At 36.1% G+C, this 58,564-nt stretch overlaps 5 protein-coding genes and 2 long non-coding RNA genes across 17 annotated transcripts; 2 read left to right on the top strand and 5 right to left on the bottom strand.

Annotated features, from left to right (window-relative positions):
- Nucleotides 1–2,209: 2,209 nt before the first annotated feature.
- Nucleotides 2,210–6,120, bottom strand: LOC140004040 (probable serine/threonine-protein kinase PIX13). Of its 2 annotated transcripts, XM_072065144.1 has the most exons (7): nt 5,836–6,120; nt 5,532–5,735; nt 4,650–4,984; nt 3,706–3,841; nt 3,469–3,611; nt 3,134–3,257; nt 2,210–2,975 (listed from the first exon to the last, which is right to left on the bottom strand). In XM_072065144.1, the coding sequence occupies exons 2-7, from the start codon at nt 5,602–5,604 to the stop codon at nt 2,530–2,532; spliced, it is 1,257 nt and encodes a 418-aa protein (XP_071921245.1). In that variant the 5' UTR covers nt 5,605–5,735; nt 5,836–6,120; the 3' UTR covers nt 2,210–2,529. The 2 variants fall into 2 exon arrangements, with proteins under 2 accessions (XP_071921245.1, XP_071921244.1); XM_072065143.1 differs by having other exon boundaries at nt 5,532–6,120.
- A 5,152-nt stretch (nt 6,121–11,272) lies between these two features.
- LOC140014377 (uncharacterized) lies at nt 11,273–13,731 on the bottom strand. Its single transcript, XR_011821151.1, has 3 exons — nt 13,272–13,731; nt 11,958–12,014; nt 11,273–11,555 (listed from the first exon to the last, which is right to left on the bottom strand). It is a non-coding gene; the product is annotated as an uncharacterized lncRNA (long non-coding RNA).
- Nucleotides 13,732–17,220: 3,489 nt separating this feature from the next.
- LOC113708012 (uncharacterized) lies at nt 17,221–20,679 on the top strand. Of its 4 annotated transcripts, none has more exons than XR_011820843.1 (5): nt 17,221–17,628; nt 18,049–18,259; nt 18,947–19,155; nt 19,267–19,456; nt 20,035–20,679. It is a non-coding gene; the product is annotated as an uncharacterized lncRNA (long non-coding RNA). The 4 variants fall into 4 exon arrangements; XR_011820844.1 differs by adding an exon at nt 18,727–18,811 and having other exon boundaries at nt 19,267–20,583; XR_003452394.2 differs by having other exon boundaries at nt 19,267–20,583.
- Nucleotides 20,680–22,901: 2,222 nt separating this feature from the next.
- Nucleotides 22,902–24,632, bottom strand: LOC113708636 (protein EXORDIUM-like 5). Its single transcript, XM_027231171.2, has one exon. It carries the CDS (start codon nt 24,408–24,410, stop codon nt 23,322–23,324), a length of 1,089 nt encoding a protein of 362 aa, XP_027086972.2. The 5' UTR covers nt 24,411–24,632; the 3' UTR covers nt 22,902–23,321.
- A 2,832-nt stretch (nt 24,633–27,464) lies between these two features.
- LOC113708696 (alpha-1,3-mannosyl-glycoprotein 2-beta-N-acetylglucosaminyltransferase) lies at nt 27,465–34,774 on the top strand. Of its 2 annotated transcripts, XM_072064435.1 has the most exons (19): nt 27,474–28,022; nt 28,194–28,244; nt 28,879–28,966; nt 29,428–29,490; nt 30,123–30,157; nt 30,252–30,328; nt 30,800–30,845; nt 30,953–31,015; nt 31,326–31,392; nt 31,462–31,530; nt 31,606–31,675; nt 31,757–31,818; nt 32,080–32,169; nt 32,317–32,411; nt 32,866–32,928; nt 33,037–33,075; nt 33,194–33,364; nt 33,875–33,993; nt 34,338–34,774. In XM_072064435.1, exons 1-18 carry the CDS (start codon nt 27,951–27,953, stop codon nt 33,989–33,991), a joined length of 1,338 nt encoding a protein of 445 aa, XP_071920536.1. In that variant the 5' UTR covers nt 27,474–27,950; the 3' UTR covers nt 33,992–33,993; nt 34,338–34,774. The 2 variants fall into 2 exon arrangements, 1 of the variants encoding a protein (XP_071920536.1); XR_011820960.1 differs by lacking the exons at nt 33,875–33,993; nt 34,338–34,774 and having other exon boundaries at nt 27,465–28,022; nt 32,317–32,711; nt 33,194–33,314.
- A 214-nt stretch (nt 34,775–34,988) lies between these two features.
- LOC140004041 (tetraketide alpha-pyrone reductase 1-like) lies at nt 34,989–37,410 on the bottom strand. 2 transcript variants are annotated; one of them, XM_072064437.1, is made up of 6 exons: nt 37,062–37,410; nt 36,717–36,889; nt 36,150–36,338; nt 35,847–36,009; nt 35,554–35,746; nt 34,989–35,465 (listed from the first exon to the last, which is right to left on the bottom strand). In XM_072064437.1, the coding sequence occupies exons 1-6, from the start codon at nt 37,222–37,224 to the stop codon at nt 35,318–35,320; spliced, it is 1,029 nt and encodes a 342-aa protein (XP_071920538.1). In that variant the 5' UTR covers nt 37,225–37,410; the 3' UTR covers nt 34,989–35,317. The 2 variants fall into 2 exon arrangements, with proteins under 2 accessions (XP_071920538.1, XP_071920537.1); XM_072064436.1 differs by having other exon boundaries at nt 35,847–36,012.
- Nucleotides 37,411–37,521: 111 nt separating this feature from the next.
- Nucleotides 37,522–45,568, bottom strand: LOC113708694 (protein NUCLEOLAR COMPLEX ASSOCIATED 4). 5 transcript variants are annotated; one of them, XM_027231266.2, is made up of 16 exons: nt 44,948–45,567; nt 44,724–44,816; nt 44,401–44,477; nt 44,021–44,082; nt 43,808–43,859; nt 42,989–43,089; nt 42,313–42,404; nt 42,070–42,171; nt 41,566–41,624; nt 41,300–41,474; nt 39,757–39,930; nt 39,443–39,587; nt 39,097–39,154; nt 38,506–38,611; nt 38,043–38,223; nt 37,522–37,937 (listed from the first exon to the last, which is right to left on the bottom strand). In XM_027231266.2, the coding sequence occupies exons 1-16, from the start codon at nt 45,374–45,376 to the stop codon at nt 37,915–37,917; spliced, it is 1,929 nt and encodes a 642-aa protein (XP_027087067.1). In that variant the 5' UTR covers nt 45,377–45,567; the 3' UTR covers nt 37,522–37,914. The 5 variants fall into 5 exon arrangements, 4 of the variants coding, with proteins under 4 accessions (XP_027087067.1, XP_027087068.1, XP_027087070.1 ...); XM_027231267.2 differs by having other exon boundaries at nt 37,522–38,223; nt 42,313–42,356; XR_011820959.1 differs by lacking the exon at nt 37,522–37,937 and having other exon boundaries at nt 37,983–38,223; nt 39,097–39,150; nt 44,948–45,568.
- Between the last annotated feature and the right edge of the window lie 12,996 nt (nt 45,569–58,564).

Raw genomic sequence — 58,564 nt, forward strand, 5'->3', positions numbered from 1 at the left:
ACCTGGAATAGCTTCGTCTCGGATGACAATCATCCAATTCCTCCTCAGAGAGGATCTCAGGAGAAATGACGGGCTGTTGCTTCAATGACTCGGTTTTCTCCTTCCCCTTCCTCTTGAAGAATCTTTCTAACTCTTCAAGTCAAGATTTTCAGCCACGAATTCGGCCATTTTAGTGAGGGCCTCTTCGTTCGTGGGCTGAGGACCTTGTTTAGGTTCCTCTATATCCTGAGTGGCCTTGTGTGGGTTACCAATGTCAACCTCAAGTTCAACGCGAGGAGCTCTCCGACTTCTTGATCATGTATGTATCATGGTAAAGGAATTGTCGTTCCTACAGACAACGCCAATTAAAGAAGTGAATTCTTGGTGAATGAGTCGAGGTCACCAAAAGATGAGCTCACCTGCAAAATTTCAAGTGGTCGAAATTTTGTCCCTCGATCTTACTACGATGTTGAAGTCTAAGGATGGCAATGGGGACGGGTGCCTATGGGGATAGAAATGGGATGGGGGGATGAGGCGGGGGTCGGGGCAAAATATTTCCCCCCCCCGCCTTAAAACGGGGCAGGGAGTGGGGAATCATACACCCGCCTCGTCCCCCGCATACAATAAAATATATATATATATATATATATATATATATATATATATATATATAATACAATCCTAAATTTTCTAAAGTTGCACCCTTACTTACAAATACAATGCTAGTCAGTGTCAACGACCGCCGCAACAACTGAAGAAATTTTTTAGACTATTGTAGATTTGTTTCTAATGCCCCCCAAAGACTAAGTTATCCAATTTCAACCTGTTTTGCTCCTAACCCTTTTTTATTTCGATCGATTCCCTTCCTCTACACTGAATGTAACTTGACTTGTTATACTTTATTTCCATTTTGACAGTTTTTTAATCTTATTTAACATTGTTTATAATTGTATTATTATAAATAAATATTTATGATAAGTTAATTTCTCGGGGGTGGGACGGGGGGTGGGGGGCAAGTGGCGGGGGATGGGGGGAGTTATTTGACAACGGGGCGAGTGGTGGGGAAAGGATCCCCCGCCCCACTGCCACCCCTATTGAAGTCAGAGATAGTTTGAAAGTTGAATGTACATGTTAGATTGCATACCTTATTTGGTAGTGGTAGATAGACATTTATAGTAGATGAGTCTATGGATGAAATAATGAGACCTACCCATTATCAACCATCATGAGGCGGCCTAGGGTAGTGGTATTAGGTGTAGATTTGAACAGTATAGTGGCTAACGGTCACATCACTCCATCAATCACAAGTCACCCAAACAATCGAGATGTCAGTTATCTTGGGCAGAAGAGTTGATGAGGTGAAACTTTTCTTCAAGGTGATTTCGCTAATCACCTCGTCGAGGGATGCCCATCCCTCGATGAGATGTCTCTTGTAGAAAGAGACTCATGACCAAACTTGGGCAGGCTGAGGTGTCAACACTCAACCAGTTACCATTCTACATATCTATCTACTACATCCACCACGCACTACTCATCACTGTTTTTGTTATGTTACATTTCATATTTCATGCTCGAGTTACGGACTCTGCAAACGATCGAATTAGCTCTGTTTCAAGGAGGCTAACATATGCATACACATTTTTCATTCATTGCTATCCACTACTCTTAATATCCTCCCTCCCCAACATTTTTCATTCATGCTCTTGATTCTTTCTCTTTCAAGAATCAAAGAAACAATGTGAGCTGCAATGCCTGGGAAATGATGTCATTAAATTATCAAATTAATTCATAGATAATCTATTCCCCCTTTTGTGGCAGAGGTCCAACCATGAACAAGCATGAACGGGTGCCTTTCAAGATACGTTACAACAAAGAGATCCCTACAGAGTCGATCAAATTTGGCACAGAAGTCTGTTGAAGTCACTTCACAAATCTTTTGGATGAATGGGTTGTCTTCTCATGCTATTGCTTATGCACCAAGTGTTGAAGAGCTATTTGCAGTTTGCACCAAGCCACTTAATTGCCTAGTAATTGGCTAATACTCTAGCCCATATTCTTTGAGACACAAGTTTGCCAACAAAAGCTTTCACACGCACTTTCTATACCAAGCAATACCTTGGTTATTTCCTCTCTTTGATTCTCATAAGCTAAATACCGATGGGCCAGGAAGCACTACAGGTAGCAGTAAATCAGCAACAGGGTAGCACCAATGGATTACACACAACAGAACTGCAGCAGCAAATGATCAAGCTAAGATAAATGTGCTCGTTTTTTAATTTTTCCAACCCAAATATTGGAAAGCCTTGGCTCATTATATTATTGTTAACCATACATATGAAATCTTCTCAATGTACAAAAGTATATTGCCTAACTAATATAGTTGAGCTCAATTCACTACTTTAGCAACAAACTGATAAGAGATCAGCCCAAAATTTCTCATCTCTTTTGTGATTTACTGTGCTACATTAACAACAAACTCCTTAAAATTTCGAAGGGTGTGGACACCTAAGAGATTAAGACACACTTGTATTAGGGAAGAAATTACACCAATTATGCACGTTGTGGGAGTGGATAGGATGGATGTCCTCCATTCCTCGGATGAAGTGCAGAACGATGGTGCAAATGTTGCTGACTATGTCGATGAGCTGTTTGGCGTGTGGGATTCACCCTACGCTCTTTTGGTTTCTCATCTGCAGATTCAATGCGTTCTAGTGTTTCCAGAACTTCTTTCATTGATGGTCTAGTTTTAGGTTCAGGCCCAAGACATGTTAGAGCAAGTTGAGCTATTTGTACAGCTGCTTTTGAAGGATATTTGCCCTCTAACCTCACATCCATCATGATCTTTAACTTCCTTCTGTCTGACAAATGAGGCTTGATCCAATCAGTCAAATTATGTTGCCCATTTGGACGATTGGTGTCTAGTGCCCGTAAACCTGTCAACATTTCGACCAATACAACACCAAAACCATACACATCGCTCTTCACGTACAAATGCCCTGTCAAACATGAATCAAAAAACATACTATGAACTTGTATATCTGTTGGCATCTTCCTTAAAGTTTCTTTAAGCAATCTACTCAAAAGTTTTGAGTTTGTTTGGTCAGTAGCACTGAACCTTTGCACATTGAGAGCTCTAGAGATCTACTAATATTACCTGTTGCAACGTACTCAGGAGCAGCATAGCCATATGTACCCATAACACGAGTCGTCACATGTGATTGACTTGCTGTAGGACCCATCTTTGCCAAGCCAAAATCTGATATTTTGGCATTGTATGACTGAAAAGAGCAGAAAAAAGATGTTAGAGAATGATGCTTCCTGTAGTGACATCTTCACATCAGTCAATTTGATAGTAAACTAACTAGTTATAGTCTATCGGTTCCATGAAATCGACAAGTGATGATTAAAACTTTAAGCATTCCACGCAAATAAACTTGTTTGGTAAGAATTGTCAGTTAGTATTGACTGGTTAGATGTAATCTAACTTACACCATCAAGCAATATATTGGAGGCCTTGAAATCTCGGTAGATAACTTGTCTGTCTGATGCATGCAAGAATGCCAGACCACGAGCCGCTCCGATTGAGATCTTAAGTCTTATGTCCCACGGAAGTGACTGAACAGCAGAGCCCCCTGAAGACATTAAATTCATAAAGAAGTAGTAAATTATTTGGAACTGATTTAAGGGCTAGACCACTTAAAATTGTATTCACCAGCAGTTGCTTACTTCCAAAGAGGTGGTTTTCCAAGCTGCCCTTCTGCATAAATTCATACACAAGGAGTAGCTCTTTCTCCTCCCAACAATATCCAAGGAGTTTAACAAGGTTTGGATGAGAAAGCCTTCCGAGGAAGTTTACCTCAGACTGCATAGATTAAGATGAAACGATCATTTTAGACAACTCAGAAAATTTTCAGCACAAAGCAAGTCTTTTTGCACATGGATCTTAGCTGAGCAGTAGATGCAATTACAAAACCTAGAAAACCAACCATAGCCCATTCATTCTCAATTCATAAGTAACAAGCATTGGACAAGCAGAAGCTTGGAAACTTTAGCTATTCTTCAGCTGAAACTCCATACAGAATTTATATGTCATTCACATCCAGGGTAGTTAATTTAGAATTGAAGAAAGAAAAATGTACTCATTTCAATTTAGAAACTTCATCTGGTAAAAACTAGGCCTATCTGGTTGAAAAAAAATCATTATTCAGTTACAGGGTGGTACATGCTTTTGACAAAATTTACAGAACAGGAAGGCAAAGTAAGCAGCGGATTCAATTTTTGACACACTTAACCGAAGTGAAAGTGGCCACATTAACAGAAAATAAGAACGTGAAGCATAACATACCAGGAGGAAAGGACCAAAGTGAAAGTGGCCACATTAACAGAAAATAAGAACGTGAAGCATAACATGCCAGGAGGAAAGGTTACTTGAAAATAAGACACGACAAGTTTTTCTTTTGGGAGATGAGAAATAAATTGGTTCGGGAGACAGAGAAAAATACACTAACGCAGAGTACAACAATATTCGAGACCTCTATGAGCCAGCAATAATCAAAATTCAAAGCACATGGAGCCACACACGGACGTGAGTTAAAGAGAGAGAGTTAGAAGCTGATGAATTTGGAAAAGACTTGTCCCAGATAAAAGTGTTGGGATTTTTTTGAATTTACCTGCCACTCTTCAAATCCTTGCATACTTTCAGAGTTCAACTTCTTAACAGCAATTACTGTACTACTACTATTCTTGGACGTGGATTTCTCGTCAAGCCAACCTTTGTAAACTTTCCCAAATCCACCCTCTCCCAGCACCGTGTCACCTCTGAAATTCCTGGTTGCGGCCTTGAGCTCCGAAAAAGAGAAAATCCTTAGATTGGGATGAGGCAAGATTTGGCCATTTGGATAAGCCTCCTCAGACCCAGTAGCAACCGAGAATCTGCTGTTCCCCGAGACGTTGCTGCTGTTGCCTGAAGATGACGTGTTGGTTGTGGTTAACTGTGATAGCCCCGCTGCAAGATAAAAGAAAATATCAGCATTTATCGATCCGAATAAACTAATTTCCCAGGAATTGATCACATGATTCCAGCAGATTTCTACCTAAGAAAGATGAAAGACTCAGGGCAAAAAGAAATCATGTTCATCTTCTTATGTCATATTCTCCAATACTAATACTGCAAATTTCAGTTAACCTCTCCCCTTCTCGCCCGGGTTTGTGGGATGGGTAGCTTCTAGGACTAGTATATAAGAGGAAAAAAAAATTCGAAAGCAGGAAATTATCAGCAGTCTAGAAATATTAAAAAAAAAAAAAAAGTACTTTGATGAACATATTAGAATATGCAAGAAAAGGGCTGGGCTAAAAAGGTATTTGAGATCGATCAAAGGGCTGCAGAATATTCAGCTAGAAATGGACGACAGCTTTGGACTTATTAAAAGGTGAGAAAGAAAAGGAACCAGGCACGAGGTAATTGAACATCCACTGAACTGAGAATAGGAGAGTATCGTGTATGCTATGACTTAAAAAGAAGAATGGGAAAAAGAAGGAGGCGGGGGCTGTACCGGAACTCATATTGGCGGAAGTGGTCAAGCTGTGGTTATCTGTAGGGGAAGAAGAACTCCAGCAAATCCCCATAATACCAAATTAACTTGTGCTGTTACCAAAAGTAATCCAAAATCTCAAGTCCTCCAGCTCCACCAGTCCTCGGCTACCTACTGGTACACTTCCCCTCCTGTTCGGTCGTCTTTGTGCAGAGAAGAAACTTTCTGTTGAGATGAGGATAAGTGATCAAAACTTGTTCACATGCATGCTGCCCTGATCAATCATCAAACCAAATGAATAATGCTTCTTCTCAGTTCTTCTTACTAGTTTGGAACGCAATCAAGATTAGTGTTGTCGGGCGCTGTTCGTGTGGTGGTGGTTCTTCTGGCTGTTGAACTTTTACTAGTAATTTTTCCCCCTGAATCTGATCCCTTCCACCTAAACTAAAGTCTCCTTTGAAGTTTGAAACAAACAAACAAAGCCCATAACATTTGCATCGTTGTTAAAGAACTTTGCAATGCAACGGACCCCACTGCTCATCTCTCTCTCTCTCTCTTTCTTTTGTCTCCCTGCCTCCCTAATTTTTGTTTTATTTGTTTGTGTTGACAAAACTAATAGTAAGTTGGACTATTTTAAATCAGTACCAGTATAATTTCTGCGACTCTTCTGAATAAGGTTTATATATAATACTCCCTCCGTCCCACTTTGTTCCCACTTTGATAGTCCTGTCTTCCTTTACGATTCAGAGGCATTTGATTGGCGTTTCCCATTAAGGGAGACTATGATATGATGCTAGTAGTAGTATTTACCAGCGGCCATTGCGGGGGATAACTGCAGTCAAAAAGTCCAAAATGAGAAGAGAAGAGATGAAACAAATGGAAAGAAGGATATGAGAATTGGCCGCATGAATTTTAAGGCCATGCATGGATTGCTCGTTTCCGTAGGAAAATATTGTCATTTTTCGTAATCATATTTTCCTATCATTTTTTTTTCTTCACATATATCAAATCGTTACAGTAATTTTTTCATGAAAAATGACGGAAAATATAATTCAAACGCAATCTTATTTTATTTTAAAAAAAAAAAAAGGGCAAAAGCATCATCGGATCATCCATCCTCACTTCTTCACCATTTTAATCTCTCTTTCTATGTGTGTCGGGGTAAATAAATGAATGAATGACCAAGTCATCTCCCTTTGGGTTTGGCTGTCATGGAAAAGGAGAGCAGAAGTCAGTCACGGCAGGGGGCGAAGGAGTCAAAGTCAAACCACCATGCATCAGTCGTTAACCAGCACTAATTCAGAAGAAGCGCCCAGGCCCAGGCCACAGGCAGCGGCAGCAGCCCAGTCAAATGCATGTTTTCTTTCCACTTTGCCAGTTGTCCACTCTTTCCTTCCTGTCACACTTTCTTGGGTCCTTCCTCGTATTCAACATATCAATCTTCAACTACAAAAGGCTTTGGGGGCCCCCATTCATTTCATTTCAACCCCGGCCCCAATCCCCAGTGTCGTCGTTGTTTTGTTAGCTCTCTCTCCTCCGCTTCATTTGTTTTCGTCCCTCTCCCTTCAATCGGAGCCTTTTGATTTTCCATCTCACCGGTCACCAGCGGCGAGTAATTCATTTCCGCAAAGTTTCCCGCAGGGAACACGACTTATCAACCTACGTTTACATATGGGGATGATTTCAAAAACCTCCCCTGAGGTTTCTAATAATTTCACTTGGCTCTCTTAAAGTTTCAAAGATTACACCGAACACCCTTACCTATTTAAATTGACAATTAATTAATGAATTTTAATAATACTAACCTTAATATTTTAATAAATCTCCCTTGCTGCCATGTTTAGATAAAAGATGGATTTTATAATTTTTTCCCTTTTTTTCTTCTTATTCATTTCTCTAATATTTTATTAGAATTATAGAAGAACTATCAACATAATCCCTAATATATATTTAGATCAAGCGTTAAACAAGTAAATTTTTTTTGATAACTTTTAATATCATCTAATTTCTAGTAGCTCTTTTTTTGTATCAAAATGAAGAATAATTAAAAATAAATGGCCCAAAATCACTACGAAACTATGGTAGTTCCATTACTAAACTAGTCCATAAACTTTTATTAAAAAAAATAGTCCATAAACTTAAAAAAAAAAAAACAAAAATAGCGCTTTTTCCTCTAGCTTAAAAAGAATCTATATCGCTAATAGAGCACTACATCTAATAACCTCAAAAGATTTATTGTTATAGTTGATCATCAATTAACAAATATTCGCATGAAAAACTTGACACTTTTTTTTTATATAATTGTACCAAATTGCTTTACAATTGTTTAGAAACTTTATAAGATAAGGGTATTTTTAAGGCATTCATCAAATGTTTTGACCCTATTTTAAGAGGTTTGATTACCAAAGTGTCAAATCAAGAAAGGCAAATATAATTTTTAAAACTTCAAGATAACTAAATGAAGTAGTCAAAAATTTCAAGGAAGGTTTCTAAAATTATCCCTCACATATATGCACAACACACATCCCCAAGATTAATTAATAATAATATATGCTTACACCCACGACGGCCGGCACGGAATATGAGGGTGGGAAAGTGATCGAGACCAAGTTTCTGACTCAATGGTCAGAATTAGTAATTAATTAAAGGTCCGGTCACAATTCTAATTCCCCCCAGCTGCCGGCAGTCATTAGGGTCATGCATACTTTTTTTTTTTTTTTTTTTTCTAATTCCAGAAGAAAAAAAAATTTGTTCAGTTTATCGTACACGCTAGAATTCGGTAGAACGGCGCACGATGGCTGTTTGCCGATTGACTACCGTTCCAAATTCCCCATTTCTTGTCTCCTTTTTCACATCTATAGACCGTCATCAATTACTAATAATAAACTAGTGCCAACATGCACTAGTTTTACAAAGTCGTCTTCGCTGCAATTGGCATTCGTGCGGGAACATGCTCTTCTTTTTTTCTTTAAACTCTGGAATCGTCAAGAAGAAGAAGAGCTGAAAAACTCAACCTCACATCCCTAAATAATTTATGGGATAATTTCAGAAACATCCCATGAAGTTTTTGATAATTTCACTGAACTCTCCGAAGGTTTAAAAAATTACACTTACCTCCTTTAATTTGATAATTTCGGTAACAACACCTTAAAATAATAATATTGTCTTGGTCAATTTTTTTAAATGAATATCTAAAAATGTTCTTATGTATTGAGTTTTAATTTATTTTCTATAAAATTATCTACTATAATTGTAAGGAAAATGTGCCAAATTTTTCCTGTTCATACCTACTATTTGATAAACAACTATAATAATAATTTTATTACTATGATAGAATACTTTTGATGGTACTTTATTATGGATTTAGATTTATAAGATAGAAAAGAAAATATTGAAATAATTCATTTAGAGTTTATGAATTTTTCGAGCAATGGAATTATCATAATTTAGTAGTGCCTTTGGGCCATTTTTTTTATTTTTTGTTAATTTTAGTACCAAAAAATAGAAAATAAAGATTAGAAAGAAATATTAGATTACATATAAAATTAACTTGTCAACAAAATTATTAGTTCAACATTTGGCTACAATAGAAACTAGAAACAATAGTGATAGTTTTACAATTTTATTAGAGAAAATTAGAAAAAAAAAAAAGGAATAAGAAGCAAAAATAATGAAAGAATAATTTGAAACTCATTCTAATTAAAAGCATGCCAAATAAGGGAATTTCATTAAAATATTTAAGGATAAAATTGTCATTTTAAATGATAAGGGAGTTATGTGTAATTTTTTAAATCTCAAAGTTCAGTGAAATTGTCAGAAACCTCCTTGAGATTTCTGAAATTATCCCATAATTTATTTCATGTCCTCACCGCTCAAACATTCATCCACTTACGCATCCATCCCATAATTTATTTCATTTGGTAGAAATCAACTTCCACCCGCTTGTCTCCATTGACTTTTCAGCAATCCTCCTCCTGTCTAAATCGTTTTTTATTATTAGGCATAAAGTGTTTTTTTTTTTCTAGGAGTGCTGATATATCATTTTGTAAAATGAAATAAAGAAAGAAAACCGTACTTGATACTTTTGACTGGGATGACGTACGGTTCCAGTTTTTGCAAGCAATTCTGCGTGCTTTTTCTTTATAAATTTTATCCGTCAAACACCTTACTTGGTTGAAATTGAATTGGCTTCTTTATTATTATTAATGTAGACGTTGAAGGTGAAATGAGTTATATCCATATACACTTGCGTACACAGAGAGAGAGAGAGAGAGTCAAATTGACCTGGCCTGGAAATTGTTTGGATACTTTCCCCAAACTTCAAACACAATTGTATTATTATTGTTAACTTGTTTGGATTGTAATTGTTTGGTTATATATATATTTTTTTTTGAGTATTAGTCTTATATAATTTGGATAAATATTTTATACACTGACAATATATATACTAGCAGGTTTAATTACACGTCACACATATAAAATTTGATGTTTAAATTCAAATTCAGATGATGTAACATTCATCCAACCCCATCATTGTATACGGTGATAGTGTACGAAACATTAATCCATATAATTTTCCAATCAACTTATTACTTTACATGCATTACACCCTAACAAAGTTTTACATTAATTTTTCTCAAAAATTCCCCCCCCCCCCCCCCCCCCCCAAAAAAAAAGGATCCAAACGGAAAGATAGCTGTAGTAGCACTGCCACCACCGTGTAGTGATCTTAAAAAAAAAGGTGGAATATGTCTATTCTGCAGAAGGAAAGACTTGTTCACTGGCTGCTCACAATGTACAATAGTGACAGTTCGTGCTGGGTATATGCATAAAACTATAAAGCTTCACTTTCTAATAAAAACATAATGGCGCCATTTGCACCAAACTAGTAAGTTATATGATACGTCCATTCATTCAAAGGTCGAATTTTAGAAGTTTCTTATTTGACAAGTAAAAAAAAAAAGCATTAAGGATCATATCAAAAAATGATTTTAACTTTCAATGACTAGTGACTACTCTCTTTTTTTTTTTTTTTTTTTTTTCCTCCCTTAAAATTCTGGTTGCCGGCATGCACCAAATATGTTCTTCAAATTGACAGTTATTGAAGATAAGACGATTAATAACAGAAAAACCCCCTTAAGGTTTAATCAATTTCGCACTTTACCCCTTAGCATGATTTTTTCTCACTTTATCCCCTAAATCATTAGTCAACTTTAACTTTGTATAACGAAAATGTCAAAAAGGCATTTATACCCCTAGGGGTTAATTCCAATAAATTCCCTTAAGGTACTGGACATTTTGCACTTTTCCTTCTAATGTCACTTTTCTCTTAATTTGTCTATTTTTTCCAAAAAAAAAAAAAAAACTTAAGGCAGATGATATTTAAAAATATCAATATCTCTAACATAATAATGAAAACTGTTGTATATTTATGGATATAGGTGTGTTAAATTATATCTCTATAATTACAAGTCCTGAGATAAAGGAAAATATTCCGCTCATTTTACATGATAAACAGAAGAAATAAAAATTATTAGTGAAATAATAAAGTATAAAAATATTATTAAATGTCTATAGATTGTGTTTGTTTGGATTTAAGATTATTTCAAAAAAATTTAAAAATAATATTGTAATACTTTTAATGTGACGACCCCATTTTCCCCTAAGGCGAACCAGAGGGGTCAACGGGCCGCCTACCCAACTCTCGCCATGACTCAGTCGTTCACTACAGTCATCGATTAAATTACAAGATAAAACTCAACTTTTACATCACATTCTCCAAAAATTACATATCATAAGCGAAGCGGAAACTAGTTAACTTACACATACATCCATTCAAGTCCGAACGTTCATACAAACCCTAAGTACAGCTATTACACAAGAGGCAATCCAAAATTCAAACTGTACAAGAGAAATCTATCCATTCCAATTCAAACAGTCACCCTAGCCCAACTAAACAAAATGAATCCAAATCTAAACTATACAAGATACATGCCATCCAGTCACACAAATAACATAATACAAGCTCTTCGTTTGCCTCGTTCCCTATGGAGGGGAAAATAAAACATTTGGAGTGAGCTAGAAGCTCAGCGAGTGAACAGTGAAATCAATAATCAAATAAGCTTTACAATAGTGCATTTAAATGATATCAGGAATTAGTGATCAAATGTGCGTATATTGCTCTTTGGAGCCAGTGAAATTCTTGTACTTAAATATCCAACGTTCCCTTAGATCAAGTAACAGATAAACAGAAATAAGGAGCCATCGTGCTCCAAAGAATGTGTAATCAGTAGTGGAGATGTTGGTTCTAAGCACAAGATTTTCCCAAGAACTCATCGGAGCCAAAATATCATGGCACACACACATACACAATGATATGCAATCGTGTAATCAATGCAAGAATTATTTCAAAAGTATCTTTTGGAAAGTAGTGGAGGGATCACTCACCCAAACACAGCTCAGGAACCATCCATCGTACCTCATTGCCTTGCACAAGTCGAAGTCCTAAATTACAAATATCAAGTCAAGCGGAGGAATTCTAACATTATCAAGCTTCTATTACCTTAGCATTTTAATCACAATTGAAGCTACACTTATCCGATTGAAACAAATCTTATGGCGTTACGAAGCTAAGACATATACCAACATTCCTTATGAAGACTTCCAAAGTCAAAACGTACAATTTTATGGTCAAATATCGAAATCTCGGAGAGGGCAGAAAACTGTCTGCAAAACAGAGTCTATGGCCAGTCAGGGGTAGTTCAGTCATTTCTCGGGCTACAGTGGTCCAAACGATCTGAAATTTTGCAGGTAGATAGCTAACTCATATATGCACAACTTTCATGTTTTGAGCAAAAGCTGGTTCGGTCTAGAGCACAGAGAAAACGGCAGTCCAAATTCAGTCCAGAAACAGGGAAAAACTGAAATCACCCTTCTTGAACCAACCTTTGCATATAACCATCACTAATCACAATTAAGGCTAAAAATCCCCACTTAACATGAGACTAGCCTATACTAATCATGTACATGCCAAAACAAGGATGAATTAACTTAGACCAAGTTGAGAAATATCACTAATATGGAACCTTAGCAGCCCATCTTCCAATTCATAAGAATTTCCATAAAATTCATCAAGATCAACTCAAACTCATAACAATCAAAGTTTGGACAGCACTTCTCCCTTAATTTTCCTTATTCCATTGTATAATACATCACCCATGACATTTCAATCAATCACAATTATACATGTAACTCACAAGCCATTAACTACATCTAATTAGGGTCTCCATACCCTTCATATATAGTCACATAAAAGCTCAACAACCAACCATAATAAAAACCCCCAATTCAAAACCCTAAAATCGAAATTTATTCCCACAAGCGTAAATTTTCCGTAGACGATCGTAATTAACGCACAAAGGCTCCATTTCACAACATATTAAACTACCATTCCATGACTAACCAACAATAACCAAATAAAATCAGAAAATTCCCCAATAAATCAGAAATTGGTCCAATTCTACTTAAAATCAGGAAATCATCCACAAATAGCATATATAACATCCCTAATCCACCTTAACGCTAAGATAACTTCTACTAATCAGACACATACCAAATCAAGGATGAAATAACTTAAATAAAATCTAGAAATTAGCAAATGTCATCATCTCACTTCTAAATCACAAAAATAACAATAACTCATCAAGATCAATAGCTTAATCACAAGATTTATAGCAAAAAGAAGGCCTCTAAGGATGATACCTTTCAACACCTTGAACAAGCAAAAACAAACCCTTTTTCTTCCCAAAACTTTCCACCCTTAGCTTGCTATCACCTTGCATGTGAAGTTAATCGGAGTAGATTATCGAAATTAGAAGAAACCCCTCAAGATTGATGAAGGAAATCAAAGGAAGAGAAAAGGATTTTCTCTCTTGTTTTTGCTCCCCAAGAGGCTCGGTCAATTGGAAATGAAGAAAAATGGGTTTTGAACCCCTCAAATATAGCCAAAAGTGAAGACTTAATCGCTAAGAAAAGCTGACCACGACAGAATCTGGCCGGATTTCCGGCCGGATTCCTGGCAGGATTCAGGCCAGAGACGAAAGCCCCTTTTTTTTCAAAATGCACAACCAATCCAGCCGGCAATCCGGCCAAGAACTGGCCGGATTTGCGGCCGGATTTGGTCCTGCCAAGTTCCATCAAATTTTCCTCGTTTCATTTCCTTTCGGGCGTCACATTTAACAATTTGATATTTGTGAAATAAAAAGGTAGTTGGAAAAAAAAAAATAAAAGTTAGGAATTTCAAAAACCTCCCCTGAGGTTTTTGACTATTTCATTGACCTCCCTCCCGATTTTACACTAACTTTCATTGAGATTTATTATCTTGTAATATTTAGATCCAACTAATGATTAAAAAATGATATTAAGAGAGACCAGATAATATGATTCCACCATTACCCCTTATCTGCTAAATATTTAATTAATCTAATACCCATCCAAATATTAAAGCAAACACTGTAATTTGCTGTTTATCATCAGGGATTAAATTACATGTGACATCAAAAATGCTATATCATTCTTTATATTTTACTTAATGTAATATCTACCAATTCCGTTATTGAATTCTAAACTGGCTAGGGGAATTACTACATTTAATTATTAAGGGTATAAATATCTTTTTGATATTACCATTACACAACATGAGACTCAACTAACGATTTTGCACCAACCACAACAACAGCAACAAACATCTACCCCAGGCCCGAGTGAAAAGACTTGTCCATCAACTCGTAGCAGGAAAACTTCAACTTGGAAACCACTCACTGATGTAGAAAAAGGAGCCATAAATGCTAATCATGCATATTTGGGTAAGGAGCCACCGTACACAGTTGGTTCTTGGAGAGGAAAGTGGAGTGGAAGAGGTAGAGGGAGAGGAGGACAAACCACAAAAGATAAGGGACGGGGAAGAGCTAATTAAAGAGGAGCAACAGTCAAGAACTGATTGAAGAGGGACCTCTAATCACATTTTTTGCCAACTGTTTGAATGTAATTAACAAACAAGAATAGATTTAATAGATAAGATAAAGTAATTGAAGTAAATCTCTTGATTCTTATCAAATTAAGCATTCAGTTACGATTCTTGTGCTGAAAAAAATACATACAAATTTAGCACCACTTAATAAGTTCAGCAGAAAAATTTTTATTGATCAAACATCCAAAACATCTGAATGTCTGAATGAATTCAATTTCAACACTTTTTTATGTTATCAAACAGACACTAACTCTAACTTTGGAGAACAGGGTTCGATTGGCGGCAAATCTCATCAATCATCGCATTGAAACATGCCAGATTACCAATAATCCAGGTTAGCGTACGTGGTAAAAACAAAATCCGGAAGAGATAGGGCTGCAATTGAGGTAATGTATGTACGTACACGTGCGTGCGAGCAAGATCCGGACAGCCGACGTGCAAATTGGATCAAAGCCTGCAACATAACAGGGGACAAACCTATCACAGTGGGGATATTCCCCAAGTGTAACTTCGATGCTTTAAGTTAGAAAAGATAAAAAGGTGCCAAGGTGGACAAAAAGGACGGGAGTAGTATCAGTTACTACCTGGGCGGAACGGAACGAGGGATATTTAAATTAGTGATGGAGAGAGAGAGAGAGAGAGGAGTAAAGGGAACTAGATCTGTAGGCTATCCTGTCTGGAAACCGATTGTGTTGTAGAATGCAAGATGAGCCAAGCAGCCGATTAGGAGAGAGGATTGATTTTTTTTTTTTTGAAACCACAACTATTCTATAACCTATATATCCTAGATTAGGAGAGAGAAGGAGTCTAAAGATACTTGTGTTAAGGGCTAGCAGATACACATACATTATTAAACAAAGAAAGTGTTATGACACAACTCTTAGATTTTTTTTTTGCTGCAGGTGGGATTTGAACCCCTACCTATAGCTCAAACAGGGTCTTAAAACCCATTTTGGTGACCACTGAACTAAGTTGAGTGATTACATACCTATCTAGGGATGTGAAAAGGTGATTTTCGGATGACTGGACCGAGTCAAGGAATTCACCTGTCAAATCTACACAAATTGTACGGGGCTTTGTCCTCCGATTCCACTCCAACATCAAGTCAGTTCGAATACCCAATTGCAAACTAAAAGCAAGATATTAAGAATCTCTAGTATGTGTGTATATGGGTGCGTGTGTTTTTTCCTACGGATGAAAGGGTATTTATAGTAAACAATACGGTGGGGGGGCGATCTGATGAGTTCCAATTCTCGTGAACCTTACGCTGACAGTGTCAGATTTAGGCCTAATGGAGATGACATAGTGGTAATCATGTCATTCTGTCACGTCATTCAGTCATGTACTAGTCAGTTTTTCCAGTGGGATGTCAGATATCAAGGGCGAAAATAGAAGGCGGAGCCAAGGTGAAACCTCCTCGGGGAGACGGAGGCCAACCCTATGGGATGAGGCAATGACCCGAGGTGGTATGGGACTAGCGAATGTCACCTCGCCCAATCGCGAAATCGAGGATGGACGAGGTTAATGCCCTCAGGGTGCAATCCAACTAAGCTACTTGTCAGTTGCTTGCGAATATCTTGATCAACTGCTTAACTTGATTTAGCGTTAATCGAACTTGAGTTGAGGTCGAGCATGCTCGATTATTTAAACGAGCCGAGTTCATCTATTAGAATGTTATAATCAGCGAGCTTAATCAATTAGTATAATTATTTAATTATTTTATCGTTATTCAAATCACAAAGAAAAAAACTTGTTAGAAAATAACTACAATGCCATGCTTTAAAACAATTGTTCCTACGAGTATTCTTTTTCTCTGACAATTGTTGCTAGTTTTCTTTTTTTGGAATTTTCTTTGTTTCATTGTGTGATTTTATGATTAAAAATCTGTATTTTTCATGTAATGTTTTCTTGTTTCATTTGATATTCTTAAGATTAGAAAGTTGTATATTGTTGATTTGTATTTAGTTGAATCTGGATTTTTGGACTGTGTTAAATTTTGTTGGAAAATCTAGAACTTAGTTTGGAATTGAGTATTTGGTCTTTCTGGAAAATATTTGAATACTAAGTTTTGAAAATCAAGTTCGATTAAACTTGAGATTTTACGAGCCCAAATGAGTTGAGCTTGAACTTTTATAAATCTAAGTGAGTTGAACTCAAGCTTGAAGAGACATGCTCATTCGAGTAATGTTGAATTACATCAAATTCGACCTCGAGTATAGTGCTATTTGTGCTCGACTAGATTCATATACACCCATTAAACAAGGTTATGCTAGTGAGAAGGCCTAAAATCTCTGTGTGCCACTTTTTGTTTCATTTTTTTATTATATTGCTATTTTTCCTTCATAAACATCATATTGCTATCACATTAGAATTGTAATTGTGGAATATCCAATTAATACTAAGTCCCTTTTTTTTTCTCCCATTGTAAATCGTAGAACCTAACTTTTACAATTAATCTATATTAATTTCCAGAATTAGGGAATTGAAGAAAAAGATAGGTAAGTGAGTTCTAATTTTCTAGCTTTGATTAGCGGATTTAGAATAAACACCCTGTCGTGCTGGCTCAGCTCAGCAAGAGGCAACTTTCTTTAAAAAAAAAAAAAAAAAAGCCCAGACCAACAATTGACCGATTTTCCTTTTTTTTTTTTTTTCCATCGATAATTTAAGGAATTAGCCTGGGCCTGTACCCGGCCGCAGCTGCGGTAGAGTGAGCGCAATGGAGAGAGATGCTAGACTAGAGAGTAGAGACCTCTCGCAACTTCCCTGGCAATGTGGTTTTCCAATCCAGTCTAGAGGCTCTCTCTCCCCATCATCCCAATCATAAGATGATTCGCCGGACTTCTTATCGGCATCAGTTCGTATACCAAAACCTTCTCCTGTCCTTCCCCACAAATACATTACTATTTCCTCCCCTCAGCTTTACTAGATTGGGATGCCCCAAGCATGCATTTGGACGTCTTTGTTTCCTCCCGGTGAAACAGGACTTTAATTGCTACAATCTCATGAGCCTGCATCTTCATCAATTCCAGGGCATATACAAATAAAAGTTTTCAAGTACTAGCTAGCGGTATGGTCACGCAGCTAATGAAAGTAAATACTTCACCCTTGCCTTTTTCACTTCCACCCGTTTGCTCTATTGCCTCAACTGGAATTTTTCCCTGTATTTCTTTGTATTATAATTTATTTACACAATGCACTTTGCTTTCTACGTTCTATAAAAGAAAAATAGATGAAACATTTTGGACTTCCGTTTGCCAGTAAACTAGCATTCATTCACTCTTAAGAATAATAACGGCGACACCATGGGCATGGTAAAGGTTGCTCATTTATTCCCTCCAATTTCGCCTGCTATTTATACGTGTGTGGTGGGCTGCCACTATTTTAAGAGGAAGTGAGGTAGAATTAAAGCCCTTCCGATGATTTTTTTTTTGGGTTGATTTAAGAAGAGTTTGGTGCTTTCCAGGCCAGAGCTGCTGCTTGCTTCACATTCTTTGTCTTTCTCCATTGTAGTGTAAGAAAAGTCCTGAAGAATTTGCTAATGAACCAGATGCAGAAGCGGCCCTCTATAATGGTTTTAACTTGATTGTTGATCATCTTTGATCAATGTCCATGCTCTACATCACCAACTGCCAAAAGACAGCGGCATTATTGCTACACAGTTTCTCCTGCTATTCATGTCTTGTCTAATGCAAAACTCTGACAGGCCAGCCCATGCCCTAAGGTTAGTTTGAATATTCTCTGATACTTGCTTGTTACTCGTATTTCATTTTCTCGTACCCAAAGTCGAGGGGATACATCTTCACCAAATTATTAACTTATCTGAAGCAGAATCTTCTCCCTCTCAAGCTAATAGTACAAGGCTATATATCTTTTCAGTTTGGATTATTCCCTGATTTCTTCAGCTGGTCTTTAAAAAAAAAAATTCACTGCTGAATTTTTACAGCAAAAGTTTGAAGTATAATATTTTCCTTGGGCAGTATCATGCCATGATTTTAAGTAGTGAAACAGAAGCAGCAATATGTTTAAGGGCATTATCTAATACTTAGAATAAGCTTGATGCTGGAACAAAGTATTGACATGTATTCCTGTCGAAGGAAAGTAGATAGTAACGCTTGTGAAATATCATGTGAACAGAATTTTTGCTATAACTATATATACATGTTATCTTGAAAGAGATTTGCAAAACAGTTTGATCAGGAACGGACGAAGCTTTGAACAGTTGTGGACATTTCAGGCAAAAAGGCAGTTGAATTAGGAGATTTCCTTGGGGCATGTTTGTGTTCTAAATTTTAGTCTCTTCGTTGAAGTTATTTTCAATTTTCACGCATATTGTCATTTTTATAGTCCCGCAATCAAAGCAACATTCTACTTTGCATGTTTATTAGACCATAAGTTTATATCACTGCAGGCTGAAAGATTGGAGCAAAGTTTCAAGGATCCAATGGATAATATGGCGAAGGAGAGGTTCCCTTAAAAGAGACGTCTAAAAAGTTAATGCATGGCACCACTAAATGTTTTCTGGACTGGGACTATCATTTGAGTTCCATATTTGTTGATGCTGATTTGCCTATGTTAATCTCGCTCTCTCTCTCTCATGCCCTCGGGCTCACAAGTTGTGTACGTGCATGCTAGTGTTCATGTGAATGACCATTGAAACATGTCTTTTTGCGTATGCTGAAGAATATCTCAATGCGCTCAAAGATTCTTTAATTTATGTTTAATGCACAGGGACGTTATGGTACTAGAAGTACGTCTGCATTGACTATGAATACAAGTGGGAACATGCCATTTTTTGAAAAGTATCTTGATGCAGACTTGTTGAAGACGCAGACCATCAGCTTCCAGATTAGGCAAGAAAAGATGACATTGTGTCCTCTATCAAGAATGTTAAAACTAAACAAACCTGTAACACATATAGGTAAATCTACTTTACAATACTTGTATCTACAGCAAAATAGTTGTGTTCATCCTGTTTTTTGTTGTTCCTTTTTCATTATTCCGTCCATATTCTGAACATGTGAATAAACCTCTCAGTTAATATGCCCTGTTTGAAGATTGTTTGGGGATGAACTAACTTGAAGCATATGAAGTCTCTCAGATTTCAGAACTTTGTCACCCTATGGCACCAACATGCTCTTTTTTCCTAGTTTAGCTAGTTGATTTTAAAGAGGCTTCTAGGCTGGCTTACATAATTCAAAAATGTTAAAACCAGTCAGTTGCGGCTCCAAGAGTTTCAGAAGAACTAGTAACATCCATAGCTGGTGCCCCACTGGCTGCAAATTTTCAAGAAGCAAGCTGGCTGAGATGCATAACTTAACTCTAGCGTAACTTGTGTTCTAATGCTCTATTTGCTGTATTTTCTTTTCTTGAGTGCCCATTCCATGAACAGAAGGACCTCTGTTCCTAAAAGAAAGAAGCATGTGAACAGAGAAAAACTTTCACTACTTCCTCTCAGTATAGCAAGTAAAAGATTAATTCAATTGCAATGGAAAACAGTACAGATGAACAAAACATGGAGGAGGAACTCCTGCTGCTATTGGTTGTTTTGATTCCTGAAAGTAGTTAATGGTTGGATGTTTCTCAAGGCTAGTATCCTGAAAAAGGAGGCACCTTTTTCAAAGGTAATTTGCACTTATTTTTTTTTTCTCTCTCTTGTGTTCCTTGACATTCAATTTAATATGGGTCTCAGTAGTAATATCTCACTTCAGCATATTAGTAATTAAATTCAATAATGTGTTCTTAATTTCTTATTTTGAGCTTTTGTTGCTGGAAATCTGGACCTTTGTCTTTCGTGTTTTGGTTTACTGGTCTTTTAGCTGATTTTGATTTTAGGGTTTGAACAAGTATCTGACTGCAGGGGACCAGCTATGACGTGGTAAATTAAAAATTGAAGGTTTATCACCATCTTTGTGCTCATAATTTCTAGCATTCCCTACCTTCTTTTCCTCTGCAAAACATCTGACAAAATGCTTCAATGTGCTCGCATTTGTCTCCCAATTTTATCGAACGGTCTCATATATTTTATTAGAGCAGTTCCTGTTTGGATCGGGAATGTTTTGACATTAAGTTCTGTCTGAGTTTGTCATAATATTTTGGGAAAAATGTTGTTGTTAATATGGAGTGTGTTTGGATTGTAAGTTATTTGAAATATTTTTACTGTAGCACTTTTTGTGATGTGATGTATGTGAGATAAAAAAGTAATTGGAAAGATAAAAAGGTGTATTGAAAATTGTAATGGTGATGTCAGCAAATATATTTGGCCAAATAATTGGCTGTCCAAACACACTCATGATTACTACCTGATAGATTAACAAGTACGGACACATATAACCCTGATCAAATCGCAGAGGAGAAGGCAAAAAAAAAAAAAAAGCTTAAGAGTTCGGATTTACCAAGATTTTAATTGTTTGCAGTTTCTAGGTACTGACGTAACAATAATATGCTTGGTGAATTCTAGACCGTTAAACCGATAGCTCTGGCCAGGTTGTTTTGCAGTTAAATAGGATGCAGGCTTCTTCACGTCAAAAGTTTAGATAGCCTATTTTACTCTGCTACCTATTTTATTCTGCAACGTTGACAAGTCACCTGGCTTGAAATGTCCAGAAGCTGCAATGCAATTATGTAACAATTTCGGGAACTATTAAACTTTTGAATTATGACCAAGATCTGTGGTGCTGAGACAGTAGTGTGTCAGAAACCCATTTCTTCTCATATAGTAATTCAGAAACTGGCGGACGACGTCATTGGTGGCGCTACATGACATGACTAAGAGACGTCGTTTCATATACATTTAACTGCTAAAGTCTTCTCTGTTGGACTAAGATGATGCTACTGTTGTTTGGAAAGGACATGATGGCCTTTCAATGGGCGGGGGGGGGGGGGGGGGGGGGGGGGCGTACGATGTTAGAACAGAACATATCGTAGGACATGGACTTGAAGAACTTCCCAATTGTTTGCAAAGTTAGTCTCGCTTGTTATCATCATCATACGCGTATGGGAGGATCAGTTTTGTCAAAATGTGTGTGTGTGTTTCGACTTTTAGTTTGTCAGGCCGTTCGATACGGATACCTACTCGAGAGAGCCTCGAATTTGTCCTTTCGAGCCATTTTCTGCCAAACACCTTTAGTTGCTTACTTTTGAGTAAACGCGTTCCTGTTTGAGAATAAACTAATAAGCAAAAAAATTCATATGAAGTAATTTCATATGATATTAACAGAAATGAATTGGATTTTCAAGCGTGTGAAATTTGTCATGCAGCGTCTCATCATCGAAGAAAAGAGTGAGAGGTGATATTTGACAGTAATATGCTATGCTAGACTGGTTTTGGTTGTCACGACACAGCAGTAGCTCTGCTGGACATGATGGCACTCGTCCGTCTCCATGTTTATTACTACACTAGATTGATTGGTGGGCCCTCTTATTAGCTGTTGCTCACCAAGGTTGGTTCAATAAAGTCCGGTGGCCCATGTTGAATCATCTGGTCTGAACGGTGGCGAGAAGCAGCTCGCTGCACAGAATTAACTCAACAAGTTCGACGGAGCACGCTCTTTGATATAATAATTAGATTATTCTTATTTCTACTAATTCCTCAGATATTATAAATTTTTTTTTAGTAGATTAGAATAGATTAAATTATAAAATTATTATTATTATTATTATTTATAAAAAAAAAAGAAAAAGTAGCAGCTTGGACACACACAACAAAGAGAGGTTAGACAAGCGTTGCAGTCGTTTGGCACTTGATGCAGTTCTCCTACTTATTAGTACTGATCTTCCATCACAGCTGCCGCTTGCCCCCCCCACACGCCGCGACCAGTCTGTAACATTTGTCTCCAAAGCGAGTTATCCCTCTCCTCCTTCCCCCCCCCCCCCCTTCTTTCCAGGAGGACCCATTGCCCTTCATTGCGCCATGCGTCGGCAACCAACCCAAAAAACCTTTGGTGACTCCATATTTATATATTTATAATACTAAGAAAACAAAAAAGACAATCACAATGTTGAAATAGTACCGGCGGATTTGTTTGGATAGGGTATTATTTGAAATATTATTTAAAATAATTACTGTAATACTTTTTGTGATGTGACGTATACGAAATAAAAAGGTGATTGAAAATATAAAAAGATGAATTGAAAAATGTATTTATGATGCAAGCGAAATATTATTTGAGATATTATTTGAATAAAGTAATTTAATTAAACTAGATCGACTTGAATCCTTAATCTGACCCACAGTTTCGGGTGGCGAGAAAGCCAATAAAATTCTCCGGCATGCCTTGCTACTCTCCTCACAGTTACTACTGCTACTGCTTGGTACGGCGGAGCATCACAGAAAACATCACGAAAGAAAATATCATGAAAGAAAATATCATGAAATCGCACTCTACTAGTACCATATATTTTGCCTCTTTATACATACATCTACCTGTGATTAATAACAGAAAAAGGATCCCCAGCAGCTAAACCACCAAAAAAAAAAAAAAAAAAATCAATAATCCCATCTTCATCTTTGTAACCCACCGTCATTTCGCAATTCATGATAGTCGCCAGTGTTGAATGATAATGGAACTCCCCGGCAGGCAGGAAGGCGGCGGGCAAATCAAGAAAGAATGAATGTAGACACTACCAGACTGACTTAAAAAGAATAGTACGCCAAAAAACTGTAGCAAAGTGCTACTGACTGCTACTGCAGTTGTAGTAGTAATGTCTACTACAACTCTACATAGGATAGGAGCGAGTACAATTGCAGAGGAGAGGAGAAGACGGGACTCGCCTCTCCGGGACTCCTAGTCCAACGCATTCGGACCGGCACAGGCCTTCAAAACAGGACTCCAGATCCACTGCACCAAAAACTTCCTACCCCTCCTCCCCTTCACGTTGTACGTCCTTCCCTCTCTGTCCCTCATCACCTGCCCGATGTACCCACCCCCGCCCCCCGTCCCGTACAGCCCCTCGCACAGGTCCCCGATCTCCGTCGGCGCCGTGGGGTCCTCCCCCGCGTACCACGCGTTCACCAGCGGGTTCGATGCCAGCTCCGCCAGCTCGTGCCCGATCACGCTTATCATCCCGTCCACCCCCACGTCCGCATTCGGAGGGGCCAGCGCTCCCGGCCCGCCTCCCCCCATGTACCCGGGCACGGCGAACGGGTACGCGCACACCTCCGGGCACTGCTTCCCGGAGTTGCCCACCCAGGCGTACGGCAGCGTGTAGCCCACCACGGACGGGAAGGTGAAGTAGTGGAAGCCGCAGACGGCCCGGCAGAAGTCCTGGACGGTGACGTCCCCGGAGGTGAGGATGAGGTAGATGCCGTTCTTGTGGTCGACGGGCAAGGGCTTGGATCGGACCGCTGCGGCGATGACCTGCTGCATGGAGAGGCGGGTGAGGTGGGTGCCTTGGGAGCAGCGGGGGTCGGAGTACTCGCCTGCGACGACGACGGAGCTGGAGATGTTGGCGCCGGTCTGGTCGCTGTAGAGGGAGACGGTGCGCCACCACTGGGAGACGGAGGGGGAGGGAGCGGCGCGGCGATCGGAGGTGGAGATGGAGAGGAGGAAGTCCTTGATGAGGAGCTGGTGGGAGGCGGCCCAGCGGCCGTACCAGATGAGGTAGATGTTGATCGGGGAGGAGAGGACGGGGCCCATGTGGTAGCGAAGGTCGACCAAGTCGGAGGAGCCCTCAAATTTCTTGGAGGCGGAGAGGGACTTGGGGGGAAGCTTTGGGTTGAAGTAGGAGTCCGATTGTGTTTGGAGAGTCTGCTGCTTTGCCGAGGAATTGGAGGCGGCAGCAGCATTGTTGAAGGGGACGATGAGGAGAAGAAGCAGCGGCAATAGTGTCTGTGCTCCTCCTCCTCCTCCTCTTACTGCTGTTTTAATCAACATTTTTGCGTATAATATTTTTTTTTTAAAGTCACTTTCCTCCTCCGGGAGGGGAATAAAAGTATAGCGCCAGAAATGGAAATGGTTGAGGCGGGGGAAGGGGACAGCCGTAGGGAAGGAAGGGGGGAGTTTGCGTTTGCCGCGAGTGAGGAGGGGGTTTCTCTGATCTGTGAATTTATAGGGAAGGGAGAAGGAAGTCCCTACTCCGATTTCTGAAACTCTCCAAGAAAGAAGTTCCTTTTTTTTTTTTTTTTGAAAAAAAAGTGTGTATTATTCAGGACAGTACAGTAGTGTCGCACACACAAAAGTGTGGGTGTGTGTGTGGGGATCTCTCTGCGCTGTGGTTTGGGAGGGAAATGGGCTGGTGACAGCTATTATCAGAGGGATTTCGATTTCAATTCATTTTATGTGGGCACGGGCACAGCAGTCGAGTACCGACCGGTGTCAATTGCGCTTTTTGGGTCAGATTTTAATAAATTTAAACTCGGCTCACAAATTATATGAATTGTCCGATATTGAGCTTTTGGACTTTAAGCTCACCTTAAATTGAGATTGATCCAAAGTCATAATTAAATGCATAATTATATATAGAATTAAATGCAAAAAAGCCTCACGAATTTATTGCACTAGTTGCATTTTGCATCCTAAATTATTTAATAGGCACTTTACACCCCCTTAGTCAATTAGAAAACAGTAAGAAAATTAACTCCATCCAAATAATTGATGCAATGGCCCATTTATCATCCACTAAAAGCTTGTGTAAAGTGACAAAAATGATTTTTTGGCAAGGAAAATTGTCACCTTAAATGGATTAATTTTCACTTCATAATAAAATTCTGACTGAAAACATATAACAATAAAATATACGATCACTTTGAATTACAACTCAAACAAAAGAAGCAGGAAAAAAAAAAAGAAGAAACGGAATAAATTCAATTCAAGAATCTTAGTAACCTTTTTTTTTTTTTTTTTTTTTTACATATTTGAAGTTTGCCTAGGGAAAAAAAATTGCTATCGAGCAAATTTAAATAATTTAGGAATTTTATTGAAATTTCGGAGTCCAATACTAATATGCGATTTTTAATTTTGGTTCGGTATTGCAACTTTATTGTAGTTATTGTGCTAAATTCATATGAAAAATTTTGGATGCTACTCTAATTTTATTCTTGTAAAGATTTCAAGTGAAAATTTGCTGATTATATGGCATTATGATGCACTAAAGAAATTTATGAGATTCTAAAATTGCAACAATAGTCGTTTAATATTTCCATGCCTTGCCCTCACATATAGTGTTTTTTTACGTGTTAATAAATAGACTTTTTGATATAAAGTGAAAATTAATCTATTTAAAGTAGTAATCTTTCCCACCAAAATAACAAACATTTTTGTTACTTCAGTTTTTAATGGAGAATAAATTGGCCATTTCATCCATTCCTTTGATGAAATTAATTTTTGAATTATTTTTTAGTTGACCAAATGTGTAAAGTGCCTATTAGTATGCTATAGGGTGTCAAGTGTAACTAGTATAATAGTTCGTTAGAGTTTTATACATTTAAACCTTATATATATATAAGATATATTTTATAACTATGAATTAATACAAATTTATATAAATTATCAATATTTTATATCGTAATACGTATAATTATAAATTATAGATATTATTTTATATTTTTTGCCTATATAATTATACTCATATATGGGTTAGAGTTTAATTGTGCTCGAGTCTAGAATAACCCAAACCCAACTTACATTTAATTTAAAAGCATAGGTTTGGTGAGCTTTTTTCAGGCTGGACCGACAGAACTCGGACTGGCTCGGCGTCCTTGACAGTCCCATTAGGAACGCAACAGCACTGGTATACCACATGTATCAAAAATGTGTCCCTTCGTTTCCTTTTCCTGCCTCTCTGTCTGTCTCCTTACTTTTAATTGGACCGCAATACACATGTAGCATTAGCTCGCAGGACCGGACGGGAATGACCATGGACACGGACATGGTGGCAAAATGAGCGGAATTTTAATTGGACAGCAATGTATCAGATATATATGTATATTTTTTTTTTGTCCAATGTAAAATTATGTAATTTCACGTATTAATACTGTTAATGTGACACGTAATATTAAATGCGTATTTAGGAGGTGTTTGATAAATAGGTTTCAAGTTCAATAACATCCGTAAATAATGATTGTTTATGCTTAATTGTACCCATAGTCTTCTACCTTGGAATTTCACGCTGCATGATTCATATGAGATTAGGCAAGTATTTAAAAATGAGATTCTTGAGTTTGTCAGAGTTACAATTACGTGCAATCATGTGAATTTGAAATCCATTTACCAAATACCCCCTAAATATGCATTCAATGATATGTGTCACGTAAGCAATATTAATAAGTGGAACTACGTAGTTTTACATTGAATAGGAAAAAAGGACAGAGAATCCTATCCTCTGATGTACTGTATGGGTTTAAACTTTAAACCCGACCAATCCTAAACATTTGTCGTGGGATTATTAGGGACGGGATTAATTTGAGCTATGCCCGACTTAGGCTAGCACCTTTTTTTTTTTTTGCTTTTAGTGTTTTGTTCGTACAAGCAGTAATGTATTTCCAAATAACGACTTATGTTAAACCAAGTTAATCTCTTGTTATTGAGGTAGTAATTATATTGCCAAAGAAAAGTACTATAGTAATTATGTCAATTTTTTTTAATGGGTGCTATGTGATTCCTAGATAAATCCTAGCTATTCCAAATTTTTTTTATCTAATTTTTTTGTACATAGAAAAATAGCTGCACGTAGATGCATTCACAACGTTAAATTTTTTCTCATTTATTTTTAAAATATTAATTGTCCGTTCCTTATAAAATTAAAATTAAATTAGTGGTCTTGACCTAAATTTTTGATAATTTTTTCATTCTATTTACACGTAGTAATTTACCTGTATTATTAACGCATTTTTCAGCCATCTTTTTATATTACATATGTTAATAAAAAAAATTTACAGTATTCTTTTATAAAAATTATTTCAAAGAATCTCCAGTCCAAACGCGCTTGTCTTGCGACTTGTGAGTTATGACTCCATTAAGGAAAACGCCATCAGATACGTTGCTGTAAAAGTGGAGTGGGGATAAATAAAGTGCTGATCAGTCTCTTGTTGACTCGCCGCAGCCACAGAACACGCTAGCTAGCAGTAGGCCGGAGAGTTGCCTAGGACGGGGCAGCGGTGGCGACCAGAAACGCAGAATAGGAGGAGGACGTCCCCAAAAAAGATCAAAAGTCAAGCCGAGAAGCCACCGGAAAACCCACTAAGAGTAAATTACAAAAAGAAATAAAAAAAAAAAACAGATTATCCATATATAGTTTTTTTGTCAGTCATGTAATGGTAGTATCATTAAGTAAGTGGGGTGGTTTATTAAGAAGGTCAGGTGGCAAAAGCCGCAAAGACTTGGCTGCTTTTGCTTCCAGCTGCTGCCGCCTTGCTCGGTAGACCCGGCGCCCCAAACCTAACCTAATCGGGGCTTCTTTCGATTTTAGGTGTAGAAATGGGGAAGTGGTGGCGGTGCGATATCCGCTATCTTCTCCTGCTTGCTGTGATCCCTTTCATCTACGTCCAGGTCCCTCTCTCTATCTCTCTCTGCCCACATTGCTTCCATTTCTGTTATCGATAAACCCTAATTTTTCTCCTTTCATTACTCCTCCTATTTCCTTAATGACGATTTCAGCTTTTTATTGAACATGCTCACCGTGTTTATGTGATTGGAATCTATCCCTTTTTTGGGTCTCAGATGCGGCTCTTTGGCACCCAGACTGACTATGCTGATCGTCTTGCTGCTGCTGTATGTATGCCCTGTCTCTTAATTCACCTCCATATTCTTCCATACCTTAAACATATCGTGTTTCTTTAGGGATTTTCCATTTCATTTTAACTATTTGGCTATTAAATCATGCCCGTACGTGTAAGCGCATGCATCCCATATTTCCGTATTTACTATGGCAAATGGGGTCTATACTACTTTTTACTTGGAGGTGAACTCATGGATGCTTCTAGGTATTAAAACTCTGCTAATTTCATGTGGATACAGCGTAATGCTGTCAATAAAGGCTTCAAGGTCTAAAGGATTGAAACTTGAATCTCCTTCAGGGAAGAAGAAACTAACTGAAATGTGTAGAGAAGAATCCTTTAGGAAGGGAGTGCCAAATTGCAAAATTCCACCTTATTCACATGGTGTCTTTTGCTGATTTTATCACTAAGTTTAAGGTTGGAAACTAATTACTTTGGGGTCTTCTGTTTGACTTCGACAATATTTCAATGACTCAAATTGCTAAACCTCTAATTTTGCACGTGGACTGTTTGTTGAGTAAATTCGCATTTTTCCCACATTACTGTCAGTTAATGCGTAATAGTTACCCTTGCTTAAAACTGGGGAGAACATATGTACCTGAGACATGGTAGCTTGTTGATTACATTAGGTAGAAGCAGAAAACCATTGCACTAGCCAGACACGATTACTGATTGATCAGATTAGCATGCAACAAGGAAGGATTGTGGCCCTTGAAGGTATGCTATATAGACACATTCACACACACTGACATACAGGTATACATGTTCTTCTATCCTCATATTTTGTTATTTTGTTTCTAACCATTCTATGTTGTTGGAAGTTGTATGCTCCTATCGACCAACATTTGCAAAAGGAACACTATTGTAGTATGAGCAGCACTGGGAATTAGACAAATAAATATTCTGCATCATGCATGGAAAGTTCAATTTTTTGGTGCTATAATTTGTGATGAAGGAAAGAACAGGAAGCCGGGTTTCACGTTATGTGTTTCCTCTTCATCCTTTTGCAGAAACCATATCCTAATAGCACTTAATTGCTTGTATATGGTTTGAAGTCTGACTTACTTCAACTGTTAAAGGGATACTGCATTATTATGATATTTGCTTCCTTCAATTATCAGAGAGATGTGGGATTTTTATTTGGCCTGCCTGAACTGAGTTTTTGCTTATCATTTCAGAAGAAAAGATGCGTCAGGACCAGGAATGCAGACAATTGAGGGCACTTGTTCAAGATCTTGAGAGTATGTTCACACTACTTATTGATGTTTCTTTGTGTCTTGGCGACAGTGCCATTATGCAGTAAATTTTCTTTTGGCTAATGATAGATCAGCAAATAAAGAGCTATATGATGTTCTCGGGAGAACTCACAACACCCATTAGAGCTATGTGATCCTGACATTTTTCTTTCATCCCCGTGTTTTTTTTTCTTTCATGAATCTGTAGGGGAGTGCCTTGGACTAATATGAAATATTTTTTAGGGCAGTTGAAATCCTGTATATGTCTGATCCACAAGTACATAACTAAATGGGATGACAATGTAAATTGTTCTACTTATCCACCCCCCCCCCCCCCCCCCCCCCCCCCCCCCCCCCCCCCCCAAAACACCACCCACAAAAAAAAAGGTTTTCACACTTCTGCTATAGCTTTTAAATGAACCCTTGTCTCTTAGAATATCATGTCAAAAACAGTACATACATGGAGCTACTTCTGTTCTTTTGTTTCTGATTTCCTAAATTAGGTCCATATTTGGTCAAGACATTACATCATCTCATACATCATTTCAAAGCAATAAGCACCCGACCTCACGCCTATTTATGTGAATAAGTTTATTGGCTTGTGCATGATGGGTGACACTGATGTTCTCTTGTTGTAGGGAAGGACCTGAAGAAGTTAATTAGCAATGTGCAGGTTCACCGTGAAATAAGAAAATTTTGTTATAGCCTACTTGATTAGAGATCATAGCCTACTGTATTCCAACTATTTTCTTCTTTGTATAAATCAGGTGCCAGTAGCAGCCGTTGTAGTAATGGCTTGCAATCGTGCTGATTACCTTGAAAGGACCATCAAATCTATCCTGAAGTATGTTTGTGTTTTTAGCTACTGTTTGGATTGATGGAATTGAAAAGGAAAGGCAAGGAAAAGGAGGGATTATGTATTTTATTTTGGATTGATTTTTTGAGGAGGGAAAGGGATGGAGAAGATAAGTTTTAAATGTTAAGTTCATTTTTGTCCTAAAGTATGTGTACTGCAAGGGAAAGGAACATTTTGATTAATAGTTTTAAAATATATACTTTCTAGACAGAAACTTTGCTATTTGATTCCTTGCCTTTCTATCTCACAGTTTTTTAAACATGTCCTCTATTTGCCTTTCACATCTATCGAATCAAAAAATAAAGTAATACCACCACCCTTTACTTTTTTTTCCACCATTATCTATTCCTCTCATTTCCTTTCAATCCTAAGGGTGCCCAAGCATTATTCTTCTGCTAAGTAAAAGAGTCGTACGGGATTTTACCTGACCATTATTGGTATGTTCTTCATGTCAACCAGATATCAAAAGTCTGTCGCATCAAAATTTCCTCTCTTCATATCACAGGTACATTGATGAGGTGGAGATTGTCTCTTCTATTTGATATTTTGTGTTTGATGATACTTGTGGAGATAGGCTGCAATTTTCATTTTTTTTTTCTTTTCTATGAGCAGGATGGTTCAGATCCAAATGTTAAAAATAGGGCTTTGAGTTATGATCAGCTGACATACATGCAGGTATTTCTTGTTATTTGTTGTTTGTGGCGGCTTTGGCTATAAGTTGAATATATACAGCTCTCAAGTGAATTGATACTAGGGGCCTGTGATTTTGTAGGCATTCCCCTTAAAGTTTAGCACCTTTTTCTGATGTTAATGCATCTGAATAGTGATCCATTAGAAACTGAGACAGTTTATTTGTCAAGATTATGGAGGAAAGATTGTCCTTTTAATTTGCATCATTGGCCTGATCCTATTATCTTAATAAACTCTGAGAATACTCTTTCAATGAGTCTGCTTTCTAACTGTTTTGATGATTCCTGTTTTGTAGCACTTGGATTATGGACCTGTCCACCCAGATAGGCCTGGGGAGTTAATTGCCTACTACAAGATTGCACGTATGGCTGCTTTTATGTCTTCTTTAAATGACATATAAGTGTATCTCTTACTTTTTGATGATGTTATAGGTCATTACAAGTGGGCATTGGATCAATTGTTTTACAAGCACAATTTCAGCCGAGTCATCATACTTGAGGGTGCTGACATCTCCTTTTGAATACTTCTACTCTCTTGTCTTGCTTTCACTAAGAGTCAATTCTTGCGAACTGCAGACGATATGGAGATTGCCCCAGATTTTTTTGCCTATTTTGAGGCTGGAGCAATGCTTCTTGACAGTGACAAGTTAGTTTCTTTTGAAGATCAAATTCTTTTCGAGTGTAATAATTTCTGTAATTTACACGCACTTTAAACTCTTGACACTAGGTCAATTATGGCTATATCTTCGTGGAATGACAATGGGCAAAAGCAGTTTGTGCAAGATCCTTGTAAGATTCTTAATCTTTTTTTTTTTTTTTTGTTGACTGTTCAACAGTACATAGCTTGAATAAGAAGTTTAGCTGGATTAAACTGCATAATGCTGTTATTTGAAACCATAATTTCAAGGGCTGTTTGACTGCTTTTATCGTTGAGTGGAGCTCCTGTTCTCTGATTAACTTGATTAATGCATTTCAGACATGAATTATCATCAACTTCTATTGTAAACAGAGCTTTCTGTTTCTGCTTGTTACCCATTATGTTATTTGCAGACGCGCTCTACCGCTCAGACTTTTTCCCGGGTCTTGGATGGATGCTTTCTATATCTACATGGGATGAATTATCTCCAAAGTGGCCAAAGGCATATCCTTCTACATATTTATGTTTGAACATGACACTTACAGAAAGGGACTTGCATTATTTCATTTTTAACTTCTCCTCCTTAGTTATTATATCACAATAAAAAATTAGGGTGCAATCTTTTGAGCATTTTCTTGACCAAACATTCACTTACTGGGATGATTGGTTGAGACAAAAGGAGAATCACAAAGGTCGACAATTTGTTCGACCAGAAGTGTGTAGAACATACAACTTTGGTGAGCATGTAAGTATATCTGAGAACTTTACAGATTTCTTCTGTTTAACACAGTTCAGGTTGTCTCTGGTGATAAAGAGAATGCATTGGATGGTGATGTCCTGTCAGCCATGGCTGAGTTTTTCTCTGGATATATTGTCATCTATGATCAAGTCTATCTTCTGTTCTAAGGACAGATGTGGTCATAACGAAGATACTTGGTTTTGATTCTGAATGCTGTAAATTGTCATCTTATTTGCTTCTGAAGAAGTTGCTGGAGCTACCTACCTCTATAGTGTCAGCTAATTTGATTCTTTTGTTGCCTTACTGGTAGAGTTGACACTACTAGATGTTTAGTATTCATGGCCTTCCTCTATCTCTCTCATTTGATGTTGCAACTTTCCTCTTTCAGTTCATTTTTATAAAATTTCCCACTCTTTTGGCATATGATCTTTTTTCTGAAGTCTTATTGATTTACTTACAGGGGTCTAGTTTGGGGCAATTCTTCAAGCAATATCTTAAACCTATTAAGCTGAATGATGTACAGGTATGTATCTGTTGTCATCGCTTTGTTCTTCGTTTTCACTTTCTTTAGCGGCTGCTACCAGACTCAGTTTCTCTGATAGTATATTTATTATTCTATTGTTGGCCATAGGTTGATTGGAAGTCTATGGACTTGAGCTATCTAATGGAGGTATTAATCACAGCTTAAACTGAAATCTGTTTCATAAGGCAAAAATACAGGACAAAATTGCATAGAGAAATTTAGTGTCTTCCGTACTCAGTTATTGATTGTAAATCAAAATTTTCAGGACAAGTATGTCAAGCATTTTGCTGAACTGGTTAAAAATGCTAAACCTGTGTATGGAGCTGATGCTGTTCTAAAAGCATATAACATAGATGGTGATGTGCGCATTCAGTACAGAGACCAAATGGATTTTGAATTCATTGCCCGCCAATTTGGTATTTTTGAAGAATGGAAGGTAATAATATGGATTTGGTTTTCTTTTCTATTTCCATGGTGTTACCTAACTTTGAAGTTTGGATTTAAGTTTCCTTTTTAATTCCATGGCGTCCATATATCTATTTGATCGAACTTTGAAGTAGAGCTGTATCAGAACTTGAATGTCTGGAGAGTATGTGGTCAAATTAGTTTTAAGACTCAGAAAATACACCTTGTACACATTTCTAAGATTGAAAACACATGCAGTTTTTTTCTTGAGTTCTCATTCATAAACTTGTATTAGTTTAATCTCTCCTATTTCTGCTGTGTTAATGGTCTTCGGTTCATGCATAACACAATTTTGATTCCTGTGAGTTTACGACATCAATTCTTCTGCTTTTCCCAACAGAAGTGAAGTATCATTGAAAAACAGAAATGAATCAGCCTATCTGTTATGTTGATACATATGTTCTTTAGTTGTCTACATATTCTTCTGTATTCAACCACCTACAGTTTTGCCCCCATTATTCTGTTCCCTTTCCTTTTGTAGGATGGGATACCACGGGCTTCGTATAAAGGAGTAGTAGTTTTCCGGTATCAAACCCCAAGACGTGTATTCCTTGTCGGTCCTGATTCCCTCCAGCTGCTTGGGATTGGACGCACCTAGAGGTAACAAGCATCTGCTCTTATCCCAATTTCTTTTCAACAAAAGCAAGCTTAAAGGGCTAATACCTTAAAGGTTACTGAAGGGATCTCTATTTTTGTATGTTACTTCACACGTTCAAACACTGTTTTTAAGTGCCCTCCTGTATGTTGCATCCATCACCAGATAACTGATGGGAAGCCACAAAGAAACATAGAAGCTGAGTATGGACCTTCCGCTATTAGTTTATGCCTGATGGCCCACAATTTTTGAACAAAGAAAGAATAAAGATGTTTGATCTTCTTTTTTACTTTAAGATCATGTCTTGAAGTTAATTGACTGACAGATACCTCTATCTGTCTCTGAGCAGTTTTGTAGAAGAGGACACGATTTTCGGATAAAGTGGGTTTAGTGATGTGAAAAAGATTCCTATAAAAGCATGCAGAGGCATTATGGGCAGTTTATCGTCCAATTCACTGTAAGGAGTATGTGACTGGAGCTTACAAAGTTAAGTTTTTTTTTTTCCCCCTAAAATTATCACACAGGAGAGTCAAAAGTACCAGTTTGCTACCAACAGATGCATTTTCGAGTGGAGAGGAAGATGAATTGCGACCATCCCCCTATATGAGCCCCTCCCTCCCTCCTTAGTAGTGTAGACGGGTGGTCGTTACTCTTTTGTAGATTGTAGTACTGAGTAATTAAATGGACACATACTGTTAATAGTTAAAGACAGTTCAGTACCCATAACGAATCCTAAAACATTTTTTTGCCTAAGCTGCATAAAATTTCACTCGGATTGTTATTCTATATTTCATCAATTAGTAGTTCTTTTTTTTTCCCTCCATTTTCTTTTGGTAAAAATTACGTTGTGTGCTAACTTTTAAGCAGTGTAAAATGTGGTCCTCTCAGCTGCTTGCAAAGAGGGCTCTATTTGGATACTGTGCACCTCAATTGTAACAGAGAGATTAGTTTAATAAGATGTCTGGTCCCAATTGTCGCGAGAGGAGAGGATGCGCCAGAGTTCCTGCAAAGACATTTTTAAATTCCCAAATGGCAATTTTAGGCTCCAACATTTTCTATTTTTTACCCTTTCTTGGACTAGAAAAGTTATAGCGTTTATCTCAATCTTTAGAAATTAAGAGCCTCAAACAGGGACAGAGTTGCAACTGGGACGGTAGGCACGGGACTTTTGCACTATAACAACGCGAATAAAGACACAATAAACCCTGGAAAGCCCTATGGAAAAAAGAAAGAAAAAAAAAAGGATTCTGAACCAAGAGTGGACATAGTCAAAAAATGGTCTTTTGACTTGTTGCAGTGACTGTAGTCATGGCCAAGAGTAGACGTTGATCAAGAAGAAGAGAGGTGGCCTTGTTCCACCAGGGATGCGATGCAGTCATCGAACATTTCCCGGATGGACCTGAAGTTCTTGAATCCCAAGCCCTCCAGCTTCGATGTATTCAGGTCATAAGATGGTCTGTTATCAAGCTTGTGAAACCTGAAACGGGAGGAGGTACGGCATGGGTATAATTTCGATGCAAGGTAGGCTACTAGTAACTAAGTAGAATACTAAATAGCAAGCAAACCTTTTGGGTATAGGCAGGGCAGGGTAGGTGGCGGATAGAATGGAGGCTAGCTCATCATTGTCAAGGACAGTGGAAGAACAGAGGTATCGTCCTTGAGCATTCCTGCGTTCATACACCAGGATGTGACACAGCGCAACATCGTCAATATGCACATATCCCATTCTTCCATGCCATTCGAATTTCTGCGTCTCCCCTGTATTATTACAGTGTATGCTACCCATTATGCTTTAGGGATATGCTACGATTAACACCAAATAGCACACGAGAATGAGAGAGAGCAGCTAGTACTCCACCTTTGAGCAAGCCGAGGACGTCGGCCGCTGTGGAACATAACTCCGGAGGCAAGCTAGGTCCAATCACGAATGAGGGGAGAACGGTGACCAGGTCAATCTCGTTCTCCTCACAGAATTTCCAGGCAGCCTTCTCCGCCAGAGTTTTTGATAAAACATACCAGATCTTCTTGCATTTGCCAGAGCATGCAAAATTAAGCATTATATCACAGCATGTTTTTTTTTTATCCAAAAATCTGTGTGTTTCTTAGTGCTGTTGCAAATTCACAAACTGATTCATGCGGAGTTGCTGATGAGGGTACGTACCTTCAGTCTCTCGCAGAGCATCTCAGAGCTCCAAGATGATTCGTCCAGTGGTACGTTGGGATCAAAATCCTCTCTTGCCCTCACAGTTGAGGAAGACGAGGTCAGAACAACACGCTTCAGAAATGGATTTTTCTTGCACGAACGCAGCACATTTAGCGTACCCTCAACAGCAGGTTTCAAAATTTCAGCCTATGCAATTTTAGGATTAGATTAGGAGTCAATAACTTTGTGTGATGCACATACATATCTCACAAAATCGACAGCATGTATGTGGATTTCGCTTGTGGATCTAATTCAGAACTAACTAATTTCCTCAACCACTCCATAAGAAGGCAACGCCCACTTGAAAAGAAAAGAACTTGGAACGCAATAACGAAAAAAAAAAAAAAACCCTTCTTCCCCATTTCTTGTTTCTCTCAGGTAACAGTTACACTGAAATTGCTTTGCTAGTTCATTGCAGTCCACAATGTTAGTTTAGTGCCGCCAGCACTGCTGAGGATTTTGTTATGAGAATTATTGAGTTAATAAATGCTGTCAAAGTGGCATCCACAATCAAACTTTACATGCCTTGGGATCGGATGCTGGTCGCCCTAGAACAGGGGATGCAGTGTGAAAGACACCTTCACAGCCCATTATTGCATCATCGAAGCTGCCTTCCTCCATTAAGTCGCCCTTCACCAGCACCAGTCTCTCCTTTGCTCCCTCCAGCCTCCAGAGATGTGCTACCTTCTTGGCATTTTCTGTTCATGTCACAAACTCACAACAGAGACTAGGCATGCATGACTCGCCGCCATTCATCAATTACTTCTTGGCATGCTCAGTTCCCGGAATGTATTCATGCCATTCCCAGCCCAGGCACCAACACCAAAACAATGAAAAAAAAAATAAAAATAAAAAGAAAGAAAGAGCTACCTGGATCTCTGACCGTCCCGGTTACTCGATAGCCAGACAGCAGCAGTCGCTTGATCAGCCAAGAAGCCAGAAAGCCAGATGCACCGGTCACGCATACTTTGCCCCTGTTTTCCTCCATCTCTCGTTCTTCTCTTGTTCTTTTGGAGTTTCTTTCCTCTTTCATTTTTTGGCTCACCCCTTTTTATAACAGTTCAAAGCTATTACATTTAAGGTAACACCACCTTCAGCGTCTTTAGTGATTCATACTTAAATAGTGTATATAAATTCATCCAACATTTGTGAAGCATCGGAGGTTTTACAGATGAGGCAAGTCATCGCAGGTTTGTGAAGCATCCACTTGACAACTAACTGCATAAAACAGAAATAAATAAAATCTATCCAAGGCCTTCAGTCGAGAGTCGGCAACGAAAGTATGGCAGCTCGTAACAAATGCTATTTTAATTAGCATTACAAGGGAAAAAGTTCGAACTTTGTTCTCCAATACAATTTAAACACAATAATGCAACCGCAATGTAAACATTCAACTTTGTTCTCCAGTACAATTTGAAGGACTGCTCCAATTGTAAAAATGCAGACCGTCAAATAACACTATGTATGGGTACAACATACTGGCGAACCCAGCACAATTCAACTAACAATGTAGCAAAAATTGCAAATCCAATCATATCAGCCTCCACTGTACGACACACACACACACTTGTATACAACCAGCAATTGATTGTCCTAATATACTTTAGCTTGTCAAACCATGGTACCAACTGCCAAATTACTTAACTACAACCTAAAGTCACCAAGCATGATTGGCAAGTCGTCATTTTTTGATGTGAAACAGATTGGTAAGTTGAATAACTGCTCAATGATGCAACCCTATACCCCCTGCAGCAACAAGTCGCACTAAAAAATTAAGGGAGGCAACGGCAATGAGCAAAACTTTTCCTTTGGCAAAAGAGTACTTTCTTTACACAGGTACTAGACACTGACGTTTCACAGAAATGTGGTCATGTTCTTTGGGTGTATCCAAAGTTCCATTCTCATCATTGACAGCAACAGGCTCCCCATCATTGAGATCAAAAGTCCAACCAGGAAAATCGGATTCTGAGAACAAAGAGGTTGGAGTAGATTTATAGAATGCCAGAGGCACCTGTTTGACCCTCCTTCTAATCTGCAAGGATAGTGATTCGGGACACTTTATTATATAGACACCAAAGCTTGCTCTAACAGCAATGATCTGATTGCTATCGCATAGAAGACAATCACTGCCAGATTTAGCAATTCTGAGCAGTGCTTGTGCAAGGACTTGATAAGCACATAGAAACAGATGCTACAAATGTTTGTTAAAATATTAAGAAAGCAACAAAAACGAGGAGAACATAAGATGCCTTATTTCTGAGGCCTCCTAAAGGATCCATGGATGATTTTCAAGTATAAAGATTGACCATATTACCTCCTCACCAAAAATAGTTGCATATGATCCAGAACTGAAATCTTGCACAGCAACTTCGGATGTTTTGGCTCTAATTGTTAAGTCACTCTCGAGGGACAAAACAAATCTAGTACACAAGAACAGTGACCAGTTAAGAGAATATGAAATGGCATTGAGCTCCCAAATTAGTTTACTTTTACACCGACAGAAATACCCTCACCTATTATGATAAAGGTAACTCTTCTTTTTCACTAACTTAAAGTTACAGCTCTTTATGAAAATCTTTAATTTTGGACATCATTCAAAGTGCTATATGCAAGTCTTAAACTCGTTAAATCTAATTTACACAGTCAAAAACTAAATTTCAGCATTCTCTAGCAAAATGTTTTCTTGAATTTTGTAAACCAGTCATTTAAATTGCAAATAAGTGTTACTGCCATAGATGCAGGTTGTATTATTTCTAGTAAACATGGGCAAAATGGTGAGACAAATGAGGTGTTCTTGTTAAATTTTGCCATTAGTGCAAGAAAAAAGATAGTGGGACTGCCATTAACGATTCCCTTATTAAAAATCAAAGACGAGGTCATTGCATTCTTGATTGGAAACATGTACCTTGACACTGGTGGGCAATAGTGATGCCGGAGTGTATCAATTTCCCATAAAGAGCTTCCTGGCCAATGATTGTTGTTAGCATAATTGAAGGGGGAAAAAAGGGTATTATCCACTATTTTGTTTGTAAATTCAGATGACTTTCTATAGAATGCACACAATGGATCAAGGGTAGAAAGTCAAGGAATGCTAAGCTTAGATAGGAAAATGGTGGTCTACATATAATCTGCAACAAAAACTCTTAAGCAACCAGTCCCCCCACCAACCCCCCCCCCCCCCCAAAAAAAAAAAGAAAAACCAAAATTAGCTTGCTTTTCTATAGAATAGACCTAATAAATTCAAATCTTACTCATAGCATTAGTTTTCATGGGATCACTTTGCTCATCATCAAATTGATCAATGCCTTGCTTGTTCGCAGAATCCGTGTCATCTGTTCTGTCAACACCACTCTTGTCTGTTGCAGATGTCACTTTACCAGTCTCATTGACATACCCCTGCAGCATATAGGTGTCAGTTCATAAGGAAGTATTTACGCAGATACCATTCAATGAAAGAATTGCCACATTAGAAACCTTTCCTGCCACCAAGTTTTGCATGATTCATAAGAATAATCAGTGTGGCAATTGAATGCAAGTGACTTGTGATGCGAAATTGTATACTTACCTGGTGCACCAAGAAGTTGATTGAAGGATGTCTCCTAAGAAGATTATGGACTAAAGCAATAATGATTAATGCCCCTGAAGGTGGAACAGAAAGTGCAAGTCTACTCAGTTTCTTACAGAAAGCAGCAGCCAAATACGCTGGAAGAAGCGGTGATTTCAAGCAAGAATCAATAAGCTGCAAACAGAATTCAAAATCAGTAAGAGGGTTACGTAATAAACGAAACAAATCTAAACAGTGATCCAAGCAAAACACTATTCTAGTCATTAAAATCTAGCATCACGATGACATGTCTCTATTACTCTTTCCCATTGAGATCAACCATGACGCAAACACCTCCAATGAGTTACTCATACCACATAGAGTTGAATGGAGGCACATGACTAAAATTACTCTCTCAACATTTGTCACCTTCCATCGCCACAAAACTCGTTCTTCTCAAACCCACATCTAACCTTCTCCTCTCCCTCTTATAACCAAGCACCTTTCCTTTCCCTGCATCCTTCTGTCATTAACTCTAGTTTCATTAATTTACCATCATTCTAAGATTCCTCCCTTAACATACAGATCCCACTATAACACTGCTCATGACTCCATCTCTCCAGTTCGCCTCTTTTTAATATTGATTGTAACATATAAATCACCATACTAACAAAAGAGAAGAATCCAGAGCAACAAATAGGACTGTGATCATCTAAATTAGTGAAATAGTTAAGTCTGCGGAACCGCATGCTGCATGTTTACTAATCATAATTAAATTCTGAACAAGTTTATAACATGGCTACGTTACAAAGTAGAAAAACTCCCAAAATCCAAGAAGAGAAAGTTGTTGGATTCCCTTCTCATCAGTTATTTGATGATGCTAAAACTTCCAAATAAATCTAAAAATAAAACACAGACTGCCTGCCTAGCTCCTTCCTGCTGAGTAATTCTCAAAAGCAGATTCTGCAGGTCACCTCTGCAAAGCATTAGTAACATCTAAGACACAGACAGGTGGTTGCAAAAATTTACACATTAAAACAGGGAAAGATGAAAAAAATCATCACAATAGACACTAAGCATGGTGAAGTCACGAGGAGCAAGGAAAATAAGTGTTTGTAACAAATTTGCACAACCATCTCCAGGAACAACACCTATGTCCACCAAGCAAGGCAAAAAAAGTGAGAAAATTATCAGTTGGATGCACAATATGCAAAATGTAGCACTCAGCCCTTACATAATTATAGTACCACCATTTCACCATCATATGAAACATACTTGTAAAAAACACAAGCAGTTATTGACTAATCTTTCTGAGCCTAATTCATTTAACCTCACTTGTCAAAGAAAACTGAAACCTGAAACATACAAGAGTACCTGAAAAAATTTAACCTAATTCATTTAATCTTTCAGCCCTTACATAATTACATTACCAGCGCACATCCATTTCACCATCATATGAAACATACTTGTAAAAACACAAGCAGTTATTTACTAATCCTTCCAAGCCTAATTCATTTAAACTCACTTGTCAAACAAAACTGAAACCTGAAACATACAAGAGTACCTCGAAAAATTTTGCTCGATATTTAGCCATAAAGATAGCAGGTTCCAACAGTGCATAAAGCTTCTCATAGAAATTTGGATACTCGAGGCCATGTTGTGTCATAAGGATATAGAGACTGCTGAGAGCCATCACACTCACAACACCTCCTATATCATATGATCTTGTTAAGAAATCACTGCAATTTATGAGCAAAACTTATCATGGACATATTGACGGTAAAAGAGTAACAGAACATAAATGTAAATAAAAAGCTCTTAACAAATTACCACAGCATGATTGGGTTAGAAAGGTGAGGAATAACAGCTTGATGAAGAGTAGCAAGAACCTAAGCCACAAAGCAAGAGCAAGAGAGCATGAATTTGAATGCAAATCAAATCATTCAAACAAACAATATAATGATACAAGAAAAGCAACCAAAAAGATATCAAACCAATGACATGTGTGAGAGCCTTCAAAGCCAGTTTCAGATAACAGTAGCAGCCCCTTATAATCAGGAAAGGTGAATAGTATGAACATCGGGGATAACTAGAATTATCATTCAAGATGGCAACAATATAACAAATGAGGAACTTCCATCAATTATTACTCTTTTTGTTCATACAGCATTTGCTTCATGAGATCAATATGTATCAGATTATATACATCTGGTAACAGTAAACTACATACTTCTACACAACAGAGAAACTGAAACAGAACATATAGGAGCTCAACATCCAGAAGAAACACTCTAAGATGCAAAATACACATCTAATTGCTAATGATCTGCTTACTTCCTTGTATACATCAAGTGGAAGCAGCAATCTAAGGAATGATATCCATGCTTTACTAAACTTTAATTTCATCTTTTTAGTAACACTGGCTGCAGAAAAGTCCTGATAGAGCCAAAAGAGTGGAAACTCAGGTCAAAGACAATATAAAGTGACACAGGTTCGATGTGAAAGGAGATCATCTAAGTATTAAAAATGGAAGCTACATGAGTGAGAAAAATTCTAAAGGTTCATCGCAGTACAAACCTTGCGATCATGTAATCTTAATTTCTGCTGTTTATCCTCTGCATCTGAAAGGTGATCATGGTTTTTCTTGTTGAATTTTCTAGTAAAAATATCTATCAATTTGGATACAGGTCAATACCAATATAACATCAATTGAATTACTACATTCAAAGAATACAGATTTAATGCAAAAAACTGTGAAGATTAGGTGAGGACAACATATCCAGTTTTTCAGAAAATCAATACACCTTGATTTGATCAAATCAAATGCAACTCAAATTTAAAATAAAGTATTAGGATCTGCAAGGGATGTGACTATGCATCTTGAATTCATTACAAAATAGAAAAAATCTTCAACGTTGTAGATTAGTGTTAGAAATACATCATACATGTGAATATTAGGTGAGGACAACATATCCAGTTTTTCAGAAAATCAATACACCTTGATTTGATCAAATCAAATGCAACTCAAATTTAAAATAAAGTATTAGGATCTGCAAGGGATGTGACTATGCATCTTGAATTCATTACAAAATAGAAAAAATCTTCAACGTTGTAGATTAGTGTTAGAAATACATCATACATGACAAATATTTTTAACATCAGACACAAAAAACTGTTTACCAAAATAATGTGAGTAGGGAAAGAAATTTTTGAACTAATAGAGTCAAGGTCAAAAATTAAAGAATGAACTTACCAACACAACTCCACATTTCATAATTAGACTCCACAACTGAAACTTCTAATGGTGGGATGCGCGATAGCAAATGATATATCATCCGAATACAGACCTCCATGCTACAACCAAATATACATGGTCAAAGATTTAATAATAGTGCAAATCCTATAATCATGTGATTTCCAATTATGTGAGTTCAGAACATAAGGAAGCCCAAGTCGAAACTAAATAAAAAGAGTACGCTTACATGGTTCACAGAGATTTCACAAAGATTACACATTTGTTAAGTTGTGCCAGTATTGGCTTTGACGCAAATGCAAACTCGCAACATCAATGGCAAACAAATAAAAAGGAACACAGACAAGCTTTTTTTTGGGGGGGGGGGACCCAATGTAAATTGTTGTAATCCAAAACCCTCTAAAAGTAAACCAGAAACATAAAAAACCAACACAGAGACCCACAGATTCACATACATACAAAACACACAGAAAGGGCAGCAATGCCTAGACTCTAAAACATCAAAGAGATGTCATTGCAACAACTGTTCATAGTGAAGCAAGCAAGTTTGGACCCTGCATTCTTGATCCTTATCTCTTGTATGAAGCCAAGGAATCTGGCCTGCACCATATTCCAACTAAAGAGCAAGTTCAACAGTACAAGAAAATGAAAGTGACCTTGTATGAGTAGCATTAGCATATAGAAATGAAAATAGCTCCCATTTAGCTTATACAATGCCATAGCTCAATTTATTGTGCAGGATGATCTTAGCAATACAGCAAGAATCACATTGATCTGCCTTGAGTAAGACGGCTAGGAACACGAATAATCTACAGGTACCTTGCCCTTGACCGATTTCCAGCAGCAGACTCTGAAGTTGCACCTTTATCATCTGAACGACAAACAGGTCAAGGAAGTTTATTAAAGAAAAAAAAAAGTTGTACCAGTTTTGCATTCCTTTCGGAAGTGAGACAGAGTAAATGTAGCACTGAATGCTATGCTAGTGAAAAAAAGGGCCATTGAAGAGAATAACTGTCAAAAATTAATAAGTACCAGCTGAATCATCAGGCTCCAGAGTTCGTGCTATCTTTTCCAAGCTTATGTACGTGAAATAACTGTCAGAAGAGAATAACAAGTCAGAAACATGGTTTGGAATGCAAGACAATGTTCTGAAGTAAGAATGCGTGAAGGTTATTAAGCAAGCATTGGTATATTTGGCATCATGCTAGATGACAGATATCCCCAAAAAAAAAATGCATAGAAATGCGTAGGAATCAAATGCATCGTTTTAGTTGCTGAAAGGTTGGGCTAAAAGAGTGAATAGTGTTTCACCATTAACAACAGAGTTTGAATGAATGCCTTTACAGCAATACATAGACAGAGTCACCATAGGGGAGATGTCAAGTCATCAAGAAGAATAGACATCATCATACCGGACATCAATATACTTGAAGTACTTGGACGCCAGCAACTGTAACAGTATATCACCAACTCCCAAAGTAGAGTGAACCTACAAGTGCCACAAATTTTTTTAAAAAAAAAAAGGGAAATAGATGAATGGTACTGATTAATCAAAGCAAAAACAGAAAAGGTAACGTCACAAGAAATGATCAGCATTCCAAGATGAAAAGGCCAATAGAGATCAAGAAATATATGGGAAAAAAGAAAGTAGCAGGGGGAGAGGGAGCGAAACTCAAATGTGAATCAAGTGTAGAAGTAGAGAATGGATAGCAATATATGATTAGGGATTACTTACAATGGCATGAAGGAACCGGTGGAAGATAGAAGAGTGGAAGTTGCCGGCATTGGCTACCTTGACAAACTCCATGATTGTCTCCAACACAACTTCCTAATATCAGAACCAAAACAAAATTCAGAATTTTTTTTTTTTTTTTTTAAAAGGAGGAAAGCAAAATTAGTAAATAACAAAATTAGACTAGGAGCAGCGGTAGTAGTGAAAATGGTGTAGTAAATTATTACCCGGAGGGTTGGGTCGGAAAGGGCAGAGGTAGAGATGGAGAATAAAGATTGAAGGAAGTCGTCGAACTTGGAGCGGAGCCAAGTCGAGTAAATGAGATGGGCGGCGGCGGTGGTGGAGGCGTCGGAGGAAGAGCTGGAGGAGCGGGAGCGGGAGGCAGAGAGGTCCGGTAGAAGGGGAGTGAAGAAGGATTGGAGAGAAAGGAGGGACTCGAGAGCGTAGGCAGGGTGGAAGTCCTCTCGGGGGTGTTTGATAAAATTGAGGAGGCGAGGGAGGTTGTTGATGTGGGACCTGGACGACAGCAGCTGCTCCCCTAGGGTTTTGAGCTCCCCCAGGCTCAGCTGCTGCTCTTTCTTCCTCTTCCTCTTCTTCATCATCATCATCTGCTGCTGCGAAGATTTCATCATCGTCATGGAATTGGAGGAAGCCATCCACAAAAAATGATTGGTTCGGTGTTACATAAATATATATATATATATATATATATATTCTCTCTGTGTGTTTGTGTGTAAATTGTTACAATGGCTATGTAAAGATTTTTATATGTCCGCCTCCAAAGCTAAACCCCCTTCAAAACCCTCCCTCTTCGTCTACCATGTTACAGGTCCAGAAGCCTGCAGGGAACAAGTATTTTAGGAGTATATATGTTTGGATTAATTTCACTTTGCACCCCCAAACTTATATCATTTTCTCACTTGCACCCTAAACTTCAGTTTTAAATGCTCTACGCTCTAAATTCTTAATTTTAGACATTGTACGCTCAAATTTGCCCTATTTAAATCTAATTAATAATAATATTAGCAAAAAAGACTGTAAAAATTAGGTGTCTAAAAAAATAGTGACAAACAAGATTCCTAGGTGTCTTAATGAGATACAAATACGATCCCTAGGTTTATTTTATCCCTAGATTTCTTTGCCTAGGTATCCTAATGAGATAGTACAAAATATAGGTGTCTTTCCCTAGGTGTTTTAATGAGACACTAGGATCCCTAAGTTTCTTTTTCTTGTAATTAATTTATATGGTCTCAATCACTATTAACGATGCACTTACATCCTGTAAATTAAAGCATCCAATAAAAACTTCAATTTCATACGTTCTTTAGCAGTTTTTTTTTTTTCTCTCTCATATTGCTAGCATAAGACGAAAGAGAAATAAGAAAAGTAGAGATTTGGGCAGCCAACCCTAGATTAGATCCAAACAACCGGAAACTCTGAAAAAAATACCTTGTTTGTAGGATCCTAAAAGACGGTGTAGTACCCATTAAAGCCTTTCAGTTACAAAGCAGGCGCCAGGGGAAGATCCGGTGAGACAAAACTCCTAATCACAATATTCCCATTTTCATAGCATCAGAAGGAAAATTTGGATTTAAAGCAAGGAAGGTAAAATCTCAGTTATCTTTCTTAAAGTATCTAGTAGTCATCTATTTCTTAAATTCCAGTTAATCATCCTGATATTTTATATGAATTTTGAACCGCTTTTTCAATTTACATCCACTCCAGAAAACGCATACAGATTAGCATTAGAAACCCTCAAACAACCAGGTACCTATTATTATTTTGACAAAATTTTAGAGGAAATTGAAACAACAGACCAGTGTTTAGCACATATACAAATAGAAGACGCTAGATTATCTAAAGTAGCACACCACCATCCCTCATCATTTCTAAAAAATTTAAGACAAGCAAAAATAGATTTACTTTGGCATAAATACTCTGAATTAAAATCAATAGAAAGACAAAAATTAGAAGAACAAGGAAAATACAAAAATAAAAAGATTTTCTGTAACAAGATCTGTGGTATATCGGACTAAGCAAAATTGAGAGAAAGAAACTCTGCTTCACTGCACACTCTCTCCTCGGCTCCACGTACCAAAGGTCCGCACTTGGGAATCCGTTCCTGTAATAAGTTGCTCTCATATCAGGAATCTGTTCCTATAATAAGTTGGTATCAGAGCTTGCCTTCTTGGTAAGCCTGATCCCTAAAACAATTTTAATAATAGATAAAAAATTAGAATATTTAGACTTAGAAATTAAAAATAGATCTAGAAACGTAATAACTTTAGATAATCATAAGCATATTTGTTATTTTCAAAACACCTATAAACATATTTTACACAGCAAAGAAGATAAAAATTATAATAGCCTTATTGATCTAATAATATCTTTAGGGGAGTCTTTAGAGAAACATAAAGAAAATAATTCTCGGATAATAGAAAATTTATTAGAATCAATAAAGAATAAAAATAAAGTAATAAAGACGCTAGTAGAAAATCAGGATTACTTAAAGGAACAAAATAATAAAATAATAAAAAGAATAAAATATTTAGAAGAACTAAAACAATTAAAAATAGAACATAAAATTAATACAGAAAAAGATTTGGAAGAAATAACGGACCAATTTAAAAGATTACCTGTAACAAAGAAAGAAAGTAAACCACATCTTAGTAATATATTTTCAGTAAATCCTAAACCACAAAAATTTTAAAAGATGGCTAGTAGAACATCATTTTCAGGACCTAGTAAAACAGTCAACGAAAACACACAAGTAGGAACTAGTGTATTAAATATAGGGAGACAATTAAGAAGGAATAGGAGCATGCATTTAGAAGAAGCAATAGACGTAGATAGAGACTTGGAAATATACAGGAATAATGAAATAAGTTTATTAAACCCAAGAACCTTGTACTCAGTAGGATTTCTTAGGAGTAATACAGGATTATTTAGACAAAGCAGAGAAGAACCAGTGAGCGCATTAAGTAACCCCGTAAATCTTAGAATGATAACACAACAAAGCATAAACCAAATTAGAAGACAGTATACATATATGCATATAGGATTAATAGTTATAGGAATTAAAGGACTAACAAGAAAAGGATTGGGGAAAAAGGTATTATTAGTAGTATTAGACAAGAGACATAAAAAAGTAGAAGATGCATTAATAGCCAGTATAGAAGTAGATATGAATCAGAATGGAGGAATATTTTATTGCAGCCCGGATTTTATGATAACCTTAGAAGATATAAAAAATTTAAAAATAGGAATACAAACTAAAGGATATGAAAATTTTCAAGGAGATAATTTAACAATAAGTATCGGATTTATAGGAAGATTAAAAAATAGTAATAAAACCAGATATAAGGTAGAAATAAAGCCAATAGTAGAGGCTATGGCAAGTAAAGGAATAAAATTAATAAAACCAATAGAAGTAAGTTCAGAAAACTTGGCAGGAGAAGAATGGGAGATTAGTAAATTTATAGAAGAAAATAATCCAATGGTACCAAAAGATAGTATAATATATAAAAATAGTCAAGGAAGAACAAGTCTTAGATTTTACAATTATGAACCAACAGCTTTAGAAACAGATAATGAAGAAATAAACAAATCTGACATAGAATCAGACCTTATCGAAATAAATTTATTAGAAAAAGAATTAATAGAAATAGATCATAGGATTCTTTATCCAAAAGAATTAAAAAAGAACTTAACAGAAAAAAAACTATTTTATTTAGAAAGAAAATTAGAAGCAAATGGACAAATAGCATTAACGAAGTATTATACTATGATAATATAGGAAATATTATAGTTAAAATAGAAGAATAAAATTCTGAAGATAATTTAGAAGTAGCTAGCATAATATCATATAGAGAATTAATGGACCAACAACAACAAAGTGGTGAAAGCAGTAACAGACCAACGGATATGCAGACTGATCCTAGTCACACAGGAAATGTTAGAACATATGAACCAAGACAACCACCCAGAATAGTCTATAATGAATATAGAGAACCAGAGGAAAAATATAGTTCTAGGGAAAAAAGAAGACCATTAGAATTAGAAATAAAAGAGCATTCAGTAGATGAAGGAAAAACTTTAATGTTAACATCTTACGATCCACAAATGATAGAAGATGTAATAGAAAGCTGGAAAGCTAGAGTAGTAAGAAACTATATACAAAAAGGATTCGATCATAACGTAATAGAGATGTATACATATTTAGAAACATTTTTAGGAGGAGTAGCAAGAGCAGCATGGGAAGCATTTAAACAAAAATTTCCAAATAGGTTACAACAAGATCAGGCACATGGGATCAATCCAATGAATTTTGTTAATCGAGTAGAAGAAATTCTACTCCCTCCGTCCCGTTTTGTTAGTTTTGGTTTTTTTTTTTCACACAGATTAAGAAAGTGTAATTAATTTGGTTGGAAACATAAATTTAGATTAATAATTTTCTAAAATACCCTTATGCTAATCAATGTAGTCAATGTATTCAATGTATTGGAAAAATTCAATGTATTCAATGTAGTGGGTTAGTATTTAATAACAATGTATTAATAACAAGATATTTAATAAGGGTATTTTAGACAATTTGAAAGATTACTACATTTCTTAATGGGAAAGTGGACTACAATTTGGGACGGACGGAAAAGGAAAACAAGACTAACAAAGTGGGACGGAGGAAGTATTAGCAACAAGTCCAAATAGAGGAGGAGTAATGACACAGATAGAATCGGTAAGAAAACTAGAACAATTATCAATTAGAAACTGGAAATATATTAAACCTTTTTTACAAGACTTTTTATATTATAGTTGTTTAGCAGGATGTTTTATGATGAAGGAATTATAGAAAAATTATTTACAAAATTACCAGATGACTTAGGAAAGAAAATATATACCTTATACAAAGCAACGCCCATGGAACCAACATTAAAAAATATGAGTACGGCAGTAAGATTTATAATCAATAGACTAGTAGAAGAATGTACTTTTATAAAAATACAAAGACAATTAAAAGGAGAATATAGTTTTTGCTCAGAAATATACACACCACAAAAATATGGAGAAAAAGATAAAGAAAAAAGAAAATATAGAAAGCCTTATAAAAATTGTAAAAGATACCCTAGAAAACAATATTATCTTAGGAAAAGCAAAGTTAAAAAATCATTTCTCAAAAAAGAACATCATGTTAGAAGATATAGACCAGAAAGAACTTATGGAAATAGATTATCTTGTTTTATTTGTAAACAACCAAATCATTTAGCAACAAATTGTCCACAAAAACATAACTCTTTTAATAGAGAAGCTCACTTAATAGAATTATTTTCGGAAGATTTAATAGAAATACATGATAATATACTAGAGACAGAAAGTATTTATAGTATAGTATCTGAAGACTTAAATTTAACAGATTTTATAGAACAAGAAGACACAAGTTTTATAGATGAAATTTTAGAAAAATCAGAAAACAGAACTATCATGGATAATATATATTTAGAAGAAATGAAAGAAGATTTTAAAGTATTGGAAGACTTAGAATTAGTTGATGTAGAATGTATCCATAAATGGGAACATAGGAAAGGAAATTATAGTAAAGTATATTATAACTGTAATAAATATCCGTCAATAGAATTAAGGTTTCAATGTCAGTTATGTTATATAGAAGGATGCAAATACTGTTTAGAAAAGTTTGCACAGGAATATGTTTTAATAGAAAATACTAAAAAAGAAAAAATCGAAGAAAATGTGCCTTTAGAACATTATTTGGAAAGAAGAATAAGAATTTTAGAAAATAAGGTTGACCAATTAGAACAAAAGATAGAAAAATTAAACAAAGAAAAAACAGTGGAAAGAGAAATATCTATAGAAAACATAGATCTAGAAATCTTTCCAGAAATAGAAAGAAATAAAACATAATTATGATCTAGAATTATTACAAGCAGGAACATCAAATATAACATCCATAGAAGTAAAAACTCGAATAAAAATAGGAGATTTTGAAACACAATTATTAGCAGTAATAGACACAAGAGCTAGTAATATAGTAATCCAACAAGAATTAATTCCAGAAAAATATTATTAAAAAGCACACCATATTAGAACGGCTAGACAAATGGATGGAAGTACATATACATATGAAACAGCATTATATAATTCTTTATTGTTTTTTGAAATAGATAGCATACACTATGCACAACCATATCCGATAACAGAAATATATATTAGAAGTTTTTCTTATCAAATGATATTAGGACTATCATTTATTTTACAGGCATATCATGGCATGATTCTTACCAGAACGGGATTAACATTTCTTAGAGAACATTTTCTACCATATAATACTTTTTAGCAAGCAATAAATCTAAAATAAATAAAGATGATAAATTTACAAACAAACAAATAAGACTCTTAAGACTAGAAGAAAAAGATAATTGTAAATGTGATATTAAAGATAGCTGTAAGAATTATTCAACCCAGGAATATAGGGGGAAGAATCAGAAAACTAATTCTTTTGATAATATGGAGATGACTGGAGAAAGGCCTTTATATTCGTCACAAAGAATTCAAAACTATTTAGAAGACAGAATTTGAAGAATATTTAGAGATAGAAAATTATGACACAATAGAAACTATTTTAAATAATGAAAAATTATATGATCTGTTAGAAACAGGACATAGAGATATAGACCAACTAATAAGTGAATTAAAAAAATTAGAAATTTTTGGAGAAAATCCAACTATTCATTCGGATAAGGACAAAACAGAATGTAAGTTAGATATTTTAAATCCAAATTTAAAAATTAGCACAGCAAAAATAGAAACTAGTAATGATGTTATAAAAGAATTCGAAATGCATATAGCTGATCTAACTAAGTTAAAAATAATTAGAAGAAGTACTAGTCCACACAGAAGTGCAGCATTCATAGTTAAAAAATATAGTGAAATAGTTAGAGGAAAAAGCAGAATGGTAATAAATTATAAAAGATTAAATAACAATACTAAAGAAGATAACTATGATATACCATATAAAAATGAGTTAATAAATAGAATCCAATATAGATATATTTTTAGTAAATTTGATTGTAAGTCAGGATTTTGGCAGGTAAAAATGCATAAAGAAAGTATAGAATGGACAGCTTTTACATGTCCTTTAGGACACTATGAGTGGTTAGTAATGTTTTTTGGGTTAAAAAAGGCACCAGCCATATTTCAAAGAAAAATGGATAATATTTTTAATAAATATAAAGATTTTGTCATAGTATATATAGATGATATATTAGTATTTTCAAAAAATAAAGAAGAACATGTAAGTCGTCTAAAATTAGTTTTATTAGAATTTATTAAACATGGAATAATAATCAGTAATAAAAAAGCACAATTTTTTAGAAAAAATATAGAATTTTTATGAACAGAAATAGGATAAGGAAAAATAAAATTATAACCACATATTTGTAAAAAGGTTTTAGAATTTCCAGATAAGATAGAAGAAACAAAGAAACTTCAACAATTTTTAGGATTATTAAATTATGCAAGACATTTTATTAAAATATTTTATTAACCTAGTAGCACCATTGTATAATAAAACCTCTTTAAAATGACAAAAATTCTTTAATAGAGAAGACGTCAAACTAATACAAGAAATTAAACAAACAATAGACAATTTACATGATCTAAAATTACCATTAGACACAGATTACTTGATAATAGAATGTGATGACAGTAGTACCGGATGGGGAGCAATTCTTTTTGCAAAACCAAATAAATATAGCGATAAAAACAGTGAACGAATCTGTAGATACGCTAGTGGAAAATATAAAGAAAAAGGCAATAGAAGTAATATAGATAATGAATTATTAGCAGTAAAGTATAGTTTGGATAATTTCAGACTTTTTATAATCAACAAATCTGAAATAACTATTAGAACAGACTGTGAAGCAATAAAAAAGTTTTTTGATAAACATAATGAAAAAAGGAGTTCTACTAGAAGATGGTTAAATTTTGTAGATAGTATTCCGTTATAGAACAAATAAATCATTTTCATAATCCTTTATGGAAAGCATTTCATAGCATAAATGAAGCATTAGAATTTGTTAGGCAAAATATAGGAACAACATTTTATGTAGATCCTAAAACTAGCATGGATAGCATGAGGGTGCCAGTATATCAACATACAGATGCCCCTAGTAGCAGTAGAAATTATCAATATGCATTAGAAAAAAATAACACAAACAGAATAGAATTTTGTAGACATTGCAAAAGTATGGAGCAAGCTATTAGAAGTTTAAATTTAAAGTGTAGAAATTTTGAAGAAGAAGATTTTTCTCAAAAAGAAAATATAAAATCTTTAACTAAACAACTCAAAGAAATTTATAAGATCTCAGGCTCACAAGGAGATACTATTCTCTCACAAATTTCTGAGATTGGGGAGCTCAAAGGAAGGCTGTCTCATACAGCATCTCAAATGGCCAGTTCTTCATCCGGCCCAATAAAACAGCCAATCTTTATAAAAGAAAAGCCCATTGCAGAAAGACCATTTGAATTTCTTAAGCCTAGAATATTCTTTAAACCATACCATCTACTTAGTTTCCTCCCTTTGCATATCCAAGAAATTATTAGCCAAAAAACCCAAGCCCAATATTATTTAAAATTAATGGCAGTCCAACAATACTTTTATGAAATAGCAAAAGATCCAATTAGAAATACAGCAGCCATTAGACTACATCCATCTTTCTTCATCGACCCAGAAAAATATTGCCCTAACAATCCAGAAGCCTGTGACCACCAGAAATTAAATAATCATTGTATACATACACTCAGTAATTTTTTCCTAAAAGCTACTATTATCTTATCAAAATATTCATCCCCAAAGATACTGAGAATAAATGGGGAAAGAGTTATTTTAACACCTCAATTTCTCATGGATACCGGATTTCTGGAAAAAATTATTGTTACAAATCCAGAGGATACTCATTGTCTTGGAACTCATCTTGGATATTTCATCAAAAAAATGTTAGACTATGGACAGTGGGCAACTGTACATATCAAAACAGCACCAGCAGAATGAACAGGACTTTTTGACATAGAACCAGCAATACATAGAATGATGATTACAGTTAGCAATATACCACCAGCAAGAAGGACAACAGAAGAATTAGAGAAAATCAGCAGCAGTCTTGTGGAATGTCCATTAGCATTAAAAGAACAATTGATAAATGCTAAAATGATCCAATTAGCCTACAGACATTTCATAGATCAATGGGAAAATGGAATTAGGTTAGTATATGAAAATAAGATACAAAAGATATATGTCCCATACAGGTTTAAGTCAGAAAAAGATTTCACTATAAATACCAATTATCCAGAAGTCTTTAAAAAATATTTGGAAGGATATTATATGAGCACAGGAGCAAAGCATTTGGATATCGAAGCAGATGAAGAATATAATGATGATCATTATTGGGAAACAATGGGACCAGAAGAAATGAGCAACATCAAAAATATGATGGAAGGATAATTTTTCGTCCATTTTGTCTAAAGCTATAATGTATAGATGGGTCATAAAGCTTTTATTAGTTGTCGGCCACATTGTATAGTCTGGCCAAATTGATTTAGAATCTATGTATAGATCGGTCATAAAGCTTTTATTAGTTGTCGGCCACATTGTATAGTTCGGCCATATTGATTTTATATTTTTACGGATTTCAGTAGGTCTTAAGTCCGTAAAGTTAACATGTCATATCCACGGACTTTGAGTCAAAAATTTTTAAGTCCGCACAGTTTGCACAAGAAGTCTATAAAGGCATACGTCCCAAACCAATGTTGGGTACGATGCACTTACATCCTGTAAATTAAAGCATCCAATAAAAACTTCAATTTCATACGTTCTTTAGCAGTTTTTTTTTCTCTCTCATATTGCTAGTGTGAGAACCCGTACTTCTCCCATTTTTTAGAATTTTATTTATTTAATAGCTTGTTTTCTGCATTTTCTTTAGTAGGAAAATTTTCTAGATAATTTTTATGAGCAGATATAGTTTTTAGATGATTTTTCTAGTATCGAATAGTTTTTGAGAAATTAAGAGCGTATACCGGACGTGAGACCCACTAGTGTGAAAAGTTCGAAAAAATTCGACCAATTAAGTTAAGTTTTGGATATTGGATGTAATTTATCGGGTGTTAAGAGATAAGTAGAGGTTGCAATTTGGATTGGTGTGAGAGAAAACAAAGTGATAGACTTGCATTAAATAAGTGACAAGTGTCACCATTTGGTTGAAGGGACTTGTAAGACCACTATTCATTGTCCTACCATTGACCAAATAAATCAAAAAAATAACCAAAACTTCACCATTTTCTCTTCATCTTGGCCGAGCTCCTTGAGCAACAAAAGAAAGAAAACTCCTCAAGTTTTTGGCTTCAATCTTCTCACTCAACCTTCCAATCTTGTTTGTGCTCCATAAAACCACAGTGATAGTGAGATGTTGTGTGGAGTTATTTGGAAAGCTAAGAGAACTTATTGCTCTCTTTCTCTCTCTTCTTTCTAAGGTGAGTTGTGAAGAACTACTCTCCTCCCTTTATTGATGCTTAAATCATGCTTAGTGGTAGTATGAGATGCCATTTTATGAATTATATTTTGAGTTGTGGTTGAATTGATGAACTTTTATAATTTTTGAGGATTTTTCTGTTTTAATATGAACATGATTGTGTGGCTATATATGATGATTGGAAATGGTATATGATAACTCATCAGAAGACCTCAACAACCAATTCCAATCATATACCATTTTCAATCATCATAGATAGCCACACAATCATATTCATATTAAAACAGAAAAATCCTCAAAAATTATAAAAGTTCATCAATTCAACCACAACTCAAAATATAATTCATAAAATGGCATCTCATACTATCACTAAGCATGATTTAAGCATCAATAAAGGGAGGAGATTAGTTCTTCACAACTCACCTTAGAAAGAAGAGAGAGAGAGAGAGAGCAATAAGTCCTCTTAGCTTTCCAAATAACTCCACACAACACCTCACTATCACTGTGGTTTTATGGAGCACAAACAAGATTGGAAGGTTGAGTGAGTTGATTGAAGCAAGATTGAAGCCAAAAACTTGAAGAGTTTTCTTTCTTTTGTTGCTCAAGGAGCTCGGCCAAGATGAAGAGAAAATGGTGAAGTTTTGGTTATTTTTTTGATTTATTTGGTCCATGGTAAGACAATGAATAGTGGTCTTACAAGTCCCTCCAACTAAATGGTGACACTTGTCACTTATTTAATGCAAATCTATCACTTTGTTTTCTCTCACACCAATCCAAATTGCAACCTCTACTTATCTTTCAACACCCGATAAATTACATCCAATATCCAAAACTTAACTTAGTTGGCCGAATTTTTTCGAACTTTTCACACTAGTGGGTCCCACGTCCGGTATACGCTCTTAATTTCTCAAAAACTATTCGATACTAGAAAAATCATCTAAAAATTATATCTGCTCATAAAAATTATCTAGAAAATTTTCCTACTAAAGAAAATGCAGAAAACAAGCCATTAAATAAATAAAATTCTAGAAAATGGGAGAAGTACTGGTTCTCACACTAGCAATATGAGAGAGAAAAAAAAACTACTAAAGAACGTATGAAATTGAAGTTTTTATTGAATGCTTTAATTTACAGGATGTAAGTGCATCGTACCCAACATTGGTTTGGGACGTATGCCTTTATAGACTTCTTGTGCAAACCGTGCGGACTTAAAAATTTTTGACTCAAAGTCCGTGGATATGACATGTTAACTTTATGGACTTAAGACCTACTGAAATCCGTAAAAACATCAAATCAATATGGCCGAACTATACAATGTGGCCGACAACTAATAAAAGCTTTATGACCGATCTATACATAGATTCTAAATCAATTTGGCCAGACTATACAATGTGGCCGACAACTAATAAAAGTTTTATGACCGATCTATACATTATAGCTTTAGACAAGATGGACGAAAAATTATCCTTCCATCATATTTTCGATGTTGCTCATTTCTTCTGGTCCCATTGTTTCCCAATAATGATCATCATTATATTCTTCATCTGTTTCGATATCCAAATGCCTTGCTCCTGTGCTCATATAATATCCTTCCAAATATTTTTCAAAGACTTCTGGATAATTGGTACTTATAGTGAAATCTTTTTCTAACTTAAACCTGTATGGGACATATATCTTTTGTATCTTATTTTCATATACTAACCTAATTCTATTTTCCCATTGATCTATGAAATGTCTGTAGGCTAATTGGATCATTTTAGCATTTATCAATTGTTCTTTTAATGCTAATGGACATTCCACAAGACTGTCGCTGATTTTCTCTAATTCTTCTGTTGTCCTTCTTGCTGGTGGTATATTGCTAACTGTAATCATCATTCTATGTATTGCTGGTTCTATGTCAAAAAGTCCTGTCCATTCTGCTGGTGCTGTTTTGATATGTACAGTTGCCCACTGTCCATAGTCTAACATTTTTCTGATGAAATATCCAAGATGAGTTCCAAGACAATGAGTATCCTCTGGATTTGTAACAATAATTTTTTCCAGAAATCCGGTATCCATAAGAAATTGAGGTGTTGAAATAACTCTTTCCCCATTTATTCTCAGTATCTTTGGGGATGAATATTTTGATAAGATAATAGTAGCTTTTAGGAAAAAATTACTGAGTGTATGTATACAATGGTTATTTAATTTCTGGTGGTCACAGGCTTCTGGGTTGTTAGGGCAATGTTTTTCTGGGTCGATGAAGAAAGATGGATGTAGTCTAATGGCTGCTGTATTTCTAATTGGATCTTTTGCTATTTCATAAAAGTGTTGTTGGACTGCCATTAATTTTAAATAATATTGGGCTTGGGCTTTTTGGCTAATAATTTCTTGGATATGCAAAGAGAGGAAACTAAGTAGATGGTATGGTTTAAAGAATATTCTAGACTTAAGAAATTCAAATGGTCTTTCTGAAAAGTGCTTTCTTTTATAAAGATTGGCTGTTTTATTGGGCCGGATGAAGAACTGACCATTTGAGATGCTGTATGAGACAGCTTTCCTTTGAGCTCCCCAATCTCAGAAATTTGTGAGAGAATAGTATATCCTTGTTAGCCTGAGATCTTATACATTTCTTTGAGTTGTTCAGTTAAAAATTTTATCTTTTCTTTTTGAGAAAAATCTTCTTCTTCAAAATTTCTACACTTTAAATTTAAACTTCTAATAGCTTGCTCCATACTTTTGCAATGTCTACAAAATTCTATTCTGTTTGTGTTATCTTTTTCTAATGCATATTGATAATTTCTACTGCTACTAGGGGCATCTGTATGTTGATATACTGGCATCCTCATGCTATCCATGCTAGCTTTAGGATCTACATAAAATGTTGTTCCTATATTTTGCCTAGCAAATTCTAATGCTTCATGTATGCTATGAAATGCTTTCCATAAAGGATTATGAAAATAATTTATTTGTTCTATAACGAAAATCCATTTGGAATAGATTCCAGGTGGTTTTCCTTTAATTACTACGTAATATGAAAAATTTTGTTTTGGAAGATTACTAAAATAAAATGCTAAGATATTAAGATTTCTAACTTTATCAGTGATATTTCTGCTATTCCAGAGGTTATTTAAGATATCCTGCTGGATGTCTTCTAAATTACCTTCCTCTTGGCTATGGAAATGTAGACTTGTACCTTTAGGGTACTTTGTAAGTTCTCACTGGCCAATTTTGACTTTCTGGAAGTTATGTGCCATCTGCTGAGAGTTCAGAAGAATTGTTAAAAAGTCGTGATAAAAAATCTGCTAAATTATTATCTTTACCCTT

Source organism: Coffea arabica, chromosome 9c, assembly GCF_036785885.1.
Source record: "Coffea arabica cultivar ET-39 chromosome 9c, Coffea Arabica ET-39 HiFi, whole genome shotgun sequence".
Taxonomy (NCBI): Eukaryota; Viridiplantae; Streptophyta; class Magnoliopsida; order Gentianales; family Rubiaceae; genus Coffea; species Coffea arabica.

Bases quoted from the DNA above. Each gene is read 5' to 3' on its own strand.
- LOC140004040 (XM_072065144.1), bottom strand. From the start codon at position 5,604: ATGGGGATTTGCTGGAGTTCTTCTTCCCCTACAGATAACCACAGCTTG. The intron at 3,258-3,468 runs GTAAGTTAGATT...TGCTCTTTTCAG, and splicing joins CCAATATATTGCTTGATGGT to TCATACAATGCCAAAATATC. The intron at 2,976-3,133 runs GTAATATTAGTA...CATGTTTGACAG, and splicing joins TCCTGAGTACGTTGCAACAG to GGCATTTGTACGTGAAGAGC.
- LOC113708636 (XM_027231171.2), bottom strand. From the start codon at position 24,410: ATGTTGATTAAAACAGCAGTAAGAGGAGGAGGAGGAGGAGCACAGACA.
- LOC113708696 (XM_072064435.1), top strand. From the start codon at position 27,951: ATGGGGAAGTGGTGGCGGTGCGATATCCGCTATCTTCTCCTGCTTGCT. The intron at 31,016-31,325 runs GTATTTCTTGTT...CCTGTTTTGTAG, and splicing joins ATCAGCTGACATACATGCAG to CACTTGGATTATGGACCTGT. The intron at 32,929-33,036 runs GTATGTATCTGT...TGTTGGCCATAG, and splicing joins TTAAGCTGAATGATGTACAG to GTTGATTGGAAGTCTATGGA.
- LOC140004041 (XM_072064436.1), bottom strand. From the start codon at position 37,224: ATGAAAGAGGAAAGAAACTCCAAAAGAACAAGAGAAGAACGAGAGATG. The intron at 36,339-36,716 runs GCATGTAAAGTT...AAAATTGCATAG, and splicing joins GACCAGCATCCGATCCCAAG to GCTGAAATTTTGAAACCTGC. The intron at 35,466-35,553 runs GTTTGCTTGCTA...CTCCCGTTTCAG, and splicing joins GCCCTGCCTATACCCAAAAG to GTTTCACAAGCTTGATAACA.
- LOC113708694 (XM_027231266.2), bottom strand. From the start codon at position 45,376: ATGGCTTCCTCCAATTCCATGACGATGATGAAATCTTCGCAGCAGCAG. The intron at 39,931-41,299 runs GTACTCTTGTAT...TTCTGTTTGCAG, and splicing joins ATCGAGCAAAATTTTTCGAG to CTTATTGATTCTTGCTTGAA. The intron at 38,612-39,096 runs GTACATGTTTCC...CTTGTGTACTAG, and splicing joins TATTGCCCACCAGTGTCAAG to ATTTGTTTTGTCCCTCGAGA.